General features: G+C 47.1%; 1 long non-coding RNA gene across 1 annotated transcript; it reads right to left on the bottom strand.

The window, feature by feature from the left end:
- Window positions 1-29,943: 29,943 nt before the first annotated feature.
- On the bottom strand, window positions 29,944-63,937 carry LOC126534055 (uncharacterized). The gene is made up of 5 exons (XR_011895750.1): window positions 63,849-63,937; window positions 51,135-51,271; window positions 50,988-51,055; window positions 44,587-44,673; window positions 29,944-30,391 (listed from the first exon to the last, which is right to left on the bottom strand). It is a non-coding gene; the product is annotated as an uncharacterized lncRNA (long non-coding RNA).
- Between the last annotated feature and the right edge of the window lie 8,152 nt (window positions 63,938-72,089).

Here is a 72,089-nt window from a genome sequence, read left to right as displayed (position 1 = left end):
GCTGCCAACATACTATCCCGTCCTCGTGAAGGAAGAGTGCTATTTAAAATATTTGTGCAGTAATTCATGCGGGATTGTTCTGTTCTCCATATTGCCTGCTACGCTGCCGCTCCGCCTATATAGTATAGCTGCAACGCAGACTAGCAGATATTGGTATCGAAGATATCAATAATGTTGTACCACTACGCAAGTGGTTGCGGGATCCAATTCCAGTCACTTCAGGCAAATTTCGATGGCGGCAAAATGCAAAAACCACCGTGTACCGTGCATTGTTAATTATTATCCCCAGTTGGTCAATATAATCTTAAGCCCTCTGCGGCGTGCGTCACAATAAAATTGTGGTTTTGTCACGTAAAACCCCATAATTCATTCACAGGCATCGCGCAGCATTTCACACTCTAACTTGTATTCAAAAGTTGTAGGACTGTAACGGACATCATTAAGCAATGTTGGCAGGCCAAAGAAGGTGACAGTCGGCACAAGTGACAATTAGTTCCCATCCTCATTGCGCGAACATCAGTACCAGCTTACATTCTCGCATCATTTCACATCATCGGGTTTTCATCATCATCATCATCATCAGCCTGGTTATGCCCACTGCAGGGCAAAGGCCTCTCCCATACTTCTACAACTACCTCGGTCATGTACTAATTGCGGCCATGTTGTCCATGCAAACTTCTTAATATCATCTGCCCACCTAATTTTCTGCCGCCCCTGTTACGCTTCCTTCCCTTGAAATCCAGTTCATAACCCTTAATGACCATCGGTTATCTTCCTCCCTCATTACGTGTCCTGCCCATGCCCATTTCTTTTTCTTGATTTCAACTAAGATATCATTAACTCGCGTTTGTTCCCTCACCCAATCTGCTCTTTTCTTATCCCTTAACGTTATACCAATCATTCTTCTTTCCATAGCTCGTTGCGTCGTCCTCAATTTAAGTAGAACCCTTTTCGTAAGCCTCCAGGTTTCTGCCCCGTACGTGAGTACTGGTAAGACACAGCTGTTACAAACTTTTATCTTGAGGGATAATGGCAACCTGCTGTTCATGATCTGAGAATGCCTGCCAAACGCACCCCAGCCCATTCTTATTCTTCTGATTATTTCAGTCTCATGATCCGGATCCGCAGTCACTACCTGTCCTAAGTATATGTATTCCCTTACCACTTCCAGTGCCTCATTACCTATTGTAAACTGCTGTTCCCTTCCGAGACTGTTAAACTTACTTTAGTTTTCTGTAGATTAATTTTTAGACCCACCCTTCGGCTTTGCCTCTCCAGGTCAGTGAGCATGCATTGCAGTTGGTCCCCTGAGTTACTAAGCAAGGCAATATCATCAGCGAATCGCAAGTTACTAAGGTATTCTCCATTAACTCTTATCCCCAATTCTTCCCAATCCAGGTCTCTGAATACCTCCTGTAAACACGCTGTGAATAGCATCGGAGAGATCGTATCTCCCTGCCTGACGCCTTTCTTTATTGGGATTTTGTTGCTTTCTTGGGTTTTTAGTTGAGCTCCATCTACAGCCAACTTCATGTTCCCGAAATTTGGCCACCCTCTCAGCCTTATGACTTTCTATCTTTAATGTGTTTTTTTAATTTTGAGTGAGTGTTCTCCCGAGATTTCCAGGTGTTTCACGTTTGCCACGGTGCTCGCCTTTTTGTCAACTTCTGTTAACGTTATCACCTGCCGTGGTCGCTTAGTGGTCACGGTGTCGGGCTGCGAAGCACGAGGTCGCGGGATGCAATCGTGGCCATGGTGGCCGCATTTCGATGGGGCGATATGAGAAAACGCCCATGTACTTAAATTTAGGTGCACGTTAAAAAAGGCCATGTGGTCCCCATTTCCGGAGTCCCCCACTTCAACGTGTCTCATTGTCAGATGGTGGTTTCGACACTTGAAACCCCGTATTTATTTTATTTTCATTTTATCACATGGTAGTGATGGCCAAGGACACAGTACCAAACTGTGAATGGTGATTAATTCTGTTTGATCTGCGGGTCACGCACGTGGGCTTTCATTTATGGCTCGTGGCAGGTTCCAGCGTAATCGATGGTGCTCGCATACCTTCCAGAAAGTACAACACTCTTCCCGTCGCGCACATAATCTAATCGCACAAGTTTCAGCGAGGACATGCGCAACCAACTGAAACAACAAAAGCATCCGAAGAAGTGATACCATTAACCCGCTAGCGGATGAAATGCGGTCCCCAGAAAAATGATAAACAAGTACACATGTACCTGAGACTTTTCATCTTCACTTCGAGACAGTTTTTGCTTGTCCACAGTATAATATTTGTGGTTCGTTTCATCCGCAATATAAGCTCAACTCACGCTAGCTCTAGGTGCTTGGAGCCAGATGTTTCTGTGTGTTAACTAATATTGAGTTACAAAAAACTGAAGATGAAATAATAACCTAATTTCAGTAAGAATATTACCATTCAAGTTTATTTACCATTGTAAACTTAGGCTATCGCGGTGCGTACTGTTCATTTAGAATATGTTTTAAAATCTTTCCAGCTAAGCGTTCGTCTTTGACTGTGCGCTATATGGTTCTTCTTCACCTCTTGCTTCATCTGATTAATTTTTACTGGAGCTGTCAAACTCATAAGTACTGCAGTGAGCCTCAAGTGTGTCGGGTAGAAGACGACGAAGTCATCCTGTTGCTGGCTGTTCTCCGTCGCCAGAAGTTTCTGGTAACTCTAGCTATCTTTTGGGGAACACTGTTCCATGCTCGGCGGGAATGGATGTGGAACCACCCCATTTTCACCTGATTTAGCGGCGCCTGCGTCGGCAACCTCTAGGAAGCGGAACTGCCTCTTGAGCGACAGCGAGGCTACCCTTATATGCTCGACGGAGAGCGATAAAAGTTGCGATGACGACTACGTGACTGCCCTGATTCAGAAACCAAAGCGGCGGATGCTATGGGCATCTGTGCACATATCTACTAGATGACTCGAAGAGTTCGCCGAAGTACACCATCCTCTTATCTACGCCACCCTCCCACAACATGAGGCACCTCAACAGGCAAGTTGCATCAATTGAACTGAAGAGACCATTGCCAAATTGTATTGCGGACGTCACAGTCGACTCTAGGAAGGACGTTGTTGTGGTCGGCGTTCCACTCTCTGCGTCGGCCTTAAACTCTCTGCGCGCAGTCACTGTCCTCGGTGGCATGAACGTTCGTACCATCATCCCTCTGGAAAAGGAGTCTAGTACAGGCGTCATATATGACATTGATTTGGCAACCTCAGGTGAGAATATATCGCTTTTGATTAAGCCTGCCATTCATGGGACCCAGACACCACAATTGGCCTCTCTCTGAAATTCGAAATGTGTAAAAATCATCTTTAAAGGTGACTGCCTTCCGTCGCATGTGAAGGTAGGTCATTTCGGACATGCTGCCGGGCACTTTGTTCCCCTGCCACTTAAGTGCAGAAAATGCCAGATATTTGGTCACGGGAGTGCCGTGTGTGAAAATTCTACGACATTTTCCCTTTGTGCAGCACAACACTCTACAGACAACTGCCATGCTACAACATTGTAGCTCTCCAAACTGTCAGGGGCCCCACGACACCTCATCAAAGGAATGTCCAAGAGTTGAGCGGGAACTCTCCATCTTGAAGAAAATGGCGAGGGACCGGTCCACTTATCAAGAAGCAGCTGCTGACGTCCGGCGACGTCATTCTCGTCGCAGACGCCCTTCAAGGAGCCCTGATCTCCGCACACAGAATACACGTGCCGCAAAGGCTCTTGCTGCTAAATCGGCTCCACCACCCCTGCAGAATGTGTCCAAACCATGTAATAATAATTAAACAGCTGAAAAGAGTGCCGTGGATGAAGCAAGGCCACCACTGCCATGTGAATAAACCCCAACAAGGAGCGCACCACAATGTTCCACCTTCAGCCAGATGAGCTGACACACCATGGCCGCCGCATTGCGACAATGCTCAAGTCTTTGACAAATGTGATTCGCACTCCTGTCAGGAATTCCAATACACCAACATCTCGAAGCGCAGTGCAAGTGTTTGATGCCCGGAGCCCAGTGCTTGCAAACCATGCATAAGCACAATGGCTCTTGCACTGCCTTCACTCCGTGATGAAGTGTGTATTGCGCCGATTTTCTAGTGGAATGCAAGAGATTTTAAACCACGGATCTCATGTTTGAGCCAATGCGTTTTTACCGTATTATATGAACCAAACGTGTCAAAAGCGCTAAGACTCTCTTGGCATGTAGCCTTTATGGCATGGACATGCGGGCAATCCAGCAAAGTAATCGTTTACGTCCACACAAAACTAACCTACATTCCCCACTGGGTGCAACATGATGATGGAAACCAATACGTGTCTCTCCGCATTGCAAAGAATAAAGTGACCTTCATCATTAACGGCGCCTACATCTCCCCATCTAGTCACTTCGACGATGACCGACTGGAACACATCCTGACGGCTGCTTCTGAACCCTGGATTATAACCGCTGACTTTAATGCTCAACATTTGGTTTGGGGAAACTCCAGAGTAGATTCCGTGGGCAGCATGCTTGTGGAATTTGATTGCGACCACGAACTCAGCATTATAAACGATGATAGTCCAACGTACTTGCGTGGCTCGACTTATAACAGTTGTTTAGTTTGACTTTGGCGACACGGCATCTTGGTCAACATGTTCGATGATTCTCTGGCATCGAGACTCATTGTAGTGACTATATTGCCACCTACTTAAGGAACACTAAAGGTTAATATTAAGTCAACGTGGACTGTTGGAATACCATCCCAGACACCTCGCAACGCTTGTTTAATGCAAGGAAGAGACTTATTTTAAGAGAAAATGCGTTCTGAAGCGTCCGCGTACCTCTAGCGCAGTTCAAATCGCCTGCCCTCCAACCGAGGAGCGCTGTCGTCGTGGTCTCATAGTGACGTTGCGCCGTCGGTGAGTAAAACGGTACCCACAGACGGCTCTACAGCTTTTCTGCGCAAAACGCAAACGCGCGGCCAGAAACAGAGCCAAGACAGCCGAAAGCAGCGCGAAAGCGGAACTATGGTGGCTAGCCGAAGGGAAAGCGCGCGACGATAAGCTGGTTACTTATTTTATGACGCCAACTTTGACGCTAGTTGCAGTGGACGACCGTTACAACGACACATTGGCTCACGATGCTGGGCTCAACTTCAGCGATTTAAGCATTGATGAACGTGACCCGCTGCTGAGGGTTCGCGCTGCCGGCGTCGCTGCGTACTACTACGACGGCGACTGTATGTCATGGCTGTACATATTCGCACAATTGTAGCTTTTCCTTAGTGAAAACCAAATGCCGCACTCACCGCCCCGTTTTCGACCTGCAGTTCTTGCGCTTCCGAGAATGCAGGCAAGACCGACCAAACAGAGCTACGGGAAAGTATTGCTCTGAAAAGCGCTCCACACGACTTCTGTAAGTTGGCGCTGAACTCGTAATCCTCTGGTCGAAAGTGCAGCGAGCACACTATGCGATTTTTCGGCTCTTTGCACACGTGCTGTGGCAGAGTTACGGCCCTCAACCACTTCGAACGGAGAGGTTCACTCGCTGGCACAGCGTGATAAGTAACGTTGGATTCGCCTCTGCAACTGCCCTTGGCCAAGTTCCACGGACCGTTCGCGCATCCCACGATATCACATGGACGTGGCATTCTCGCTGCTTGTTCCAAATGCAAGTTTCGTGAGCCAGCAGAACCAGCGCAGCACGACGTGATAAAGAAACGACTGAAACTCAAAAGGGCGCGCGGCGCAGTCGAGCGGGCAGAGTCGAGCGAAAATGAAACCTTTCGACCACCTATACTACTGAAGGGTAACGTCAAAATGGTATTTTTTCTTGGAATCGAACAGAAGTAGACAAGTAGCATTTTGTTCCGTCTTTTAACCTAATGGAATGATCTTTTAAATACGAGTAGTTGAGTACTAGTGACATAAATTATGATGAGGAGTGCCTTCCTCATCGGGCTAGTACCGGAATGTCGCTGGGGGGTCTTAAAGGGAAGCTGAAACACTTTTCGAAAAAAATGAGTTCTCTGCAGCATTATACAGTTTTGAGTCCCCTGAACACGAATATCTGGTTCTAAAAGGGCGGAAACAAACGCATGCGGCTGTTCTTTCAAGAAAACGCGCACCAGCGCCTCAGGGCATCGCGCGAACGCCGCTGTTGCCCGTGATTGGTCGGGGCCGCTGTGACGTCATTCGCGGCAGTCGCCGGTCGGCGCCGCCGTTTCAGAGCGTAGCACGCTGTTCTGTTCTGGCTTCATAGCTGAGTTGTAAGCATTATGGAACATTCTCGCTATCTCGGACAGCTTGTATTTTCGCCGTACATGTTCGAACCGACAGCCGATACGGAAAATGATGGCGGCAACGGCGGCAACGACGATGTTGAGTGTGCCAACAGCGAGAGCGATGTGTGCACCTTCTCCCGCGTTGGAAATCTTAGCTGGTACGTATGTTTTTTTTTTTCATGTAGCTGCACGTTCCAATGACGGGAAAAAAAATGCGCTAAAGTGTCACTAGGAACTTGCTGCTGGAAGAATGCCGAAGCACTAACTTCTCATTAGATTGTAAACACGGGTGCAATTCCGCGATGTCAAGCACCTTGCCGCTGCTTGTCTAAAGTCCCGTGGTTTTTTGAGTGTTGATACACAATCGCGAACATAAGTACCGCGTTTCAAAGCGCGCACATGCAGTGCTGCGAGGTACAGTCATGGAAGTTGCTTATCATACACATCCGGAGATGGCCAGAGGTATTATATGTGCAATATTCATACTATGGTTCGACGACTTTGTGATTGTGGCTCGATCAAGAATCGGTATGCCTGCTCCATGCTAGTGGTGACATAAAGATATTAGGCAGTTTTAGCACCGCCGTGTGGTAAACAAGATAACTGCAACCGTACGTCGAATGTCACTAGGCAAGCCTATACTCCATTTCATACCTCAGGTGGAACGCTGTGGAAGCTACGCAGGAAGTCCGGTCACCAAAATTGATTACTGCGCGCATTTCCGACTATGCTTCGCAGCGTGCTAGCGGCGTTTGCTCGCGCGAGCATGCACGTGAAGCTGCCCCGACGGGCTGCAATTAAAAAATACCGAAAAGAAAATGGATTTAAAAGAACGTGCTAGCAGCCGTATAAGTACAGGGATTGTTTCTATGGGTAAATTCTTTTTTTTTTCATTCATAACTGAGCTTATATATGGAAAATTTTCTCAAAAATCGGGTCAGGAAACACCCAAATTTTTTTAAGTGCGAACTGCAAGAAGTATCTCAAGCCTCCACAGCGTTGCACCTGATGAGCTTCTTGTCCTTCGGGAACCTGTGAAACACCACATCGTCTCGCCCGCCTGTGTTCGCGCAGCCGAATGCTGCACAGAACGAGGGCATGTTGGGCGCCCTTGGCTGTAGGCACTCACGCAGCACAGAAGGAAAGAACAGTTTACGAAAATCGCAAAAAAAAGCAAACGTGAGCGGCGGCGGCGGCAGATCTCTCGTTGCGTCGCTCAGTAAAGCGCAGGAAGGAAAGAGTCATGCCAGCATGCCGGTCCGGCAGCTCGGTCCCCGCAAATGACGTCACTCTCACCGGTTCTCTCCTCTGGCAACCACCTCACCCGGCGATCCGGGAAACGATGGGGGCGTGTCCGCGGGGGTGATTCAGAAAGTGATTTCCGCCCCTTATATTAACAAAACGAAGAAAAAAATTTCGGAACCGTGAATTATTAGGTCTGTTCTTCCCAATCCCAGCAATTCATGGAAATTGAAAACCGCTTCAGCTTCCCTTTAAATCGTGTCATGCATTTACTTCAATTTCTCAGTTACTAAAGCTCTGTTCGCGATTATATTGACGCCTTAGACGTTCTAGAGCATTGCTTTATCACTTTAACTTGACTTCATAGTAACCTTTAGTGTCCCTTTAAGAATCACGCGGTTTGTAAACTTCTCGTTTGCGACTTCCCGACAAGTAAGGTGGTCAACGTAGGAGACAAAAGTGGAATAGGCATGCAAGGAAGGATTTCCTTGCTCCATTGAGCGTACATTAGCAATGCGCTGGAAGCGTGCAAATACACCTTTGCATACACAACCGAACGTACGAATTTTGGCATGGAACTTGAGCGACTTCGAACGATTTGTAGAAGCGCCGAGAGGTAATACAGGTGCACCAAGTCAATTCATGACCTTAGAGTCACTCGACGTATGCCAAAGGAAATCCAATGTCGTATGGATAGGTGCGGGAGGACGGTGCGGGGCCTTGGCTGCTCTCCACAACACCGACATCCATTCTGCGCTCTAGCCCCCTATCAAGGACGCTCGCAGGTTGATATAGCCGAATACTTCTGTATGAACATTGCGGGTAGTGTAGTCACCATCAATAAGAATATTGTGGGTGAAGTTCCTGCAACACGTTTGCAATAATTGCATGTGTCCTTCTCACTTGAGAAATTGGACGCTGCTCTGGCCACATGCAGGCGATCATTGTCGTCAGGGCCGGACGGCATCAACTATGCTGCTTTATGCCACCGAGGCGGACTTCTGCAATTGAAGATGGCCGAGGTAGACTTCTGGAATGTTACGACTGTTGTATATGTGGTTTCGGTTCCGGGTTGGGGATCACCTGCCGCCAGAGGCACCAGTGTCGCTTTGTGTATATATATGACTGTATGTGGCAATAAAGGAGGATTGTTTGGTTGCTAGCGGTTCGTGTACTTGGGCGGCATCCGCCGCTACAACATTGGCGACGAGGGTCGGACCATTTCGGGGGGCGTGACTTTCGCCGCTTGCTTTCCGGCGCCATGAGCATTTCTGGACTCGCGCCGCCGCTCCCGTTCCTGCCTGTGCCTGGTCGACCTGCTGTTGCGTGGCCGCAATGGTTCCGCATCTTCGAGAACTACCTGCTTGCTTCGGGGGCCTCTGACTGCACGCCGGATCGTCGCAAAGCACTACTTCTTCACAGCCTCGGCGTAGAAGGTCAGCGCATATCTTATACATTACCACTTCCATCGTTGGACAACGTCACGCTCGGTGAGCAAACTGCTACTGATAAAACGTCGGAAGATAGCAAGGGCACAGGCGACACAAGGCCTGAAGTATCGTCGTACGATATCGCAGTCGCCGCTGTGCACGCTCATTTTTCGGCAACAAGCAATGTTGTTGCCGAACGGCATCGTTTCAGTAGGCGAGTTCAACAAGCTGGTGAATCAGTGAATGAGTACATCACTGCATTGCGGGAGCTTTCTGCTACATGCTTTTTTCCTGTCGAAGAAGATTCGCTGCGTGACCAGTTCGTTGCTGGTATTTCGTCTCGGAGCTTGCGCGAGCGTCTTCTGCTTGAAGGATCGTCTCTCTCGTTCGCTAGAGCAGTACTACTGGCAAGGCAGTTTGAGCAGGCGTACAATGATCTGCAAGAATTTCCTTCTGTAGATGTTGGACGCATAAATACTCGTGGAAATACGCCTACGCGTACATCAGAATCCGACGAGAGCTCGAAGCGGTCGCACAACCGCCAGTCTCATTGTTACCGGTGCGGTTCATCCCAGCACAATGCAGCATCAGTTCGCTGTCCAGCCAAAAGCAAGCGGTGTCACCATTGCGGTGTCATGGGTCACTTCCGCTCTGTTTGCCAGAAACGAGGCTCCGCTCCGGTGCGTGAGGTAGACAGCCAAGACTCTCCGAGCGAGGAAGTTTTGAGCATTCTGGCTGTGACGACGGCCGCTCGCTCCGCTGTTCACGTCACAGTTTCGATTGGCAGTGCGGACATAACTTTCCTTGTAGATTCTAGGTCGTCAGTTTCCATTGTTGCACACGATCTTTTTAAGCAGTATTGGGAAGGCCAGGTACTTTTGGCCCCGACTGTTCGCTTACTGGACTATTCAAAACAGCCAATTCCGGCTCGTGGCTGTTTCTTCGCTGACGTTACGTACAAAGCTAGCACAACAAGCCTTCTTTTCTACGTCGTAGAACAAGGCACCTCACTTTTGGGTATCGATGCCATCAAGGCCCTCGGTCTACAGATTGATGGGTCATCTCTCCAATGCCTTGAAACGACGCTAACTTCTAATTCTCGAAGGGAACAGCGCCCTGACCCGACCAAAGCCGTGCAGGGTATTAACCTCCCAAAGGAATTAGTTGCCGAGTTTGGATCTCTTTTCGATCCAGGCCTTGGCCTCGCGAAAGGTTTTGTGCGTCACGTCAAAACGCGATCCACGGTGCAGCCAGTGCAATCCAAACTTCGGCGCCTTCCGCTCTCGCTACGACCATTGGTCTCGGAAGAGCTCCATCGGTTGGAAAATCTGGACGTGATAGAGAGGGTGGAGGCATCTGAATGGGTGTCACCCATTGTGGTCGTTAAGAAGAAAGAGGGAGGTATTCGCCTCTGTGTAGACCTTCGACAAGCAAACAAAGCTGTCGTAATAGACAGCTTTCCCCTTCCTCATACAGAAGAGCTATTGCATAGTTTAGTGGGGGCTACAAATTTTTCTAAGCTAGACCTCGCATCAGCTTACCACCAGGTCATGCTTCACCCTGCGAGTCGCGATTTGACCGCATTTATAACTCACGAAGGCCTCTTTCGTTTTAAACGAGTGTGCTTCGGACTGGCTTCCGCGCCTTCTGCATTTCAGAGTATGATGTCCAAAGTCCTGCAAGGATGTAAGGGCGTGCTCTTCTATATAGATGACATTATAGTCTTCGGGCGGGGCCGGCAGGAGCACATAGATAACCTTGCAGCAGTACTTCAACGCATTAAAGAGGCAGGACTCAAACTGAACAGCAAATGTATCTTCGATACGCAGGGACTTTCATTTTTGGGTCACAGGATCACAGCAAGTGGTATTGTTCCGCTGGAGGAAAAGGTTGCTTCCATCAAGGATACACCGGCACCCACCAGTACAGCCAGCCTTCGATCGTTCCTGGGACTGGTCGAATACTACTCTAGGTTCGTTCCCAACTTTGCCGATATGGTTGAACCGATGCGCGTTCTGCTTCGAAAGGGGCAACCATTTGTTTGGTCTGGCGAAGTAGACTCCAGTTTTCGAAAGATCAAAGAGGCACTTGCGTCCAACATAGTTCTGCGGATGTTCGATGCATCTCTTCCAGTTGTTGTTTCCACTGACGCTTCAGACTGTGGGCTTGGAGCGGTTCTCCAACAGGTGGAGGGAGAGAAACTACACACTGTCGCCTTTGCTTCTCGAGCGCTTTCATCTGCAGAGAGGAGATATTCAGTAGGAGAGCGCGAAGCGCTTGCGTGTGTTTGGGCGTGCGAGAAATGGCATGTTTACTTGTGGGGACGCCATTTCACGTTGCTTACTGACCATCAAGCCCTGGTCGCATTGCTGTCTACGCAAGGACCAGGAAGGCGTCCTTTGCGGATAGCACGGTGGGCGGAGCGCCTACTGCACTACAACTATACAGTAAAGTACCGGAAGGGTTCGCAAAATCGAGTAGCAGATGCGCTCTCTCGTCTCCCTGCGTCACCTCCTCAGGAAGAAGAGACTTTACCAGATGAAACTGTATCAGTTGCCCTTATATCTTCTTGCATTACCAGGGAAGAGTTTGAACAGGCCCAGTCGGAAGACAGCACACTGCAACGAACCAAGGCCTACATTGAATCGTCCTGGCCTGCGCAAAAATCTCTGCCGGGTGAGCTTCAACCTTTCTTCAAACTTCGCGATGAACTGTCAGTGGTGGACAATTTGATTTTGCGTGGCGAACGCCTTGTGGTTCCCGCATCACTTACAGCGCGGATAATTACCGCGGCTCATGAGGCTCACCCTGGAATTGTACGAACGAAAGCACGTCTGCGAGAAAAATTTTGGTGGCCAGCCATGGACAGGCAAGTCGAGCTAGCTATTCAAACGTGTAGTATATGCCAGGCAGCAGACAAGAGCACGAAGGTTATGGCTGCACCATTGAACCCGGTCCCCTTACCAAAGGAACCGTGGCTGAAGCTTGGCATGGACATTGTTGGCCCATTTGAGAGAGCACCACACGATTGTCGATATGCGATCACGCTGGTCGACTACTTTTCTAAGTGGCCCGAAGTATACTTTTGCAACCAAGCCACAACACGCATAGTAACAGGCTTCTTGATGTCAGTGTTTGCACGTGAAGGTTACCCAGAGGAAATTGTTTGCGATAACGGGCCACAGTTTGCATCTCGAGAGTTCCAGGCTTTTCTGCAGGATCGCGGCATCCGCTTGCGGCATTCGTCCGTATACTACCCGCAAGCAAACGGACAGGTAGAACGGTTCAACAGAGTTTTTAAAAGCTTTGTTCAAGTGGCTACACTCGAGCAGCGTCCCTTACGCCAAACGGTAACAGAATACTTGGACATTTACCGTTGTACGCCGCATGCCACAACTGCAGTTGCTCCAGCACTTCTCCTGCATGGACGTCTGCCAAGGACTCGGCTCGATGTCGTTGGGTATCCGTCAGCAATATTTGCAACCGACCCTACTTCAGAGCTCCACCGCCTACGCGAGCGGGTGAAGCAAAAGCAGCAATCCAGTAAACTATACACAGACGCTCGCAGGGCCGCAAGGGAAACCAAAGTGAATGTTGGTGACCTTGTACGAGTACGCAGACAAACAACTGCTTTTAAAGGTGACCTGGCTTTTAGCCGCCCAAGAAAAGTGATAAGAAAGCAGGGGCAATCGTCTTTCCAACTTGATGATGGAAAAACGTGGAACGCTTCAAAGTTGTCAAGGATGCCACAAGCTTCTGCATCTATCTGTGGGTGGGGGGAAAGGAGTGATACAAACGACACCGCTAGGGAAAGCAGCTCACCGCCTACCTTGGAGAGACCCGTTTCAGAAGCGCCAACCGGAACTTCAGCTGTGGCTGCGGCGAAGCAGCCGCCTATGCCACCAGTGACCGGCTGTGAGCCGGAAGAGACTTCGCCTGCCGCCAGTGGTTTCTCAGAAGCATCGGGACCTCAGCGTAGGGTACAGCCATCAAGGAATAGACGACCTCCAGACCGCTATGGACACTAAGTACAGAAAGACACGTTTTGCAGTGAACATGAACCTGTCACAATCTGCACGAGTGTTGAGTTTGCTGACGTTGTGAAATATGGACATAAATGGAGTTGTATCTTGTTTTCCTCTTTTTGTTTTATATTTTTGTATTAAGTGCATAAAACAAGCACATTGTTGTTACTGTAAATATTAGTCTGTACAAGAGCACTACGTACTACCACTACTAAATCACTAACCCATGTAGCTCTTTTTTTTATAAGAAACGGAATATGTTGTATATGTGGTTTCGGTTCCGGTTTGGGGATCACCTGCCGCCAGAGGCACCAGTGTCGCTTTGTGTATATATATGACTGTATGTGGCAATAAAGGAAGATTGTTTGGTTGCTAGCGGTTCGTGTACTTGGGCGGCATCCGCCGCTACAACAACGACCAGTCATGGAATAATGGCTTTGTTCCTGAGCGGTGGAAGTCCAACTGCTTGATACCATTCCTGAAGCCTGGAAAGACGTCACTTCACCTAGCGTCCTACCGACCCATTTCGCTGTCCAGCTATGTCGGAAAGTTCATGGCAAAAATGGTTCTTACACGTCTAGAGTGCTATCTTGAGCGCCACAACGTATACCAGGAAGCCATGGCTGGGTTTAGAAAGAGTCCGCTCCTCCGTTGACAACGTCCTCGGCCTTGTGGCATCTGTGCAACAAGAAAAACAATGCAAACTTATATCGGTTGCAGTTTTCCTCGGTGTGAAAGGCGCCGATGATAATGTAACTCATGAAGCCGTCTTTGATGCCCTAGAAAATAAGGGAATTGGTTGACGAATGTTTCTGGGGACTCGGAGCTATCTATTCAAAAGATCCTTCTTTGTGCAAAGTGCGGATGGCCGAACCGTTACCGTTGCACTTGCCTTGGCGTCCTGCAGGGCGGGCTTCTTAGCCTCACTTTGTTCAACCTTGCAATCCTTGGACTTGCCGACGTTCTACTACACACAGACAAACTTCTCATATATGCTGGCGACATATGCATATGGGCCTCGGCACGTAAACGTCCCCAGGTGCGTGCATGGCTTTAAAAAGCAGTGACTCTAACATCGTCGTACGTGCATGCTCAAGGCCTCCGCATATCGACCGAGAAGTGTGCCTTAGTCGCTTCATCAACAAGCCCATAACCTGGTACCCCATTTCTATTGACCACCAAACAATTTCATACGCAAACTCTCACGGATTCCTAGGTGTTATTATTGACAGAGATATTGGAGCCACACATCTCATACTTGAAGAAGAAGCTTACCTCTATCGCCAGTATACTAAGGTTTCTTACCGGTTAAACGTGGGGCACATGCGCGACATCTATGCTTCAACTATGCACGAAGCTCTTCATAGGATACTTGCGATATAGCACAGCTGTGCTTTCTATTGCTAGTATAACTAAAATCCATTTCCTGGTGAGCATTCAAGGTCAGACCCTGTCAGACCCTTGATGTGCTGTCAGACCAATGTGCTGCAACCGTAGCAACGATTGACACCACAAGAAACTACTAAATAACGACTTATATAGCTGTCGATGCACTCTGGGCGCATGTTAGCCATATATCCAGAGTCTCTGACCACCGTCTCGCTCACTTGCCTGAGAAAAGACCCAAGGCATCGTTTACCACATCAACGGCTGTTAACCAGCACTCTTTGTCATTCAGATAGTCGCCCACAGCAAGAATGCCATCCCGTCTGCGGTACTTGAAAAAGCTTGCTGTGTACCTTGCTGTTCCAGGAATTGCGAAGAAGGCTAGCCAGACCACCACAGCTATCTTGCACATCACATTGAAACTTTTAAATTGTCCGTACGGTAACCGAATTCATGTGTACACGGACGGGTCGGTCTCGGAAGGTTTGACGGGCGCCTTTGTTATCTCAGTCGATCGTCATTAAGTTTAAGACTTCACACGTCACAACATTTACAGTTTCCGAACTGGCCTCTTTTCGCGCAGCTATCGAATACATATAAAAAGAATAGCCTAGGAAATGGGCAGTATTTTGTGATTCGAAAGAAGCCCTCCAAAGCTTGCGAGGTTTACGACGTCGTAATTGCGAACAGCTGGTGCCCGAAATCAACGAAATTTGCCATTGCGCTTCAGAACGAGGACATGATGTATTCTTCCAGTGGCTAACGGGACATTGTGGCATTGTTGGTAATCACCTCGCTCATAATGGGGTCCGACGTGCCCAGGCTTGATCACGGACACTCCTTATACCTTTATCGAGAGTAGACGCTGCAAGACAGCTTCGCAGTCTCGTTCATACCATCACGTTCAGTTACTGGCATAAACATCCGAACGCTGTCGTTTATACTGCCCAGACTCATCACTGAAACTGAAATTACCAGCAAACCTTCCACCACGTGACGCAACACTCCTGTGTCGGCTCTAGGTAGGAGTAGCATTCATCAACTCCTACAGCTATCGTATTGGAACGACAGACTCACCGATGTGCGCTAAGTAAAAGGCCATCAGTCATCTTCTGTGCGGTGTTTCTCGCTTTGATAACCACGGTCAGACTCTCCAGTGTGCCTCGAATACGGTACGGTACGGTAGGCCATTCACAGGAGCAAAGATCTTGGGAGCCTGGTCTCCCAGTTCATTAGCCCAGAAATCCTTTCGAGCGCTTCTTCACTACCTGAAGGCAACAAACTCGAGTGCCCGACTGCGCACGTCTGCACCTAATTATTGCATGTGAATGTGCGAAATAGACTGAAGTTTTTCTCTCCCTTACTATCACTGTCCCATTCTCCTCCCCACATGTAGGGGAGCAAACTGGACTCAGTTTGGTTAACCTCACTGCCTTTCCTTCCTGTCTTTTCTCTCTCTCTTTCTGACTCTCAAGTGTGTCGACATGCAGTTCATATGACTCATCAGCATCCGAAGCTGACTTTCTTCTTGATTAGTGACTTTCAGCCTGCAAAGCATTGCTTCCACAGCTCTCACAGGCTATCTGCACCTGGGATTCGTTCCTAGATGTTCCGCAAAGCCGTGTCCTGCGGATCGGCCATCAACGCCTATAGAGGCTGACGTCATGACACGATGTCTTGTGCAAACCGGCCCTTAAGCTTTCAAATTTCAAAGATACTCCGTGTACTTCCGTCTTGGCGCGCTGTGCACGCGTTCGTTTGCAATGATGTAGATGTAAAGAACGTATCCAAATCGACACTACAGCATAAACCAACAAATGGCCAAGGCAAAAACCACCGTAATATGAATGTAGTACTTCAGTACCCATGAATGGCTGTGGCGGATGTGGCTGACGTATACTAAAGATGGTATCGATGTTTAATTTTCTTTACTCGCTTCGTGGTTTTTACGCACTATAATAAATGAGTTTACACCATCACCTCTGTTAGATGTATTTTTGTGAAGTAAGTACTTAGCCGGTAGTTGTAAGGACGTGCCTTTTATATATGACAAGACGACTCGCACTAGCAATGGGGAGTACCCTCATTTCCCATAGCTCCAAGTAACATTTCGGTGTTCTGAGCCTGAGCAGCAAAAACATAATCCAGTGTGTTGCATACCTGCTCCCATGGATCGAATTCCCGTACAAAAATGACTGTTGATTAACCATTGATATATTGTTGGACAATTGTTGAAACAACGGACTTCAACAAATTTTCAAGAGCAATAGAGTTCACTCAACACTTCCAGAAAAATATTACCGTTGAGTGTTCTCAATAAACAAGTTATTGGGTAATTTGTGTTGATTTTTCGAGTTGTTTTTTGTTTTTTAGCAGTTGAGTCCAGTATACAATAATTAGAACTCGCATATGAAGACATTCCAAAAATTTATTGCGATGCGTGCCAACCTCATTCCTGTCACTTTGCGGCAGGTAGGTTCTTCTTTCCCCTCGCTGTCATTAACAGAGAATATTATGTGACCGAGGGGGTGGAATCGAACGTCGGCCGTCGAGCCCGATACTCTAACCAATAGGCCACGAGCGCGCGCATACTCCTTCATTCGAAAGCCAGTAAGCTCTGAAATGCTTGGCGCGTGCGCCGCGTGCCACTTCCTGGTGCTGTCGCTACAGCTGGCGCTTTGAAGCGCCTATCTGCAGGACCGCCCCACTTTTGTAGCCATTTTCGCTACGTAAAAAGTGCAACGTTAGACTAGATTCATGACCGCCCAAGTTCATAACGATTTATTTCTTCGCCGGTGCACAAATGCCATCGGCGTTTTAACATACACTAGATCACAAAAAAAGGAAACGGCCCAGAGGGCTATACTAGTCATAGCTCTCGTAGTATAGCCCTCTGGGCCGTTTCCTTTTTTTTTTTCGAAAGTAGTCCTATTAGGGTTATTATAATTACACGAAGGTACTTCGCCCTCATCAGCAGCAGTCCTTGGTATAGTTATTCTGGCGGCTAGCTTCCCACGCTATGCGTGCCGCCATCGCACCTGGTTAAGGTTTTCCTAGACGCTAGAGCTATGCGTTGTCCGCGCAACCTTGAGCGATCGGCACGTTTCCCCCTCTTGGCCGGCGGAGAAGGGATGCTTCGTTCCGGCCGCGAAGCTCTCCACATCTCTGTAAGGTGCCTTGTGGATGTCTCGCGCTGAAGATGCCCTCTCGGTGAGCGCATATTTCACCCCTCATCTTTTAAGAGGTTCAGTACATACGAGCATTTGTCTAGCAAACCAGATTTTTTTCAAGGGAATTTTCCACGTCTCAGTAATTTCTCTCGTCGTATTCGAGTGCTGATTGCCGTGTTATAGTTTGTTAACGAAGCTTTCCCTCAAGTCTAAATATTTTAAGGCAGTTTTCCTAGCCTCTAAAGCCGCTCGAGTTCGCTCTTCTCCTTGAGCGGCCATTTTTCCTAGAAAGTATGCCTTCCAACTACTCGGAATCAGCAAAAACCGACTATCGCGGACAACATGAGTCTCTTTCCACGTAAGTGTGAGGCTCGGAGGAGGAGCTGTGGCGCTTGAAAGTAGCCTGGGGCCTGACGAACCAACCGACTGAGCTATCTTTCCGGGCAACATCGAAGGGTCACGAGTTCAAATCACCTGTTATGTTCCGTTTTTTTTTTTTTCCGCCCCTTTTTCTTTCTTTTTTTCTTTCTTTTAAAGTCTTTTCCTTTATTTTATCACTGTACGGGAACCCTCCTAAAAAAAAAAAAAAATAGATATATATCTTCAAATATGTAAGGCCTCACATGTGCAGGTCATAAATACGAGGTTCTCTAGCCGAGTGCCATCCATGCGGTATAACCGAGCTCAGATTGGTCCACCTTGACTGACCAAGTAGGGCACCACTGTAGGTTAAATGAGGCGTACAACTCCTGCGGGACCCGCCGTGGTTGCTCAGTGGTTATGGTGTTAGACTGCTGAGCACGAGGTCGCGGGATCGGATCCCGACCACGGCGGCCGCATTTCTATGGGGGCGAAATGCGAAAACACCCGTGTACTTAGAATTAAGTGCACGTTAAAGAACCCCAGGTGGTCGAAATTTTCGGAGTCCTCCACTACGGCGTGCATAATCAGAAAGTGGTTTTGTCACGCAAAACCCCATAAATTAATTTTTAATTTAACTCCTACGGGGACGGTAGAGTATCCGTCTCCAGTGCAAGAGGACCGTGATTCAAATCCCGGTGCCGCGCTATTCTCCACCGGAAAATACAAAAAAAAAAAAACCGTGTGTTGAGAAAATTGCACAAACAGGCCTGGAGTGCGGCCTGATCCCGGTGACCAGAACCGGTAACGCACTCTCTCACCAGAGCAGGATTGGCCACCCTGGTGCAGTACTTGGCCACAACCTCCTATATGAATACAACAATCGAACCCCGGCCCTCAGTCCCCAGCAGCCGCGAAGCAACTGACCACGGCGGCGGTCAGATCTGTGACGCTGCAGAGGGTGCTAAGAATACCTGGCTCCGGACAGGCCGCCATTGGAATCTGAACCTGGCAACGTTTAACGTTAGAACGCTATCTAGTGAGGCGAGTCTAGCAGTGTTATTGGAGGAATTAGAGGGTAGTAAATGGGATATAATAGGACTCAGTGAGGTTAGGAGGACAAAAGAAGCATATACAGTGCTAAAAAGCGGGCATGTACTGTGTTACCGGGGCTTAGCGGAGAGACGAGAACTAGGAGTCGGATTCCTGATTAATAAGGAAATAGCTGGTAACATACAGGAATTCTATAGCATTAACGAGAGGGTGGCATGTCTTGTTGTGAAACTTAATAAGAGGTGCAAAATGAAGGTTGTACAGGTCTACGCTCCTACATCTAGTCATGATGACCAGGAAGTCGAAAGCTTTTATGAAGACGTAGAATCGGCGATGGGTAAAGTCAAAACAAAATACACTATACTGATGGGCGACTTCAATGCCAGGGTAGGCAAGAAGCAGGCTGGAGACAAGTCAGTGGGGGAATATGGCATAGGCTCTAGGAATAGCAGAGGAGAATTATTAGTAGAGTTTGCAGAACAGAATAATATGCGTATAATGAATACCTTTTTCCGCAAGCGGGTTAGCCGAAAGTGGACGTGGAGGAGCCCGAATGGTGAGACTAGAAATGAAATCGACTTCATACTCTGCGCGAACCCTGGCATCATTCAAGATGTAGACGTGCTCGGCAAGGTACGCTGCAGTGACCACAGGATGGTAAGAACTCGAATTAGCCTAGACTTGAGGAGGGAACGAAAGAAACTGGTACACAAGAAGCCAATCAATGAGTTAGCGGTAAGAGGGAAACTAGAGGAATTCCGGATCAAACTACAGAACAGGTATTCGGCTTTAACTCAGGAAGAGGACCTTAGTGTTGAAGCAATGAACGACAATCTCATGGGCATCATCAAGGAGTGCGCAATAGAAGTCGGTGGTAACGCCGTTAGACAGGAAACCAGTAAGCTATCGCAGGAGACGAAAGATCTGATCAAGAAACGCCAATGTATGAAAGCCTCTAATCCTACAGCTAGAATAGAACTGGCAGAACTTTCTAAGTTAATCAACAAGCGTAAGACAGCGGACATCAGGAACTATAATATGGATAGAATCGAACAGGCTCTCAGGAAAGGAGGAAGCCTAAAAACAGTGAAGAAGAAACTAGGAATAGGCAAGAATCAGATGTGTGCGTTAAGAGACAAAGCCGGCAATATCGTTACTAATATGGACGAGATAGTTCAAGTGGCTGAGGAGTTCTATAGAGATTTATACAGTACCAGTGGCACCCACGACGATAGTGGAAGAGAGAATAGCCTAGAGGAATTCGAAATCCCACAGGTAACGCCAGAAGAAGTAAAGAAAGCCTTAGGAGCTATGCAAAGGGGGAAGGCAGCTGGGGAGGATCAGGTAACAGCAGATTTGTTGAAGGATGGTGGTCAGATTGTTCTAGAGAAACTGGCCACTCTGTATACGCAATGCCTCATAACCTCGAGCGTACCGGAATCTTGGAAGAACGCTAACATAATCCTAATCCATAAGAAAGGGGACGCCAAAGACTTGAAAAATTATAGACCGATCAGCTTACTGTCCGTTGCCTACAAAGTATTTACTAAGGTAATCGCAAATAGAATCAGGAACACCTTAGACTTCTGTCAACCAAAGGACCAGGCAGGATTCCGTAAAGGCTACTCAACAATAGACCATATTCACACTATCAATCAAGTGATAGAGAAATGTGCAGAATATAACCAACCCTTATATATAGCTTTCATTGATTACGAGAAAGCGTTTGATTCAGTCGAAACCTCAGCAGTCATGGAGGCATTACGGAATCAGGGTGTAGATGAGCCATATGTAAAAATACTGGAAGATATCTATAGCGGCTCCACAGCCACCGTAGTCCTCCACAAAGAAAGCAACAAAATCCCTATAAAGAAAGGCGTCAGACAGGGAGATACGATATCTCCAATGCTATTCACAGCATGTTTACAGGAGGTATTCAGAGGCCTGGAGTGGGAAGAATTGGGGATAAAAGTTGATGGAGAATACCTTAGCAACTTGCGATTCGCTGATGATATTGCCTTGCTTAGTTACTCAGGAGACCAATTGCAATGCATGCTCACTGACCTGGAGAGACAAAGCAGAAGGGTGGGTCTGAAAATTAATCTGCAGAAAACTAAAGTACTGTTTAACAGTCTCGGAAGAGAACAGCAGTTTACGATAGGTAGCGAAACACTGGAAGTCGTAAGGGAATACATCTACTTAGGGCAGGTAGTGACCACGGATCCGGATCATGAGACTGAAATAACCAGAAGAATAAGAATGGGTTGGGGTGCGTTTGGCAGGCATTCTCAAATCATGAACAGTAGGTTGCCACTATCCCTCAAAAGGAAAGTGTACAACAGCTGTGTGTTACCAGTACTCACATATGGGGCAGAAACCTGGAGGCTTACGAAAAGGGTTCTGCTGAAATTGAGAACGACGCAACGAGCTATGGAAAGAAGAATGATGGGTGTAACGTTAAGGGATAAGAAAAGAGCAGATTGGGTGAGGCAACAAACGCGGGTAAACGACATCTTAGTTGAAATCAAGAAAAAGAAATGGGCATGGGCCGGACATGTAATGAGGAGGGAAGATAACCGATGGTCACTAAGAGCTACGGACTGGATTCCAAGAGAAGGGAAGCGTAGCAGGGGGCGGCAGAAAGTTAGGTGGGCAGATGACATTAAGGCGTTTGCAGGGACAACATGGCCACAATTAGTACATGACCGGGGCAGTTGGAGAAGTATGGGAGAGGCCTTTGCCCTGCAGTGGGCGTAACTAGGCTGATGATGATGATGATGATGATCACATAACCATTGGTACGATCCGAAATGAGCACGTTTCGGGGAGCAGAAGAATGCGAAATTCACTTGCAAACACGGTGACTACGCGCAAGTGCAGTTCCCCAAAAGTAGACACGGTGGCAGCGCGGCCGGCGATAAGACAGGTGCCGACAGGCGACGACGCTACCTCCGAGCATCGGGGGCGCTGTGGGAACCGTAGGATGCAAGCGCGCACACGCTACAGACTTACACGGGTGAGGTCTTCGAATTTCCTGCGACGTACCCTCTGTCCGTAAAGCAAATATAGTTTTTTTATCCACTGTCTGTGGTACTAGAGATCAAAGAGCGAACGCGCTTTGAGATCGCAGCGCGCAGCCGCTATAACCATTGACTTCAAAGAGCTTCGGATTCAGCAACGGCCGCAACAGTATCACAGCTAATCGCTGTATCTGCGGCTGCTCCTGTCTCTCGCCTAGCGAGAAGCGCGCGATTTATTTGAGCCTCGCCTAACCGTCGTCCTCTCATCTCCCAAGCCTGCAGGTCTCGTATATTCAGTGAAGAACACTAAAGGAAAATGAGAGAAATACAGGTAACGGACTCTTACCCATAGAGTTTCCTACAAAAATTACTAGAAGGAACTCTGGCGCTCGTGTCTACTGGAGCTGCATTGGGAGCGGTTGTCCCAGCATGGGAATTATGGGAAGTACATGGATTTGCCTAAGCTTCGTCCTTTTGGCTCCAAACGGCTTTGTGACTTTGTAAACTCGTCATTTTCAACAGTGTATTGCGCAATAAATATTTAAATAAACATGATTAAAAATACCCGAGGGCAGGACTCCAACACAGGTACTCTAGCACAGAAGTCTGATATTGAAACCATGAAGCCACGGACGCATGTATCGACAAGCGAACGAAACGCCCTTATGAATTTATCGCGGGCATGCCAGTGGCTTGAGACGCTTGGCGCGTTTCGATTTGGCCACTTGGACAAGCTCAATCATCGCAATTAATAGCAATTGTACGCGTTCCCGGCGTCTTCTGCACTTCGAAGAATATAGATTGCGCTGAAATATACGACAGAAAGGTTTATGTGGCGTAATATACAAAGCCACAAGAACGTCTGAATTCACAAGCGCAAAGATCAGACAAATCCATGTACTTCCCAACATTCCCATGGTAGGACAACGACCGCAGCGCCTCAGTTCGCTCTAGCAATTTTTGTAGGAAACTCTATGCTCTTATGATACCTTACTTGTCACCTCGTCATCTGCAAAGGCGCCACAAACTATTTTACAAGCTTTATTTTTGTAAAAGTAGCAAAACTAGTAGTAATTTTTATATCTAGATGGCGCTACAAACGTCAAAGTAGCGTTCGGGTGAGTATGTGTGCGCGCAAGCGGTTGCAACCGAGCTTCGTTTTGCGCACACTTTTGCAACAGTACACACGGTTACCGCTAGTTTCGTAGTCGCATTTTTCGGTCGTAGTATCTATAGCTTACGCTACAAATTCGGTTGTTCTTAAAAATTTCTGAAGGTTAGTTGATGAAAAATTATTGCTAATTAATTAGCGGTTTTTCAGTGCCGTTATTTTGTGTTTAAAAGGTTTTTATAACTGAATACGATAGTGAAGCTGTGAACGGCTTTCGGACTCAGTTGCTTAGTTGCAGTTGTGCGGTTGTTCACGCCTCGTGCTTTTTGATGAAAGTATTTTTTCTTTTCGGACATCATGACGCACATTTTAGTGAAATGCTTTAACGACGATAAGTGGGACGTTTATCCGTTGAAGTGGTTGGCTCACCCAGCTACTAGTCCGACTGATGTGCGAGCCAGGTTGTTTTGATGAGTTGCGCGTCAGAGGTCATGATGCCTGTTGGAGAGAAGGCACCCCGAAACAGTCGCAGCCGCACTTCTGAAGATGGGTAAGTAATCTCGTTTTCTTGGGCACGTAGCCTTTTTCTATTTTGACATTGACGACCGTGAGATGTTAAGCACACCGTTGACTTTCTTCAAGCAAACCGCATGCCCCGGAGCAAATGCGCGCGATACTTACTCTCGCTGCCGCCGTCACTTCGTTTGAAACAATGGTAGGTGAAGAGGCAGCGGCGCCCCATGTGCGTAAAATTGCATTGCTTCATTTGTTCCTGTCTAATAACGTTTCCTTAATTTGTATGAGAGAACACAATTGGAACATAAGGATCGGCTTCTCTGCGCAGTGATACTTTGGTACAGTGGCCACGTCATCTTTCATGGGGGCTCACGTGGGTCCTCTAAGCGCTTGTTATCGCGTTCTGATACGTGAGAGGTGCGCTGCTTTTCAAGGCATTTAGGCAGGCACTACAAGCTTAGGAGAAGCGCGACAAATAATTGTGCAGCAGGTGTGCAGCTGTGCTAGGCTTGTACCACACTCGTACGGGAAGGCAGTGTTGCACTTCACGCTTACGCATTTCGTAACTACGGCGGCCTCCATGGCAATTTAGGGCTCGAGGTCGTGGATCACTCGATCACTCGAGTGCTTGTCAGAGGCAGTGAACTATAAATTACTATATTGCATTCAAAAGACCAGTATGCTCGCCTGACTTGGTCGTGGATTGCCACAGTATGGCTTCAGGCCGAATTAGTATTTTCTTGCTTTTTCACCTGCAGTGAAAAATTTCCAAGATGAGTCAGTGAGGCGTACCATATAAATACGATGTGTTAGCCAGCGCCCAATTTGAATGCATGAAAAAAGGTACCCTTTCTAGATGACAAGCGACAGAAATTAGTTTGTGCATGCTTTCATCTTTTACATAAATACCGTCTATCGTGACTTTACGCGTTTGTACTACGACTAACACCTTCCCACTGAAAAACAACGTGTGCACAATGCAAGCACACATCCAGCGGTACTGATATTTTTAACCTTTCTTCAAAACAGTCAGTTGTTAAGATCGGTCATGTGGTGTCGTCTCCCATCGCTCCCTGCGTAAATTTTTTCCTGAAAAGTTACATGAACTGACCAGCAAACTCCAAAGGACAATACAAGTTTCACCTCACCCAGCAGGCATGGTTGGTCTTCAGAAGATGCACAAATATGGGAATAAGCGTCTGTTGGTATACGGCAGCAATAGTAGGTGCAAGCTAGCTTCAACAATGCTACAGTACATCAGCTCTCACACTGCTAAAGTGCTTACGCATTACTGAAGTGTAAGCGCACCGCAACAATTACAAGTAGGCACATCAACCATAGATTTCACTTGAGCGATCGCAACAAAGGCTTTTTAGGTAAGTAAAACACTTGCTCATATGTGTGAAAGGGCTATAAATACTCGTACACTCAACTTAAAACATTAAGAGTTGCAGTGCATATCATGGTTGTCTAGACACAAGTGTTTTCGTCGAAAATACCTTTATAATTGCACATACTGTTTTCATTTTATCTGCCTAGTAATGAAAGTCTCATTGATAGCATTAAAATTTGAGCTTTCTGGTTGAACATATTCTGTCCTGAACAGTGCCAAGCAGAATTAATGGAAGACTGCTCACTGTGTTGAGCAAATACATAGGATGAAAGAAAACACAAGGAAAGCGATCTAACACCTTAGAAATATTTCTTCACTGTTGTATACTTAGTGCCACTGCTAAGCAGAATGTTCTACGAGGCGCTGTTGAAATCAAATTCACTCGATGAGCAACACTGGAATAACTAGCAAACCCCATTGCAAGAGCAACCAGACAATTAGGCACTATGTACAATACTGCGGGCTTCTTTAATGACAATTCTACCAAATAACTATGTGGTTTATGCTGTATTGGCTTGAAGAGAAAAATAATGTAACTGGACACAGACTGGCAAACACTAGAATGCCTACTTGCACGAATGAATAGCTTGTAGAAGAAAATGTACTAAAGATCAGGACATCTTAGGGCTATTTTATATAGAACGCTATAATGTTGGCATAAGGTCTAAGAACACAAATAAGCAGCAAGTTGAATAATGTTGCATATATATTAAGCATACTTACTAAGCTGTGTTAAGAAATCTGCTAATAAACTTATCCACGAATGATACCGAGACCTTACTTTTGGGAAAACGTACACTTCATACATACGTGACTCTACTATCACGCGTTGGTGGCATAGTGGTTAGCATAGCAGCCTTCCTGACCCAGCCATCCAGATTATGTGTGGTGCTGCTGTAGCCACAGCTCAGTGGTCCCTGCATTTCTGGAGGCTTCTCCGTTATGTGGGTACCGTTGTGGGTCACGGCCTCGCCACTACGAAAGAAGCTACGTGTTAATACATGGCAGTGGTACATTAAACCTCTAACATTATGAACAGATGCACATATGCAAGGAACACTTAAAATACTCACGAGAAAATTATTTACATAGGTGAAGATGGCAAAGAGCTCTAGGTCGAGGTCAATAATTAATGTCATGATAATAGGGACCCTTTATCACATTGATATTTTAAGAGACACGCAGCAACAGCGCACTGCAAAGAAATCTGTTTACGTAACAAATATTTTTTTTTCCGTGACAGCTTAATGAACTTTCTTTTGTCAGGTTTAGTTCAAATTTTTGTCAACACACCTCGTTTCAAAACGTAACCTGTACAAATAGCAAACTGTGACTGATTGATATTTTTCGCCTGAAACTGCTCGCAAACCGAAAACCTCGTAAGCAAAGATCATTCACAACGTCGAAGCATTCACAAGCGAGGAAATGTTATTCGACTAAATATCGCTGAAATGTAAGATGAGTCATTATGCTGGAGTACACGCACAGGCACACATTACGAACGTGATCATTTCCAAACGTCATCTTTCTCATCGGAACAGAGCGTTTATCAAGATTTAGAATTTGGCATTGAAGAAATAAATTTGCGCAACTAAATTCTGATGACCAGCGCTGAGCAAGCGCTCGTTTCACTGTTTACGTGGGAGTTCTATTTCGCACGTTCGCAAGACACTCCATGCTGACACGAAAAGCACGCACAACACGCCTGTGGTTATCAAGCACGATTCCTTATGTTTCTGAGTGTTACGACGTGCTCCAAAAGCGCCCTCCAAATTGCCGGTGCTGCGATGTTACTCCGAGCAAACATGCCGTTGCATAGAGGACAATCATATTATGCATTTCTCTTGGACCTCCAACGAACTTACCAGCAACAGGATGGCCACACAAACTAATTGGTTCAGAATATCGCAATGAAGCTGCAGGGTGTTTCTCCACAAAAGGGCCCCTTTTCAGCAATTTATTCGCTCATACGCGGAAACAATCCTGCAAACAATCCTACAAGAAACACTAACCGAAAGTGTCGCGCGACCTCGCAACCAGCCCATCGCGAAGTACGTAGTAGGAAGGGGCGTCACAGTCCTGATAAACAAGAAGCTGGCAGGCGTCACCGACGAGCTCCAAATGACGTCGAGCAAAATCGAATACATCCTGATCGAGTTCATTTCCGGACCCGCTAGCAGGGGGAGCCTTTTAACCTGGAACGTCTATAGCAGCACAAAGGACCTGAGACACCGATTCAGGAGCCTCGTCTTCAGGGCAGCGCAGCTCTTCAGCGCAGCTCTCTAGTCAGTGCAGGTGACTTTGACTCTCCCTATCCCACCTGGCGCAACCCGTATCAAAGCCACAAAGGGGACGACCCGTAGATAAAGGCGCTAAACCGGCACCTGATGCTCGTCTGTGACCCACCATTCCCTACTAGATGCGGTACGTCTGCCAGCCGAAATGCAACTGCGGACTTCCGCTTCGCCGAAGGAGAGACGGAAATTAAGCGGGCCTACTTCAATATAGACCTGGCCAGTGACCCCTCCATCCTGGCCACGTCTCTGCTGGTAGAGCAGAAAAGAATGGGCAAGTTCAGGGTCACGAACTGGGACAAGTTTCGCAAGATTAGCGAGGAATATGCAGAAGACGTGGTGGTGAAGCCCGATCTTGAACGCTGGACTCAACAGATCTGAAGACATATCGAGGCCTCCACCAAGGAAGTTATCACAGGTCTCCTGATCGAGAAGATGGATAGCAGGCTAGCGCATCTTTCGAGGCCAAGCAGTCCCTGCTGTCCAGGTGGAAGGGGCAGCGTCTGAAACAGAAAGGTCGGAAAGAAGATTGCCGAAGTCAACAAGAAAATATAGGAGCACTACAAGGTCCTCTCCAGACAGCAGTGGTAATATCTCTGCAATTTGATAGATGGTCAGACCCGCAAAGGGGCTCTTGGAGTCTCCTCAAGCACTTGCTGGACGAGACGAATACTAACTAGAACCAACGAAGCACGAATGCAAGCATTTTGCACTCAGCCAGGCAGGAATCCTCATACGACGAAGTCCTAGGGAAGCTGGTGAACAAGTACTTACCAGTTGTTTCCGGCTCAGCGACTACCCCCTCAAGTATTACGGGTGCTCCGACAGCCCGTAGCTAGACGCGGAGTTTGGGTTTGAAGAAGTCAGACATGCCCTACACGAGTTAAACGACAGATCGACCCCTGGCCCGGACAAGATCCCGAACAAGGCACTGATGAACCTGGACGGCAAATCAATAGAGTACCTGACTGCGAATGTCAACCAGACGTGCAGCAGCAGCAACGTTCGGGAATGTGGAAGAGGGCCACCACCATTCTCATTCCCAAGCCCGGCAATCCGCCCAGTCTGGACAATGTTTGGCCCATCTCACTTCGTGGGTGGGCAAAGTGGCCGAGCACGCAATCCACAACATGATCTCCCAGTACTTGGAAGAGAAAGACGCCTATCCTCACAACATGATAGGCTTCACAGCGTACTTTCCGACGGAAGACACCATGAGGCGGATCCAGGATAGGGTAATAGATCGCAACAGGAGAGCGATACTTGACCTGGACTTGGCGAAAGCCTTCGACAACATCATCCATTCCTTTGTTTTGGGAATAATCTCGAGCTTTTGTTTGGGAAAACACTTTCATGACTTCACGAGATCTTTCCTGGCAGACAGAGAAGCTATCCTCCAATTGGGAGACCTCGCGTCAGACCCAGTTAGGCTCGGTTCTAGGTGGACACCACAGGGGTCAGTCATATCCCGGACCCTCTTCAACCTCGCGCATTGTCCGGTGTCGCCAACGTAGCCGCCTCAACACCGACGCCAGTCAACAAGACCACAAAGTTTACTATGATGCATCTCACCGTGTCGTTTCCTTCCACCCTGGAGACGAAGTGTTATTGTGGAGCCCATTTCGCGCTCCTGGTTTGTGGGAAAAATTTCAGTCCCGTTTTATCGGGCCCTACATTGTTCGGGAACAGACTTCGCCAGTTAACTATCGTGTCACTGCAGTTGTTCCGCCATTGGATGGCCGCTGTCGTGCCAAAGAGATTGTGCATGTTTCGCCTTTAAAGCCTTTCATACGGTGGTTGTTGTTAAACACTTTATTTAAACAGAGGTGTTCGGGCCACGTAGGCCCCTGGGCCCCCGCACGACCATACTCCACTCAAGTGTTTATGCTCCGTAGGTCCATAACACTGGCAGCCCGGCTGGTCGCAATGGTCTGCGTTTCCGGGTCCTCAGAGCACGGTCTTCCAGTCCTCCCACGATGTCAGGTGCTCCAGGCCCCGCGGGGGAGGGTCCGCCGGGCAAAGCGAGAGGATGTGGATGGCGGATGCGAACGGTTTGGGACAGAGGGCGCAGGCGCGGGTGGGGAAAGAGGGATGGTAATGGGATAGGGTGACAGGGGGGGGGGGGGGTGTGGAGTCGCCTCCAAAGTGTCGCATGCCTGTTGTCTAGAGATGGGTGAGGTGGGGGGTAGATCTGACGTGCTGCTCTATAAGCATGCATCAGATCGCTGAAAGAGGGCATGCGCTCCTTCGTGAATCCCGGATCGAAGGCCACCTGAGCCCGGTTAGCAGAACCTCAGGCTAAAAGGTTGGCAGCCACGTTTCCGGGAGGTTGCCAACCTACATATATGCACACACTCGCCAACGAGTGTGTGCATATATGTAGGTATACACACACTCGTATGCATACCTACATATATACACACACATATATAGAGAAGCATATATACACACTTTATATACATATTAGACGAGAGGATGTATACTTAACCGGTGAATTAAACATCCTCTACATGGAAGTCTCTCAGTTGTCGAGCCGTTATTTGCGTGACATCAACGCCTAGATTATCATATTTATTTAGAAGCGTTGGCATTGTGTAAGACAGCATTTCCCTCAAATAATTTGAAGAATAAAAATGCTGATAATACAAAAAGAATCTTGGTATCAATCTTTTATTTGTTTTTAAGACGTTATTTCACTTGCAACTCGTAGATTACAGATGAAAAAGTACTGTATAACATATCCATACTTAAATGTTATGCACCTAAATAATTACACTTAAAGTTTGTCTCGTCTTAAAAAGTAGTGCTGGATTAGTTTCGTAAGAAAGAAAAATAATTCATCACCAACTAGCCCCGCAGCGTGGTTTGTTGAGCGAACTTATATTTCGCGTCCCATTTTCTATAACCTTTGCCGTGGGCTTTGTGCGCTTTGCTGAATCAGCTGCGGTGATCTTGAACTCGTATGAAATAGGCCCTTGCAGAAGTTTTCGTAAATACAATGTCTTTTGGGTTCCAGCTCTGTGAACTTTCGAAGACAGGGGCGAGCATTGCCGACTACCGTGGTTGAGTTCCAAACTCGCAAGTCATACATGCGTAGCCCACCTAAAGAGATAGAAAAGCGAAGCTGAGCCATGAAGAACAGATATACGGGGTTCTAATGAAGTGATCTGTAACGCAAAAGCTTACACACTTGATCAGCAATATTACATGAGTAAGCAATTGAGCAAAATAATTCCTTTGCTCAAGGACTATAATGTTACAATAGCCGGAGTGCAACGGAATACTGGGGGATTGTTACTATTCAAAAATAAGCAAAGTCCTTACATAATTCTCTACGACTGCGACAACAATCTGTGAGGTTTACGCGCTAGCATTTCTCTCGTAGAATGCTGCTCGGGATATGACAACGAACTGTAGGTTCATTTGATATCTTAGAAAAAAACACTGATGTGGGCAAGTTTAAGGTTATGCATGGCATTGAACAATCAAATGGACGAGCAACTCAAGTCAGTGATAATTTTCTGCCAGAACTGTGCCCTGCTATTATAGCATATATTTTCCCCGCAGAATTAATTGGAAATGCTACCGAATTAGGCAGAGGTATATCTGAACTTTACAACCATCCGCAAAAATGCCGGCCGCAGTTTTCTCCATTTATGGCTGTCTGGCAATCGTTGTAAGCCTGTATAGCCCGCACACAAAAATGAAAAAAAGCTCATCGATGAGTTTAAGAGCTGCTTCTCATCCACGTCACAAGTTAGCCAGACGCCGCTCACTCAGCACCGTATTTTCACCGAAACTGACGCCATACCAATTCGGCAGAATCCTTATCGTGTAGCAGCGAAAGAGCGCGACGGAATCCCATCACAAGTGAAGACGCTGCTTGAGGACGGGGTTATTCGGCCATCTAAGAGTCCTTGGGCATCGCCTGTCGTATTGGTCAAAAAGGACGGTAGCCTGCGCGTCTGCGTCGACTATCGAAAACTCAACCAGATCACAAAGAAAGACGTTTATAAGCTACCGCGTATCGACGATTCAATGGACAGGCTACGAAAGGCACGTTACTTTTCGTCGATGGACTTGAAAAGTGGCTACTGGCAAATAGAAGTTGATGAGAAAGACCGTGAGAAGACCGCTTTTGTGACGCCCGATGGATTTTATGAATTTCAGGCACTTCCGTTCGGTTTGTGTTCTGCGCCAGCAACGTTTCAACGACCAATGGACACGGTACTCTCAGGCCTCAAAATGCAAACAAGTCTGGTGCACCTCGACGACGTGATTGTTTTCCCCGTCACGTTCGAGGAACACTTACGGAGACTAAAGACGGTCTTTGAAGCAATACGCTCAGCTGGTTAACTTTGAAACCTTGAAAAGTGCCATTTTGGTTTAAGGAACTTCAATTTCTCGGTCACGTTGTTAGTCGTGAAGACGTGCGACCTGACCCTGATAAAATCTCTGCCGTTGCTAATTTCTCAACGCCATCAAATAAAAAAGCCGTGCGACGTTTTCTGGACCTTTGCGTCTACTACCGACGGTTTACTGCAGAATTTTCGCGCATCGCATGGTCTTTAACACATTTCACCAGATAAGATGTCCCCTTCGTGTGGGGTGACGACCAGCAACGGGCATTTAACGACCTACGGCAACAGCTGCAGACGCCTCCCGTGCTCGCACACTTTGATGAAGACGCTCCTGCGATTCTTCATACCGAGGCTGGTAATGTCGGCCTTGGCGCAGTGCTTGTACAGCGGCAAGACGGCACCGAAAAAGTGATTGCTTACGACAGGAGGGCGCTATCAAGGATGGACGTTGACTCCTCCACTACAGAAAAAGAATGCCTCGCACTGGTGTGGGCCATCCTGAAATTTATGCCATATTTGTACGGTCGGTGTTTCACCGTTGTCAGTGATCATCATGCTCTTTGCTGGCTGAATAATTTAAAGGATCCCGCTGGTCGGCTTCCGTGCTGGAGGCTTCGGCTCCAAGAGTTCGACTTCCCGGTTGTATACAAATCGGGCAAACGACACACCGACGCCGACTGCGTCTCTCGGTCGCCTGTTGAGACTGCAGTGCACGACGATGATGACGTGGCTTTTCTGGGCGTGCTAGATACTGTCGCCGTTTCACGCCACCAACGTGAGGACGCAGAACTCGTTCCTCTTTTAGATTACTTAGAGGGAAAAAGAAGCAGCGCGCCGAGGTTGTACGCCAGAGGGCTGCCTTCGTTTTGCTTGCGCAACGACGTTCTCTATAAAAAAGAACTTTTCACCTAGTGGCAGCAGCTACCTGCTACACCCGCACATTGGCAAGAATTAGGCTAAAGTACTGTTGGCCGAGACTTGCGTCGATCGTGAAACGTTACAGATATGCATGGATTGCCAGCGCCGCAGCCCTACCCGGAAAGCCAGTTGGACTGCTGAATCCTGTTCAGATACTGCAAGCGCCGTTCGAACATGTTGGCATGGACATTTTTCGTTCGTTTCCACTGTCTACTGCCGGAAATAGATGGAAAATCATCGGCACAGATTACCTTCCTCGATACGCCGAAACAGCTGCTATACAACGAGGAACACAGCAGCCGAAGCAGCGCAATTTTTCATCAAAGCCGTCATCCTAAGGCATGGCGCTCCCGCAGTTGTCATAACAGAGAGAGGATCTGCGTTGACGGCTGCGCTTCTGGATACCGTTTTGCGACTAAGTGGCACCACTCATCGAAAGACCACGGCTTCTCATCTCCAAACCAATGGGCTGACAGAACGTTTAAGTAAGGCTCTGGCAGACATGATCAGTATGTACGTCGACGTCGACCACAACAACTGGGACGAGATTTTACCATGATACATTTGCGTATAACAAGGCTCGCCAAGAGACAACACGCGTGACGCCTTTCAACCTCGTTTACGGCCGGGAAGTAACAACAATGTTGGACGCAATGCTGCCACACGAGTGCGGTGACGATGAGACTGGTGCCGAGCCGACGAGTTTACGCAACGCGCATAGGAAGCCAGGCAGGCAGCTTGCGTGTTTGCGAATACAAGAACAACAGTAATACGATGCCCGACACTACAATCTTCGGCATAGACCCATCAGATAAAACGTCGGTGTCCAGGTGTGGGTCTGGACTCCGATTCGTCGGCGGGGGCTGTCTGAGCAGCTCCTGCGATGATACTTCAGCCCGTACACAGTTCTGCGCCGCATCAGTGATGTGAATTATGAAGTTGTCCCCGACAGTCATGACTGTTCCAAACGCTGGAGGCATCTGCCAGAGGTTGTGCAAGTGCTTCGTATGAAGCCATATTTTTCCTCATGACCTCAACCTTGCAGCGTCTGTGCACAGCCTTCGGAGGTTGGTGCACAAGGACGAGGCCTTTTTTCCACGGGAAGGAAATGCCACATCCTATGTGGTTTCCGCGGATATGTGCCAGGTGATGAAAACGACGCTGAAGTAGCGCGCGAGCAGACAAACAGAAACGACAACAACAGCGCGTTGACTGCTCTGATAAAGTGCTTTCGTGCGTCCTCTACACCGGCTTTCCAGTCCCCTACTAGGCTGTTGCAATATATTGTCACGTGGTAGTGACGGTGAAGAAAGTAGCAATACGGTGGAATACAAAACTAGCTTTTATTGGGCGAACCTGTGCCCACAAAAACAGGCTACACTTATAGCAGAACGATAGCGGCGAACACGGTCGGCGATCGTCGGAAATCTGATCAACAGCTTTTATACAGCAGGGGCGCGATCGGAGATATTTTGTTCGATACGCGTTCTGTTCAGTTGCTGCAACGTCACAAAGTTGCAGTATGCAAAATTTGTGACAGCGGGGCGGAGAGAGCAGCCAATCAGGAAGCGGGGACCTCCCCGGAAGTTTACCTCCGTCGTTTGTCGTCTGCTTGCAAACAGTATACTACAAAGCCAAATGTTTCTCGTCTTCCAATTGAATGAAATCTTTATCGAAAAGAATGTATTTTTTTCTTTTCAAGCCCAAACACGTTTTCATATAGTAGTACGTGTGACTACTGCAATTTATAACTATTAGGTTCTTTGCGTCGTCCCTAGGTGGTGTCGCGCACAGCGAGAAGGAAAAAGAAAAAAAAAAAACGACGGGAAGTGTGGCGCACTTTTCAAGAGGCAGCGACAACATCCCAGTGGCTCGCTGGCACCGATGATGTTGTCGATTTCTCTGTACAACCAACGAATTATTTGTTTCGAGAAACAAAAACGACGCCGGAATTCACTTTCTGCCATTTCGTCAAACGCGTTTCGCACCGCCACCCGCCCTCCTCCTTCCTCTAGAAACGCCAGCGCAACAACCTAAGTTTCCAACGGAAGCGCCATTTTCTAGAATTAAACTGTGGATTGGATTAAACATGCCATTCCGCAGCCGAAAAGGCCGCCTGTTGGATCCAATCCAATCCACCAGACGCGCCATGCGAAGCCGTATGATCGCTCCAAACTTCTCAACTCCCGTCGCGTTCGGACGAAATGCTCGGTGGGCGGATGATTGACAGGAGCGTGTCGTCATTTTGACGTCACCAAAAACGGGGCGGCGCCCCGCGGCTGGCGACGTCGGCGCGGAGTAGGCCAGTCGCGCGCGCCGGTAACCGAACGAACGCGCCGAACAACCATCTCCGATCGCACCCCAGTTGTCGAATGTCCCAGACTAATCGTTCGGACCCGCGTACCTTCCACAAAGTTCTGCACCATTCGCGTAACGCGATGAAATCAGATAACACAACGTTCGGCGACAACAGACAGCCGGGTAGAAGCATCAATAACTTTCCAGAAACTTCGGATACATGCAGGCGCGTCCCGCGCTGTGCGATTACATTTGTTAGGTGGCGAAACGTGGTCGCCCGATAAAGATAAGTACACGTGTCAATACCCCCCTCTTAAAAAGCATCGACCCGATGCTGCAAACAAAGGAAAGTAATAAAAGAAAAGCACTCCTAGCAAAGAAAACAACAAAATAAGGAAGTTCGTCAGCGTCCGTAAAAGGGTTTAAGACGCATCACGTGGACCACTTCAGATCGTGCGCGGCGTCGCTGTGAATGCGAAATGCCGTCTGGCACGACCTCATAGTCCAGCGCGCCAATACGGCGGATGACCTTGTAAGGTCCGAAATATCTTCGCAGTAGTTTTTCACTGAGTCGTCGTCGGCGTATCGGGGTCCACACCCAAACACGGTCGCCGGGCTGGTACTCGACGAAGCGTCGTCGGAGGTTGTAGTGTCGGCTGTCGGTCCTCTGCTCGTTCTTGATCCGCAGGCGGGCGAGCTGTCGGGCTTCTTCGGCACGCTGGAGGTAGGTAGCGACGTCAAGGTTCTCCTCGTCAGTGACGTGCGGCAGCATGGCGTCGAGCGTCGTCGTCGGGTTCCTGCCGTAAACCAGCTTAAACGGCGTGATCTGTGTTGTTTCTTGCACCGCCGTGTTGTAAGCGAAGGTTACATACAGCAGGACCGCGTCCCACGTCTTGTGCTCGACGTCGACGTACATTGCTAGCATGTCGGCGAGGGTTTTGTTCAGGCGCTCCGTGAGACCATTCGTCTGCGGATGGTAGGCAGTTGTCCGCCTGTGGCTTGTCTGGCTGTACTGCAGAATGGCCTGGGTGAGCTCTGCTGTAAAAGCCGTTCCTCTGTCGGTGATGAGGGCTTCTGGAGCACCATGTCGCAGCAGGATGTTCTCGACGAAAAATTTCGCCACTTCGGCTGCGCTGCCTTTTGGTAGAGCTTTAGTTTCAGCAAAGCGGGTGAGATAGTCCGTCGCCACGACGATCCACTTATTCCGGGATGTTGACATCGGAAACGGCCCCAACAAATCCATCCCAATTTGCTGGAATGGTCGGCGAGGAGGTTCGATCGGCTGTAGTAATCCTGCTGGCCATGTCGGTGGTGTCTTGCGTCGTTGACAGTCTCGGCATGTCTTGACGTAACGGGCGACGTCGGCGGTCAGACGCGGCCAATAATACCTTTCCTGTATTCTCGACAGCGTCCGGGAGAACCCGAGGTGCCCAGCGGTTGGATCGTCGTGTAGGGCGTGCAGTATTTCTGGACGCAGCGCTGACGGTGCAACAAGAAGGTAGCTGGCGCGGACTGGTAAGAAGTTCTTCTTCACGAGCAGGTTGTTTTGTAGCGTGAACGAAGACAACCCGCGCTTAAATGCCCTAGGAACAACGTCGGTGTTCCCTTCCAAATACTCGACGAGGCCTTTTAGCTCCGGGTCTGCTCGTTGCTGTTTAGTTAAGTCTTCCGCGCTTATTGTCCCAAGGAAGGCGTCGTCGTCCTCGTCGTCGTCTTGCGGCGGGGATCCATGGGGGCGCGAGATAAGCAGTCGGCGTCGGAGTGTTTTCTTCCGGACTTGTATATTACCGTGACGTCATATTCTTGTAGTCTGAGGCTCCACCGCGCCAGCCGTCCTGAAGGGTCCTTTAAGTTAGCTAGCCAACACAACGCATGGTGGTCGCTGACGACTTTGAATGACCTGCCATAGAGGTAAGGGCGGAATTTAGCTGTAGCCCAAATGATGGCGAGGCATTCCTTTTCAGTCGTAGAATAATTGCTTTCCGCTTTTGACAGCGACCGGCTAGCATACGATATCACCCGTTCAAGTCCTTCTTTCCTCTGGACTAGGACGGCACCGAGGCCTAGGCTACTGGCGTCAGTGTGGATTTCGGTATCGGCGTCCTCGTCGAAGTGTGCAAGTACCGGCGGCGACTGCATGCGTCGTTTGAGTTCTTGAAATGCCTTGGCCTGCGGCGTTTCCTACTTGAACTCGACACATGTGTTAGCGGCTCTGGATGCGTGAAAAGTCCTTGACAAAGCGCCTATAGTAGGCACACATGCCAAGGAATCTGCGCACTGCCTTCTTGTCGGTTGGCTGCGGGAACTTTGCGATGGCAGCTGTCTTCTGTGGGTCGGAGCGTACTCTTGATTTGCTGATGACGTGGCCTAGGAACAAAAGCTCATCGTAAGCGAATCGGCACTTTTCCGGCTTCAGATTGAGCCCTGATGACTTGATGGCCTCTAGTACTGTCGCAAGCCGCCTCAGGTGATCGTCGAAATTTCCGGCGAAGACGACGACGTCGTCCAAGTAAACGAGACAGGTCTGCCACTTCAATCCTGCTAAAACCGTGTCCATCACGCGCTGGAACGTTGCAGGCCCCGAGCACAGTCCGAATGGCATAACCTTGAACTCGTAGAGGCCGTCTGGGGTGATGAAGGCCGTCTTTTCGCGATCTCTTTCATCGACTTCTATTTGCCAATAGCCAGACTTGAGGTCCATTGACGAGAAGTATTTAGCGTTGCAGAGCCGATCCAGTGCGTCGTCTATCCGTGGGAGGGGGTATACGTCCTTCTTCGTGATCTTGTTCAGACGACGATAATCGACGCAGAAACGCAGGGTTCCGTCCTTTTTTTTCACCAAGGCTACAGGAGATGCCCACGGGCTTTTGGACGGCTGGATGATGTCGTCGCGCAGCATTTCGTCGACTTGGTTCCTTACAGCTTCACGTTCTCGCGTCGAAACTCGGTATGGGCTCTGGCGGAGAGGTCGAGCGCCCTCTTCGGTTATTATGCGATGCTTTGCGACTGGTGTTCGTCGAATCCTTGATGACGTCGAAAAACACTCTTTGTATCGTCGAAGTAGACTTCTGAGCTGTTGTTGCTTAATCGTGGGGAGACTTGGATTTATGTCGAAGTCTGGCTCGGGAACTACGGTCGTCGGGGGTAGATGCGGCAGAATCAGAGAGGACAAACGCATTGCTGTTTTCCAGAATTTCCTCGATGTATGCGACCGTCGTGCCCTTGTTGATGTGCTTGAACTCCTGGCTGAAGTTTGACAGCAACACTTTCGTGTTTCCTCCGTGCAGTCGAGCGATCCCTCTTGCGACGCAAATTTCACGGTCTAGCAGTAGACGTTGGTCGCCTTCGATGACGCCTTCTACGTCAGCAGGTGTTTCGGTGCCGACCGAAATAAAAATGCTGGAGCGAGGCGGGACGCTCACTTGATGTTCGAGCACACTCAAGGCGTGTTGACTACGAGGGCTCTCCGGCGGTATCGCATGATCTTCCGACAGCGTTATTGACTTCGACTTCAGGTCGATGACTGCGCCGTGTTGGTTGAGGAAGTCCATGCCGAGAATGACGTCTCATGAGCACTGTTGGAGGATAACGAAGATGACAGGGTAAGTCCGGTCGTGAATGGTAATTCTTGCCGTGTACATTCCTGTCAGCGTAATCAGGTGTCCTCCAGCGGTCCGAAGTTGAAGGTCTTCCCATGCAGTCTTAACCTTCTTCAACTGGACGGCGATGTGTCCACTCATGACTGAGTAATCGGCGCTTGTGTCGAGTAAGGCGGTGACTGCGTGGCCGTCTAGAAGCACGTCGAGGTCGGTGGTTCTTTGTCTTGCGTTGCAGTTGGGTCTTGGCGTCGGATCACGGCTGCGTCGTGTTGAACTGAAGCTGGTACGTCGCGTCGTCAAGTCGTCTTTCGTCGGTGTAGTCTTGGCTTCCTGACTTCCTCGGGACGGCGGCGTGTCGTTATTATGTCGTCGAGATGGTTTCTTCGGCGTCTTCGTCGGCGGCGGAGGAAAGGAAGTATCGACAATTTCAAAGGGGCAGAGAACGCAACACCTACACCGACACGTTTCCCAATCTTCTTTTCAATTTGCGAGTGATCTTGAGCAGGTAGGGCAAAACGATTACATTGTTTTTTTAACAGCGGAGCTATTTAAGCCTTACCAGCTAACTCAGCCCAGCTGTGCGCCACCTCACGTTGCCTAGCAATCACCTGCGAGGGCACCCAGCCACGTAACCTCCTCAAAACCCACGCGCGTAGAGCGGAGTCGTGACGTCACGTGCCAGTAAAATGTCGGGCCGGCACGGCGGCACACCTCTCGCCTCCTCTATTATGTGCGTACGTGCTACTCTTATGGGAACACAGAAGAAAGTCCGGACGCCCGAAGAAGAAGCGGCTTACCAGGAAGAGCGCCTACTGCCAAGCGAGAAGCGATGCTGCACCGCCGAGCTGATCCGAAACACCGCACTGAAGCTGCGGCTGAGAAGAGGCCACGCCGAGCAGAGGATCCCGAGTTTGAGTCCACACCTCTCGCCTTCTCTTTTATGTGCGTACGTGCTGATCCCATGGGCACACCGAAGAAAGTCCGGATGCCCGAAGAAGAAGTGGCTTACCAGGAAGAGCGCCTACTGCCAAGCGAGAAGCGAAGCTTCGCCGCCGAGCTGATCCGAAACACCGCGCTGAAGCTGCGGCTGAGAAGAGGCCACGCCGAGTAGAGGATCCCGAGTTTGAGTGCACTCCTCTCGCCTCCTCTATTATGTGCGTACGTGCTGCTCCCATGGGAACACCGAAGAAAGTCCGAATGCCTGAAGAAGAAGCGGCTTACCTGGAAGAGCGCCTACTGCCAAGTAGAAGCGAAGCTTCACCGCCGAGCTCATCCGAAACACCGCGCTGAAGCGGCGGCTGAAAAGAGGCCACACCGAGTACAGGATCCCGAGTTTGAGTCCACACCTCTCGCCTCCTCTATTATGTGCGTACGTGCGGCTTCCATGGGAACACCGAAGAAAGTCCGGATGCCCGAAGAAGAAGCGGCTCACCTGGAAGAGCGCCTACTCCCAAGCGAGAAGCGAAGCTTCACCGCCGAGCTGATCCGAAACACCGCACTGATGCTGCGGCTGAGAAGAGGCCACGCCGAGTGGAGGATGCCGAGTTTCAGTTCAGGGAACACGAGACTCGGCGCCCGAACTCTCGACGTTACTGAGAAAGCAATCCCGGCCTTCGACTGCTCGAAAGCTTCCAGCGACAAGCCCGCCGAGACACGGGGGGTGCGAACGGCCGATTCCAGCACGAATTTCTGGGCATAGATTTTGGGCACAGTTGTCGCGCCTGTGACCTACAAGGAAGCTCAGCGCGCGGGTCAGCGGGACTACGATCGACGAAGGAGAGCCGATCCTGCCCATCGCGCCGAGGCCGCCACCGACAAAAGCCGTCGCCGAGCCTTCGATCCTGAGTTTCAGACCAGAGACAACGAGTGCTGTCGGTTAAAACACGTTGGCGGGCTAGTTGGTTAGAATCTATGGTAGTGTGTATAAGCGCGACCTGACGAGGACGAAGAAGGAAACAGATACACAGACACAGCGCTTCAAGAGGGAAACAGATACACAGACACAGCACTTTGTCTGTGTATCTGTTTTCTTCTTCGTCCTCGTCCAGTCACGCTTATACACACTACCATGGAGCGCTGTCGACTAAATACTCGACGGTGCCCGGAATAAGTTCCGGGTCAGCGTGTCACCCAGAACCTCCAACGCCAAGCCTGCAAATCCATGGGAGGTGCAAACAGCCGCTCCCACAGTGAGTTCCTCGGCATAGAGTTCGGGCACAGCTACCGAGCTAAGACCGGCTCTGGTTCGACGTGAATCTCTCCACGGTAAGCTCGGTGTGGAACTTTGAACAGAAGAGCTCTGCCTTGCAAGTGCTTCGCGAAGCGCTTCCCGACGTCACCGACCACGACGACGACCGCGACGACGGTCGGATGTAGAGGCCGAGGACCCGATCGACGATGATGATGACTGCTACTGAAGCAAGGTACATAATAATTTGATATGCCCGTACTGTGGCTTGTATGCGTGTACCTTGCTGGGGCTTGTGCGGCTTACCGGCCTGGCCGTGTATGACCCCGCAACATGTTGGAAAAACTTAACAAATTTTGGCGAAGCTCAGTATGAGCATAGTGAAGCCGTGCGTAACCTCGTAAGACTTAGCAAAACCTAGCAACGGTTGGTATAAGCCTAGCCAAGCCGTGCATACCATCCCAAAACTTATCAAAACCTAGCAACATATTAGCGTGAACTTAGTCAAGCCATGCATAACCTCGAAAATTTAGCGAAACCTAGAAATATTTAGCAACAGCCGGAACTTGCTCCGCTATGACCCAGCCTTGCACCACTAGCGCAAACTGCCTACGTTTTTTTTTCTTGCGTCCCTAACTCAGTGGCATTGCGAATTTCGATCTTACTTTCCTTTAGACTGCTGCCTGCCACAGCGGACCATGTATGCAGCGGGCGGCCGATGACTAACTGACGTGAGATTTGGTGCTGAAAATTTCTGTCAATAACGTCACGGCAGTAATTAAAAAGAGCGTTTGGGAAGTGCAAATTGATAATGCATCACTTGGCCACCTTTGAATGAGGTGATGAATATGCAAGGATGTTTTTTGGTTCAGGGCTTGTAGTACCAACACGCCTTTTTACTAGCCAATATGGGGGTGAGATCCAAAATTCTGATATTCCCGTTAACGGGCGCTTCACTCGTTGCATCAAGTGATCTGATGCGTTTATTAAAAAACCGAGCAATCAGCGGACGACGCAGTGCCAGGAAAACATTTGGCAGAGTCTAACAAAACGAAGTAGTCGCCAAAATGCCAGTAAATTCTTGCTCTTCTTAGTTCTTTTAGTCGAGAGTCGTTTGCATATGCAGGAACATATGCAAACGCACGTCTTTTGTATAGATTTTGAATCACGCCAAGAGGCCAATGTCGAGGAAAGAAAAAAAGGTGATAAGTTCTAACAATTTCCCGGACGCAAGACCTATTTCATTCCGGAAATTCACTACACCATGAGCGTCATCAGCGTATTCCAAACATAAGAGAAGATCAGTTCGGAGATCGGAGAAAATGAAGTGAAGCTGCCGCTGGCACTGGCGTTTAAAAATTGTATGACTTTATAGAACTGTTGAGCAGAAAAGGGTAATCAATTATTAGCAGTTTTCATTTTGTCTGCAGGAAGGATGCTAATGATTTTTGCCGGCAACCGCTTTTGGAAATGATAACCCGGAATGGGTAGTCATCCTTATGCATATTCGTCGTAAGGAACGTTTTAAACTAAGGTTTTTGCTTTCGTCCAAATGCCGACGGAGCGAATCTAATCCAAGGATTTCACACAACATGCGCGCTTCCTTTTTTACTTTGACTTGACACACATCGTCCCGCTAAAGGAATGAAGTGTTTGTACTGCCTTAGTATTCTAACCATCCCTCGGGAGAACAGTGAAGCGACCCTCTTCATCGGGTTTTACCCTCTTCAACGACGAGTTTTATCCTGGGGTAGGACACTGAGGTATTCACCCAGTTTAATTGAGTCTATTCGCAGAAAGCATGTGCTCGTGCAGGGTTTTCGTGAGGTGGTTCACTAAACTCATCATTATTGGAGGGTCTAGCACGAGCGGTTTAGGTATGTCGCAGTGGTGGGTCACATCTGCCGGAGCATTCCCGTCGCATTGTTATTACATGATGAAAGCTTCGCTAGCAGCTTTGGAGCATAAGGTACATCTACTCTTTTTGTACTATTATATATAAAGGATATATGTAATTATGGCGTAGACCAACAAGCAAGCAGAAGTGATCGCTGCCGAAGAATTCTCAACACATCCTATAAATATGGGCTGCAGATCCGCTAATGTTGACGTGTATTACGCAACACGTCAAAAGAACATTTGGCGCTTTGTAGAAAAAGAATACGTGGCCTGTGGGTCACTGTAACGTAAAACTATGGCAGTGTGTTTCTATTTCATTTCAGTCATTATCCCTCCGTGATTGGTCCGAAATTTTCGGGCTATGCTCACATCGCCTGTCTGTCACGGGACTTCACAAAAAGTGCAAAATTTCCCCATCTGATATGATGTGGACCCAGTGAATACGCATGATAAGGCGAAACAATTTTAAACGGAACTTATGTTCGATTCGTCGGCTTTCTTTCCATTAGCCGTTCGATTTGGTTCAAATATTTCTCGCGTGGCGCCCGATTCGCCGGTATGTCAAGTGCAGGCAAAACAAACCACAAACTGACTGCTTCAAGGTGAGGTCAACGCAAAAAAGAGGCATTACTATGCCCTGCAAAACTTATTTGGTTTTTGCAATAGGCGGAGGCTGCCATTTTCCGAAAGACATACAAGACGGCTAGAAGCCGATCACTCCGTCCATGGCTACTTGCAGCTGCCGGCGAGCGTGGGTTTGTTTGCGTAATATAATAAATCTTCCGTGTCAGTACAGCATTGCCGAGCCCTTTCGGCACCTTTACTACATCGCTATGCCGTCTTTTCTTCGCCGAGAATTCCCCTTACCGGCATTTTCACTACTCCGTAGTGCGTCACCATAATTTGGACCAGCCTTGGCTAGCTTACGAAGGGGATGCCAACTGACCAAATACAGCAGCACCACTCTCCTCATCCAGTTGCCTTCTTTCACTACTCTTAGCTAAGCCCAGCCCGATACCTTCTCCACTTGTTTGTGGCCCTCTCTTTTTGTCATCCAAATTAGCATTGGACTCTATGTTCAGGTGGCCAATGCTATTCGCTTAGGAAACAAACAAAGAATGCCTCCTGTACACGAGGACGTCGTTTGACTGGCCTCTACAAATAACGTCTTCGAATCACCGCTGGATTCTTGCGTTGACTATTACGTAGTTTTTACAATAAGTAAAATTAGGTAATGTTTTCCGTCATATGTCCGCTGCGTTCGCGGGTACAGCCACTCTTATTCAATAAGGCTTGTAACATGAAATAACCATGCACCGCTTCCGTAGTGTCGCCTAGACCCTGCGGTGCGCTTAAACTATAGCGGCTGTGCTTCTGCACGTCCTGCGTAAGTTCTTTCTCTTCCCATATTTGCATGGTATTATTTTTAAGCAATAGCAGAAACGTAGTGTACCGTACTCTGGAACTTAAGTTTATCCAGTTTCCTTGCAACCGCTGTCGTGTCTATAGTAGTAGCGTTTCCTTGCCTTCTCACGTCACATTTTCCTCCTCCCACCCCTTGTATGCAAATTTCCTCTTGGCCCTTCCTTTCTGTAGTTCTATCTACGTCCCATCTGCACTGGCACGTTAATAGATAGCTAAGCGCTGCATATTCTGCAACGCTTTTCAGGGGGCTCCCTAATAATTACAGCTGTCAACAGGCTAATGAGACTACACCCAAGGAGCTCCTCAGGGCAGTGTGCACATTCGACGCGGTGGGTCCAAACGAGTTTCGCGCGTTTCTTTCTTTCTTGTCTGCCTCACTACTCTCATGTATTCACATGCTCTGAACTATTCCACGACGCGGTGTGTCAGACATCAGCAGCAGCAGTACCGAGAAAGTCGAAGGAAGAGACAAAGAAAGCTACGCTTTAAAAACTTCGCCTTATGACACACAATTCGGTCATGGAGCAGCATTTCAATGACATCCTAATGCAAGATTTCCTTATGAGTGGGTATTGTACTTGCGAATTGCAACAAAATTTTTAAACCCACCGGTAATACGCATCGAGATCATAATCACAGCACAGTGGTGTGCCTTATTGTAAAATACGATTTCTTCTGTCATGTTGTATGGACCACCTGAAAAACAAGTTATAATAGTTATTGCTTTTTGGATTGCATATATGATAACTTCTTCAGATGCTTTGCATTAGAAATCACAACACGCATTTGTCGTTCCAGATTTCATCCTTGATTACTGCAGCGCGTTGCGAAAGTAAATCGTCTAGCTTGGACAACCAATGTATGCGTAGTTGAAACATCACAGGACAGCAGTATTCTTTAGGGCTCATAACAACGCGGTAATAGTTACCTTTAACGTGCGGCTCTTCGTGATAAGCAATACCGGCAGACATTTCCTAGGAGCCAAATCACGAAAGCTAAGCAAATGATATTAAGTTTCGAGGGTGAGGGAAGACAGAACAAAAAACATCGTCATATCAGCTGGACAGGAAGAGCAGCATGGGTTGGGGCTTCAGATATAATAAATAACGCAATGGAACAGCATCTGTAGGAGATTCTCTGAAGTTATGGCAGCTGTACATTGTCGGAATAGATTTGCATGCATTGGGGCTTATAGTTTCACCAGTAATTATTGATCAGGAAGGGTACATGCATTTCCTCTCTTTAACTTAAGTGTCCGATTCCTTGATGTCACGAACAGCATGTGCGTATGAGTGGGAGCTAACATAGCAAGCTTAAAAGACAGGACAAAGTAAATGCAACCAATGGACATAACAAGTACTGTTGAGGGGTGGGATATAGTATAAGTGTGTAAAATTTGCCAGTGAAGCTGACAGTACAAACGTCTTCATCTGTCATAAAGAGGTCTTCGAGACAACGGTAAAAATAAGCGCTAGGTGGGCTAAGGAGGACGAAGGTAAAGTACAACGCCCGGGCAATTTGCAATTACGGTGCGGAGACGTTTAACTGTGGAGCATATGCTTTGTGAAACAAGTGAAGGCTAGGAACGTTGGGAACGCTGATTATGTTTCAGCAAAACGCCATGCATATAAATGAAAACTTAACGCACGGAGAAATATTGTCATCTTGCTGAGACCTTGAATAAACACAGTCGCAATAAACTTTACCGAAGAATACGATATTCCCTAATCATAAATTTAGCGCAGCTCTATACCTGCTTTCATTTCGCGATATATTGGCCGCCGTGGACAGTATGGCTCATATGGCACGTTGCAAACGGGGCGAAGTGTGGCTCGAGTCCCTCACTAATCAGATGATAGCGAGAGGCTGCACGTGGGTGATGCGTGGCAGCCGCTGCAGACACGCGTAAACGACGTGCTACCGCGGAATCCGTAGCAGATGAACTTCCCAGACAACGCGCGCTATTCTGGCGCCATGTTGCAGCCATCTTTGCCGCATTAAGCTTTTCTTCACACGCTTTCACCATACCATCCTTCTCCTCTTTCTGCCTCATGGTTCCTCGGCGACCTGTTCCGAATTCTCTTTCCTCCTCGCGTCTTTCATGCCAAGATGCACTCCGCATTCTCTCTGTCATCATTCCCTGTGTTTATTCTTTTGGTTACCCTGACGCCTGCGCTCCTCGCAAGAACGGTCGCCTACAGCCTCAGTTATACTACGACGTAACGAAGGGAGGGTGGAGGCATGTCGAGCTCTAAAACGTCAAGGTGGCGGACAACCGGCGGTAATAGTCCAACTAAACGATGCAACTGGCGTGCCTGGCGCCGTCGGGCTCGTTCTAACGTTACTACCAGGTGAACAGCTTCGTTCCTATTTACCGCCTGCCGTCCAGGCCACGGGCCACGGCAGCCGCGGCCAGGGGAGCGAGCGAAAGCTGGCCTCGGAAACTCTGCCGCTTCTGTGGCAGAGATAATTGGTGCCATCCAACAGGAGGGCGGGAAAGCAACTCCGCTTCCCTCGCACGGCCTCTTAGATCGGCGCGCGCCGCACGCGCCGATCCGGGAGGCTGTGCCCTTTCACCCCTCCTCTCAACTCCTCTCCCATTGCCCTCCCACCTAATTCCCTCACTTTTGACAGCCTTCGCGCGCACCCGCCAGCGCGGCGTGAGCATAGCCCGCTGCATGAAGTTTCATGTTTCGTTATCTGCTGTTAACGGGAAGCGTGCGCTGTTGTGCTTTGACCGGTGTAGGCAGTTGCGTCAGTTTCCTGGTCCCTATAATATCGGTCTGTTTGTGCTCCGCGATATTTCACCTGTTTCACGACTCGCACCGCTCGTGCATCATTCAGTGGTGCACGAATACCTCAAAAACAAGCCCTGCAAGGTTGTTCCGGGTGCCTAAAGACAACAGGTGAGCGCGCAGACCCAAGCACATAAGAAGACGCATGTACACGAACACTGCCCTGCGGATATGTGTGCTCCATGAGTCTCCCGACGTCGTAGCGCTTTAATGGTGCTACAGTTCTCTCATACCGGTAGAGAAGGGTGACAAATCGATATTCCTCCTCATTGTGACCTAGTCCATGACTTGTTTTTCTCTGCCAAGTCTCATTCTGCAACTTCAGTAACTTGCCCAGCTCTTCCTTCCGTCGTCAGTGCTTTTTCTTTGTGTCACGTTCTACAAACGTACTAACAGCTGAAAGATTACTGTTCGTGTTTGTGTTTGTGTATTATCTCAGTAATCGCCGATGGGAAAACCGTGCGAACAACCTTATTGTGTAGGCATGATACGCTTTTTTTTTCTTCTGGGAAGCATGAGCATTGCAAGTGTCCTATGTGCATATTTTTGCAGTTCCTGTTTATTACACAGAGGAGTGCCCAGTAGGTATGCCTTAGTGCCTTAAGTGACGTAATCTTACTGCTAAGCATTGCATTCGTGGAAAAAGAAAAGTTGTGTTTTTGGCTTATTTCACCTGGTCTTTGATTGAAGAATAGGCCTTTCTGCGAATATTTTGTATGTGCTGCCGCAAAAGCTGACTACCTTCTGCTCCCCCTTGCCAACGTTACTAAATTTGTGGCCAAGTGCAAAATAATGTGGCAATGTGTATTTTCGTTTTAGTGCAATGGCATTTTTGTTCTGCCATGTTTTTTCATGTTGTTCAGTAGTAATGAACATGTCACTCATTTTATATACATTAGTGCAGGTTTATAAGTAAGTTCCTGTGTTTTTTTCTTGGTATGGCTATCAATCAAACAATCTTGGCATTATATTGTATTTTTTAGGTATTGTGGAAGTCATTGTTCTTGCCATTAGCAGTGAATTTTTCCTTTCTTTAGTTACCATGATTATGTCATGCACGTCGCCCAGTTTTGTGCAATATTTCTCTGAGTCCATCAGAAGCTCTCAGTGCGTATGTCAGACGCTCTTCAACACTTTGGTCTTTAGGGCGTTATACAAAAGTCTGTTATATGTGTGTACATGAAGCGGCCTTCGCGTTTTCTTGAGGTTTATTCTTTTTCTGTTATTTAACTGTCTGTGAACTTTTGTGTTGTTTAGTAGTCATGTCGATGTCGTGCATTTTTCACTTTTGTTCATATTCTGAGTGTGTACCGTACCAAGTTGTGCAAAAATATTTATCTGAAACGGAAGTCAATAAAACGAGGCCAAAGATCTGTTGTGTTCGAAGTGCCATTTATATATCTTCCGGCATATGCTCGCATACTCAAAGTATGGACAAGACTGTACGCGTGTTAGCGCATCCAGTACCCATAACGCACCAGGCGCTAGTTCACAAATAATGCCTGGGGTAGCACGCGCGCACGATAAGAAAGAAATACGCGCCGCTGAAAGGCAAAGAGGAAGCAAAAGGGAAGTAGCGCAGGGGATGGGGAAGGGTGGATAGAGAGCGGAGCGTTTCGTCATAATGAAAAAACAAAAACAAAGCGCGAGGATGAGGAGGCGCCGCTGTGCTGCAGTTCCTGTTGGCACCACAACGTAAACAATCGTGTGCGCTGCCATTTTGCCAAAGTATCGCCCTCCATATAAGGCCGTAACTGAAGGGGACCTTGTCGCTGGTGTCGAAAGAGCGTCTGCTTAAAAAGAGCCAAAGGCAGCCATGGGGAGATTCATCCCTGAGGTGAAAACGCGTCCTCCGCTGCGCTTCTCTACGCATGCGTGGCAGGGTTGTATAACAACGCGCAACATTGGGGCAGTTATACCCAGTTGTAGTAGAGAGTGTTCAATTTTTGGTCAGTTCAACATCGCTGGCTTGACGTCGCCAGTTTTGGTCGACGTTCTGCGCTGCCGTAAAAACGCTGGAGGCGGGTGCTTAACAGCTGTCTTCGAAAAGTGTGATCCATCAAACTAACTCTTTATTCCGCGAACCTGTGCACACAAAATAGGTCACACTCAAAGCCCCACGACAGCAACAAGTACAGTCGGTTAACGTTGGAAATCTGATTCTGCGGATACACCGCGTCGGGTTTTATCCATGACTCGTCGAACGTCGCAGGGTTATCGCCGGTGCCCGCGTGCCTACCAGAAAGAACTACAGAATTCGCGTCACGTATGCAAACTGATTACACATGGTTTGGCAAGCATATACTGAGCAGACGGAATCAACGACAGCATTGGAATTGCAATTATACAGGCGCGTCTGGCGTTGAGTGATAATTTGAAGTTGTTAGTCGGTTAAATACAGTTCCCGAGAAAAGGATAAATAGCGCACGTGTCAATCAATATCTAGGCGTCCTATCGACTGAAACAAACAATCACGGCCATTCCTATTGAATCTGTACTCGAACTAAAATAAAAAACATAATTGGACTTTCTTCGCAGCTGACTCCAGCACAGCGTGGTCCAGGCGTGAATATGACAGGCGCGCTGTTTGTCAAGCAATCGGAAACGCTCGCGCTAATGAGAAAAGCGTGTCCTAGAAGTAGGGGCTCTACTGGGAGAAATATGATCAACGTTGACGTAACAAATGTATCGCTACAGACGCTTGAATAAAGTTCGAAAAAATTCCGACAATGCACCTGCGTTGACAGCCACTGTGGCGCTGTGGGTCAATAAATAAATAAATAAAAATAAATAAATAAATAAATAAATACTGGTCTTTCGGATGTGAACATTGAGAATATATTGGCGTCGAAGCGCAGAGGTGTGCGTGCGAATTAGGTATACGACTGTAGGTGTACTAAACATAGAGCAGCGGCAACCATACACCGTAGTCGCTGATGCAAAGCTTTCAGAGAGAAGTGAATAGCGGCAACAAAACTTATCGGCGCTGCCAACATGTAAATCTTACGGGCCACGCAAACACGAGCCAAACAGGGTCTCTGCGCCACCTAGGGTAGCAACATCTGCCGTCGAGACTAGCCTTAGGCTGGAATTGAGTTCGCTTGTTTTCCGCGGGCGTACCAGCTTCTTTGTGCCACTCGACCCTTTTATACTGCCCCGTTATCACGCAATGCTTGCGGCCCAGCGGGAGGCCGCGGTGTGAGGTAAGCGACACGCGTAACTTGTATTAGCAACATTTGTTGCAATGATATTGTTGTCTGGAATGAAGCGCGTCGCTACAGCTGTCGATGAGCGCGTTGCATTAGAAAGAAAAAAGTAGAGAAGCCACGCGTCCAGCAATACGATTCACACACCAACGAAAACAAAAAAGTTTATTTGCAACCTGGCCATACTCTAGACGGCTGCTAACGTATAGGAAGTGTCATGGAAAGGTCGTTTGGCAAGGGCCCGTGTAGTAAGTAAACTTTTACTGTATACCGTGCGGAAGTAGCTGAAATACGACCTTATTCTAAGACACATGCCACCCTCTATTTCCTGACCTACATGATTACGGCGACAGCATTTGAAGAAAATGGCATTGTCCTCTTATGCATAGTCCGCAGATTTTGAAACGCGATCCTCTTTCTGCATGGCCGCCAGTAGAATTAATGCTAGCGGTGGCTGCTAGAGACAAAAGGCTGATGCATTATGGTGTACAATGAAAAGTAGGGCCATTGTGACAACTTGCGGATGCATTTAGCTAGGCAGTGATTACGCAGGGCTTACCCTTAAGCCATAAAGCGCCGGCCGTCCTGCGGTTGAGTAATGTAATTGCTCAGCACTCTACACTTTAACATAAATTTCGTGAAATCAGATAAAATCGTGGGTGGGGAAGAGATGCGCCTGGGTCCTGTAACGCCATAATTGTAAAGCGAGCCTATAAAAGCTCCCGTCCCATCCCCTTTTGCCCGATGCAACTTCGCTAAGAAATCCGATGGTTGGTGCACTGCCTAACACCGCTTGATTTGTTATATCTGCGTAGAGTAGGGCAACAAGAGCGATCGATGTCCCTACGGCAAGATGTGACTACAAGAGAATGCGGCACCTCTTCAACAAGGCGAAGGAGTAAGTTACAATAAAAAAATAAATCATTGCCGGTGGAAGATGAGAACGAAAGACTGCATAGCCAGCTTTGTGCCAACAATTATCAGCAAAGTATTGAACTTTTTGTTATACCTTTGCGAGAAACAGATATGCGATTCTTGTTTTGTTTGTCAAATATGCCCATGAATGTAACGTTCCGTCTGTAAAATATTAAATAAATAGATAAATAAATGAATGCAGCGTCAGGTGTTTAGTCTAGAAAAATATATGATACCGTACTTTACACCCTTTTCGTAGTACAGATGATGGTAGAACATGGAATCTGGGCTCATGGATGTTATGACGTCCACTGTACACAAAGTATTTCCACCTTGCCTAGTCATGTACGTCCATATGGGATGATGAGTATTTAAAAACTGAAAGCAAAACAAAGTTGTACTTAGCAGCATTATAATACTCGAATGGTTGCTTCACAGGCCACACTTTTGCTCTTTAACCCTGATAACTTACACAGGGCCCATTGTGCCGAGCCAAGGCATTGCTCTATGGCTCCTTTGTCGATGGTCCTCACTAAAATGCAAAATGGTGACACCTCCGCTAGCAGAATATGGAAGCTCTCGTTCCACGAAACAGTAGTGACCTCGCAGGTATAATTCACAATAAGAGCATGAAATGAAAGTAGTTGTCTGTTCTCTCTGCTTAAAGTTACACTTAGTATGTCGCGTGTTCTTTTTTTAACTGGACGTGTTGTACAGAATCATACCAACAGACAATTACGAGTGCGAAGTCGTAGAGGAAATTTTCATGCTTACTGAAATATAAATAAGGTAATAGAAAAGTGAAGTTGACGAAAAGATAAATTTGCGCTACTTCGGACCAAATAACACCTTTCCCATATGGATTCGGTGCTTTACCAGTTGGCCTACTACAGCTGCTATTCCACAGCCCACTTTCCTCCATCTTTGTAGTTCTGCACAAAATTAGCCTGAAAAGTTAGTCAACGCCACTCAAGGCCAATTCTGCGTATGTGGAACGCCATGTTAACCGCAGACGTGATGTAGAACGTGCGCATAGGAATAGACAACCCTTACCCTGTAGCGTGCTTTTGTCGATCACCGAACCGAGCGCACTCAAAATAGGCTGATTTGGCACTTTCTCAGAGAGAGCAGGCACATGGTCAACTACCGAAAATTTGCCACACACTAGTGGCGTGGTTCTGTGCTGCTCGGCTGCGAGAGGAAATACATGATCTGAGGTTATGACAATGCAATTACTGTAACGAAGCCAAAATTCTAAACAATTTTCACTTATAATCGGCAAAATAGGCTAGCATTATGTCTGTTCTCTACACTAATACTCACAGCAATATAGTATTCTAGGTTACGTGCATAAGCTACAGAAACATTCAGCGTTTGCTCGCATACCACACTCATTAGGCTTTCAACGCTGTACGCAAATTATTGAGTGATGTGCCAGAAAAGCTGTCATAATCCAAATGACGAAAAAAAGTGTAGGACCAAGTAAAATGAATTGTATGAATGGTAAAAGGGCAAGAACCAACGGCCCCCGGGTAGCAGGTGGGTGCACTGTGCTTGATGAGGTGATGATGCTTGGACCGAAATTTCCACTTTTAACCCCGATGTGAAGAAAGCAGTGACGTCAAAATCACCGCAGCTTACTTGAGAGTGTCCACATTAGATTCTATAGAAGCCGAGCTAGGTAGCATGACGTCACGGATCGAAGTGAACAGGCTTAGTGCTATCAAGGAGGCGTTGCAAAAGCCCTGGAATAAAACTGAGGTGACCTTCAGCATAGGGGTAGTCGAAGGCGCTGAAGCAGCAAAACAAGTAGTTCCCACCGGCACTCATTCACTGTGAAGAACTTGTACTCTTGTGAGTGTGTTCTCGAAGCAAAGAAATGGCAGCGAACAAGAAAGTGTTCGCTGCATTTACATAGCTTTATAAAAACGTTTTTTTTTGTACATTCACAGGTAAGAATTCTCAAAAGGTTAACGTTGGTTCTTTTTCCAAGGTGATCGTTTGATCGTTGAACGAAGTGGCTCTTGAAGCATCTCACAAGGCATCAAAAACCACTCGTAGCTTTGTAGTGGTGGAGGACTCTTCGATAACCGAGCGATGCGGCATGTAGTATGTATTAACGTTCGTTGTGTGAAATGGCAGGAGAGACTCTTTATGGCAATCATTTAGGTATTTCTAGACTGCCACATTGTAGTCATGTAGATGATCCTCATGTTCGGTGACCAGCGCAATAGACACTGCCGTCTTTTATTGCGACAGATCAGTTATCCTGCATTTGAAAGTCAAGTGTTTTCAACGCATGACACATTAATATGAATGACCATTGGATTCGAGGCTGTTGTTGAAACTTTTCGGAACCTTCATCGTCTGACGTAAGCAATCAGTCTGTAATACCGGTATTGTCATGTGGCCAAAACTATTGCAATGATATCGATAGGTCGTTTGGCATGCACCAGGTTTTCCTAAGCAGAGAACCATTTGTCAGACAGCGCCGGCTTAGGCATTTCTCTTGAGTGACAGGCTCTTGCAAGATCTAGCCGAGTGCAGAACTCGTAGCGACAAGCTCTTTGTTGTTTTCATCCGAAATTATAATTTTTCTCAAAATTTTTCGCTTTCCATAAGCGGAAAATTTTCCCTGGGCCTATAAGGTGCCGCTGGATACGTGATCACGTCGACATGGGGTGGCGCCAATTCTGAATGTTTCTGATGAAGCTTCTGTCGCGTGGAATTTCCACGCCATCCTCACCACATGCGCACGAAGTCTCTATAGCCTGCATTATGTCCGCCGTTCGATCAAGCTCCCTCTGCAGTTCTGTTACGACCAGTTTTCATCGCACAGTGTGAAATACATGACTGTTGAGGTCAACTTCTACCACTTCGAGGATTGTATTTTCACTAACTTCATTGCAAAGTAACACTGAGAGTTGCTGCCTACTATTCCTGGCACGTAACATTAGCGAATGGCATCGTTAATCCAAGCTCAAAACATCTGAGCGAGAATGGCACTAACAGCCTTACAAAGCCTTTTGCTGACCTGTTGTACAGCATGGATGGAATTATGACTAATTGGCTGGTTCAGTAGAGGCCCATTGCACGGCAATTCGCCAGCTTTAGAACACATGGATGAAGAGTGTGAGTTTTTACAATGAGAAGAACTCAAGTTGTGATGGGCGATGGCAGACCCTGCGCAGATATCCATTGATGGTACACCGGAAGCTACTGTCACTTTCCGCCATTTTCCACCATTTCCCCGGAGCATCTATTGATAACGTACATTCCGAAGAGATGGGCTCCTTTTCACAAAACGCGCACATGACAGCTGCACTATTTAGTACAGCGGCAGTGGATGTCGCTAACCTTCAGTGCCTTGGTCGAGGCTCTCATTCACATGCTTTAGACGACGCTTGGTCACAGGAAGATTGTTTTTTTGACCAAATCTGTATTTCAAGGTGGTTGAATAAACTTTTGAGATTTTTGCTTGACTTGAACACTTCTTCTTTGTTGTTGGGGTTCCTGACGGAGGCTTCAGCGTCGATGATTTTTTCTACAAAGGTGGCTGCGAGTAATACCGAACGAGTTACCTACTGCATTTGGCAGTGGAAGTGCCGGCGCTTCCGGCGAAAACGAGCACACATAGATCAATGCATTACCTCTCTCGCACCACATACTTCCACCGATTTTATCGCATTACAAGAGACCGAAGAACCGGCTAAGCAGTCGGGATACGCGGCATAGACTGCAGTTTTCGGTGACAAACGCAGGCCCCAAGTAATCACACTGGTTAAGTGAAACATCCCGGTTATACATCATCACTCAGGCATTGATACAGCAGCCCACATTCTAATGGAGACCATCCCGTCGGCAAAGCGCACGAAACAGCCTCTTCATCATCAATGTGTACAGCAGCCCCAAACAACAACATAGGTTTCTGCGACTTTTCATCAAAGCGGATCAAGTAGCCAGGGAAGCCCCCCTGCTCATCGTAGGGGACCTAAACGCCCCTGCGGTGGCATGGGGATACCAATAGACCGCCGAAAAGGAAGACAACTATGGCTTGACGGACCGACGGACTTGTCGCGCTCATATGAGAAACAACGTTAGCAAGGACACTGCTCCGCACCTGACATTCGCAAAAGGAATTCCACAGGCAGACTGGATCAATACAAAAGACAACTTCGGCATTGATCACTATTTATTCCAAACAACAGTTCGAGCGGGCCCGCGAAAGCACAAGAGCTGTCAACTCCGCATAACGAACTGGGACGCTTTCCGGCAGGCCAGAGCCCTCCCCTCTTTTTCCGGTACCCAACCTCTTTCGAAGATTGGGTAGCATCCTTGCTGCAAGACGCGAGCGAAGCCACTAAATTGGTGCCTGAGGAAGCCAATCTGCACGAGGCAGATAGCAGGTTACTGCATATGTGGGAAGGCGTCGCCAGTCCACAACGCAGATACAAACACAACAAGCTCAACCGATCGCTCAGAAAACGTATTAGCGCTCTCACTCTTCACATCGAAGAATATGCACAACAACTTAATCGTCAAAATTGGCATAGCACATGCGATAGCATGGAGCAGCAACCAAACCTGCCGAAAACTTGGCATATACTCCGTTGCCTCCTCGATCCGGCCAACAGAAAGAACGCACAAGAGCACAACTTGCAAACAATTATTCACACCCATCCGGGAACGGACGCACAAGTTCTTCAAGAGCTGATAGACACATGCATGTAACCTCAGCCTACTACACCCGCTCCAACATACTCGTTGGAGCATATTATATATATATATATATATATATATATATATATATATATATATATATATATATATAATAGTCTTTATTGATAGTCCGTGCAATTTTGGGGGGATGATTATGTTGGAGACTTTTGCGCAATGCTTGTATTTGCCTGTTATCCTGTGTACATGCTTTATTCTACGAATATTAGTTTGATGGCAAGCAGCCAGACATAACGGTACACTCTGTGGGCTGAATAACGGAACTGAAACGCAATACCACATTGTCAGCTCTCCATTGTTTATCAGAAGTTGTCAACGCAGTTAAGCATGAATTTATAGTTCATTTATGTTTTCTAATTATTGAGCCGTCTTCGCCTTACTATAGGAGCCTGACTTGACAGCACAATTTAAAGAATGATGAGTAAGGGATCGCTGCTTTTTATATTGCGAAGCGTGTCCCAAGAATAAATGGACATAATGCAGAACAGAAAGTGAGGTCTAATGCAGAATAGAATCGGCCACGTAGAAAAGAATTTTGAGATGGAAAATAATGTTCACGCATTCAATTACACAACCTATTTCCACAAACATCCATTTTACCTCCTGCCAAGAGTATTGCATTTGAAATATTCCGGCACAAATCTAGGGGACCAGTGCACTTGACCGCGCTCGTTAAGTACGCATTAACCAAACCAATCGCAGCGTAACCCGGCAGTAAAAATTGAATCCTAAAATTACGCAGTCTGAACATATATGTTCAAAAGTTACAGTAACTTTAGAATACAGATTTGGGGGGTGAAACTAATGCGAGAAGCCTATACCTCTACATGGGCGATCTAAATGGAAAGTTCGAAAATTAATTACAGTAAATTTTTCATGTGATTCAAGCCATGCCTTTTGAAGTAAAATAACATCTGGAATCAGTTTGTGGTCTAGATAAAGAACGCCAACGTCACCCTAGGATATAGATTGTCAATTCAATTTAAGAACTTTCATTGATGCTATGCGATTCCAGAATGGATCACTCCACAGGATTAGGTAACACATACTTCTCGTGGCGATCACTGACTCTATTTTTGGGTCGGCCTCGATGTACTAGAATCAGAGGGAGAAAGTAGGGAACTCTTATGTCTATTGCTGATGGTCCCGAGCCTCATGTGTCCTAATGACTCGCTTGGTCCCGCACTTACTGATATCAGGGAACACACGGAGATATCAAGCTGAACATGTGTTTTACTGTCAAAGTTTGATTCGTTTGAACGTTGCGCAGGAATACTAGTTGAAGTGCGCGCTGGTGTTGTAGAAAGCAATTTGAGGAGGCTGTTCAATTTAGCAGCTAGCGTCTCACTTATGCCTTGGCAAAGTTGTTAAAAATCGCTGCATAACTATTGGGATTGCCTTAAAAGCAGGCTGGTGAGCAAAGAGTTGGCAACTATGACCTCAATTCTTGGAACAATACAGGAGAGATGCTTGTAGAATTAATGGAAAGGAATAAGCTCCGACTAATGAACATCTTCTTCAAGAAGCGCGGCTATAGAAAGTCGACCTGGACATGCTCTAATGGAGAAGCAAGGAAGGAAATAGATTTCATACTTTCTGCCGATGCCAGCATAGTGCATGAGGTAGACGATAAAGTGCAGCGATTCTAAATAAGTGAGGTCCAGGATTTACTTCAGCATTGCACGTAGTCGTGACGATGAAGAAAGCAGCAAATCTCTGAATGACGAAACTAGCGTTTTATTGCGCAAACCCGTAATCTAAAAAATAGGGTACACTCAAAGAGCAATGATCACGACAAACACATTCGGCGATCGTTGGAAATCTGATCAGTGGGTCAACAGCGTTGGCTTTTATACATGAGTCATCGAAGGTTCCAAAGAAACCGCTGGTGCCCCTGTGTCTTCCAGAAAGTACTACACAATTCACGTCACGCTTACATACAAATCAGATTACACAAGGTTCGGTCACAGCAGACCGCGCATAGAGCCATTGATAATATTGCATAAACTTGCGATACATGAAGCACATCCTGCGCTGAGCAATAACGTTTGTTACACGGTAAATCGCGGTCACCCGATGAAAGATAAACAAGTACATGCATCATTATTAAGAGATAAAGAGTAAAATTGGTCAAGAACAAACAGGTCAACGTAGGCGCAGTAAGAGTTAAAGCACACCTGTTCAGGCTGGTGCTTCCATACAAATGCTCAGCCTTAACACAGAGGGATGAACATGACATAGAGGTAATGAACCAACGGTAACTAGACTGGCGTAAGAAGCAACAACTGAAGTAGGAGCTAAGGTACCAAGGCAACCAGCAGGTAAGCTCTCCCGTCTAATGAAATACCTCATAAAGAAGCGACAAAGAATGAAAGTGTCCAACTCTTGACATCAGATAGAATTTGTGAAACTGTAAAAACTGGTCAACAAGGAGAAAGTAAGAAATATTTGAAATTCTAAGGTCAGAAAGACTGAGAGAGCAGTAAAGAATGGGCGCAGCAAAAATCAGTGAGAAAGAAACATGACATAGGACAAGCCAAGATGCATGCATTGAAAGATAAGCCGAGCAATATCGCCAGCAATTTCGATGATATAGTAAAATCAGCAGAAGGGTTCTACCCGGACCTGTACACAACTCCCCAGAGTAGCCATGCTACCTCCAATCGAAGTAGTAATTAACAGGATACAAAGATCTCTTCTACAACTAGCGATAAAGTTAGGTGCTCGCAAGATATGAACCGGAGAAAAGAGGCAGGAGAAGACAGAATATTACATGATTTATTCAAAAGGAGGAGACATAAAGCTTGATAAGCTTTCTGCCATTTATACGATATGTCTCCCGACATCTAGGGTACCAGAGAACAGAAATAATGCCAACATTACACAAATTCACAAAAACTGACGTTAAACGAATTAAATATAATATGCCCATTAGCTTACTTCCCGCATTCTATAAATATTGCACCAAGATAATTTCCAAATGAACCAGCACCACACGAAAGAAGTCATCCAAGAGAATAGGCAGGCATGCGGAAGGAATTATCTGCAATGGACCACATCCATGTCATCAATCACGAAATCGCGAAATACGCACAGTAATGTCAACCTCTCTACATGGATTTCATACATTACGAAAATGTATTTGACTTAGTAGATGAAGAGCAGTCATAGAGGCATTACGTAATGAAGGAGTACAAGAGGCATACATGAATAATTTGGAAAATACGAGGATTCCACAGCTACCATGATTATCCACACAATAAGAGGTAAGATTCCTATAAAGAAACGGGTCCAACTATGAGATACAATCTCTCCAATATTATTCATTGCATGCTTGGAAGCATTCAAGCTATTAAACTCGGAAGGCCTAGGAGTGAGCATCAAAGGCGAATATCTCGGCAACCTTAGATTTGCTGATGACATTGTCGTGTTCGTAAACACTGAGGACAAATTGCAACAAACGATTGAGGACCTAGAAGAGAAAGGGTAAGAGTGGGATTCAAGATTAATATGCAGAAGACAATATAATGCCTAGTAGCGCGGCAAGGGAACAAGAGTCCAGGATCGTCAAGCAGCATTTAGTCTGTGAAGGCGTCCGTTTACCTAGGTCATACACTCACAGGGGATTCTGATCATGAGAAGGATATTTAATGAACAATAAATGTGGGTTAGTGTGCATATGGCATACCTCGGGGATCCTGACTGGAAGCTTACCACTATCATTGAAGAGAAAGGTGTAGAATCGATGCATTCTAGTAGTGCTAACATGTTGAGCAGAAACATGGAGGTTAACAGAGAAGCCGCATAAGGGCCCCGAAAATAGCGATGGAACGAAGAATGTTGGGCCTAGCGTTAAGAGACAGGAAGAGAGCGGTGTGGATTAGAAAGGAAACGGGAATAGCCGCTATTCTAATTGACATTAAGAGAAAAGAAATGGAGCTGGGCAAGTCATGTATTGCGCAGAATAATAACCGGTGGACAATCAGAGTTACGGAATGGTTGCCAAGTGAAGTGAAGAGTAGTCCAGGACGGTAGAAATCTAGGTGGCTGATCAAATTAAGAAATTCACAGGCGAAGTGGGCATCAGTTGGCGCAGGACAGGGGTATTTGGATATCGCAGGGAGGGTGCGGCTGTGGACATAAATAGGCCTATACTAATGCTGCCAATTGCTGTGCCTACTGCGGCTGAAAGTGTCGCATCTGGAGATGTGGACTAACGTGATGCACCGGCTGCGTAACCGATTTCATGCTATTGTATTGCCGCTGTTGCTTCTACATGGAAACAATTACATTTCTCCGCGATCTCAAGCATCTGCAACCCATGGCCTCGTGCATGGCACCTGCGGTCCGTATCACTATGAGAGCCGTCGCATAAGCAACAACTTGGTGCATCTAAGTCGCAGGCTGATCTGGAGTGATAGCCTCCACAATTACACCATCTCAGTAAAAATCTGCAGACATTAGCACTGTGCCCAAATCTCCAATGGTTTCGGCACTGCTGTGGTCTACGTGTCAAGGTCTCCACGCCGAACAAATGCGCCCAAGCCTTCTATTCAGACAGGCGCGTTAAAACGGCGAACGAGACGCTCGCAGTTGAAACTCGGGTATCAACTACTGACTTATTGGATCTGTAAACATAAAAAACACCAACCGGAGAAAGCATCTTTCAGAAGGCCTAAGGACTCGGTGGATTCCCCACGAACTGCAAGACATGCAGATAACACATGCAAGATATAGAGGTATGAAAGCACGAACCGAGATGCTAGAGAAACTCGCGCAGTTGAGCAAATCATTCAGGCACTGAACATTAGATAAGTTGTACAGAAAGCCTGTCTTGCGAAAACGCCTCACCTTTGAGGTGTCAGTAAAGTGTTCGGTTACACCGCGCAGCTCCTTGTGGAAAATTTCTGATCAGGTTAACCGAATGAACCCACCATCTTTGGAAACGAACGCCACGAGCAGCGTATTTACTCGGTTCCAAAGAAAACACTCAAGGGCACTGACATAGTGGGAGGGATAGCCTACCAAGGCGAGCCTCGGCCGGGAAGGGAGACTGGCATTGACGGGTCCTGTGAAAAAAAAAAAAACGCCTATATAAGAAACAAAGCACTACGTGCAGTTAAAATGCGGCCAATTCTCTTTCGGATGCGAGACAAGTGGATCAATTGGTAGTTTGGCCAAGCCTCGCTGCGACTCGTCCTGATCAGAAATACGCGCACTAACGGGACCACGGAACTGTAGAATGAAACTCTTTGACGTCGACTGGGGTCATTGTCTACGTGTCACGCGGTTTTTATTCATCTCCAATGAACGTCTTTGATGCCCGTTTGGGTCACTAATTTCCGCTTGGTGTTTGTTCTAGTCTTCAATGAACACCTTTATTTCTAATTTGGGCCTCTAACTATTCACCTGGAGGTATTTGCTGGTCTTCGTTGGACCTCGTTGATGCAAACTTGGGTCATAGACTTGGGACTTGGGTCATTCAGTATGTGCCACTAGTTGTCTGCTGCTCCTAAATGAACGTCTTACTCAAGCTTCGGTAACTATATGTTCAGTGGCAATGTAGCAGTCCACAATGACGAAAGATCCTTTAAACTTATCTGTAGCTCTACTGTATCAAATTGACGTCACAAGGCTTACACAAGGACAGCAAAGGGACACCTTGGTAGACTGTGCCACAAATGCGACGCGTATGTGACACTTTTCAATGAACATCTCTCATGCAAACGTTTAAGGGAGTTGCACCATTAACGCATTGGGTATGTGCCACTCTTCAAGGAAGATCCCACGAACTCGGGTCACTGAGAATATGCCACGGCGCGTGCGGCAAGTAAAGGAACAATTGTCAGAGCTTGAACGCACTGGTGCACAGCGCTTCTCGTCTCGGAGAAGAGCTGCCGCAGAAACACGCGTGCGGGTTTCTCGGCAGCACTCCATTGCGCAGCTTGTGCAAAAGTGTGAGAGAAGCCCGGTTGCCGCATGAAAAGCTAAGTAGCGTTCACAAGCACCAGTGCAGCGCGGACATCGGAGGCCATACGCCGTCTTCGCGGCGGCACCACCTGTCCTTAAGGAAGCGCTAAAAAAGAGTTACACTGCAACACACACCCAAAAAACATTTGTTAGACAATCATTTTCGAAGCAACTTTTATAAGAGTGAAGTCGCTAGCATTTCCTGAGTTGCCCTACGGCGTCCTTAAATATGATAGCTCACTCCTAAAGAGAAAATTTAGACCTTAAACAGAACAAAAGGCCGTTGAATATCGCGATCAAGTCATGAAAATTGCAAATCTGTTCTTGTGCGTATGTGCAGTCTGAAAATGGGGACTGATTCGGAACGTCATGCAGTCTAAACATTCGCCTGAACCCGGAAATGATGTAGTGTGAAAATGATTCCCCTTCCCCTCGGTATGTGCAGTCAAAACGTGTGGACCGACCCGAAAGATTGTGCCATCGAAATATCAAATAGCTGAACGTACATCCTGCTTCCCTTACGCGAGGGGTGACTAGATTGCATCAAATGCCAGGCGCAGTACATACGTTGAATGATGTTTGAATCACATTCCACGTTTTCTGCAGATGACACGTATTACGCTCTCTCAAACGGCATCCCCTTTGAGCTCCTCAAAGAATACCTCACAACACCTTCCAATAATGTCCATTAAATATTTGCGCAGGGTCAGTGTTTTTGTTGCCGAAAGCTAATGTCATCGCTCTGCGAGCAATAAATTAATGAAGACGTTTGTGTTTGTGTAAGAAGATGGGAAGTCTTCCGGACTGTGCGCGATCCTGGCCATTAAGAAAGGATTGGTGATGACAGGTGCATGTACAGGAAAGTACGACATATATTATGTATAAAATATATAATTTTATATAAGAAATTGTACATTCTTATTATGTATTGCTCTACTCATTACAAGGTTAAAAATACAATATCGCCGTATTATTATGACATTATCTAAACTGGTTTTATCATATATTACAAGAGTCACCTCTTCAGACTACAAAACCGCGCATGAAAGGCTTGCACTGCGTCAGTACATTAATGTTGGATCTGCGAAATATACTGTTGTCTAGTAAATAACCTGTTTGAATAACGTTTGACGAACGAAAAAGCAGTAATATTTATTCGAGAGGTCTGTCGATAGTGTACTAGTTTAGGGAACGAGAGCAAACAAGCGGAAACACTGGAGAAGGTAATAGGACAATGCCTGAACTGTATTTGCTTAACATCACGTGAACAGTGCTTGCACCACCGCTGCAGGTCGTTCTTGAGACTAACATATGGCACAAAATTTACCTGGACTACCACTTTACTAATTAGGAAATAATATCTGATCGATTGCCCCAATATTCGGGAAAAAATACAACGAATGGTGTTCTGAAAACAAAATATTGCATCGTCCTGGCAAGCACATCCAATACACACAGATAAAGGGACACTTTTTATGCGAAAGCAATATGTGTACCCTTACACGATGATCTAGCGCTGTAGTCTGAGAAGTGACCAAATGATGGCACCAAAAATTGCCAACGGCAAAGCGTAAATCACATCAAAGAACGCACGAACCGACGTCAAGTTTCTCATGGGGGTTGCTGTAAACAATGTAAATTAATACTTTTGATAATAAAATTAGTCAAACATTCAGGACTAGGTGAGAATCGAAGACGGGTCTTCAGGGTGCGAGACGATCACGCTTCCCAGACGCCACGTCGGGGCCACGGTTCTGGTTGACTGAATGTGTGCCCTAGTGCGTGCGTCGTTGTGCTCCTGACGGCGCAGCCAATGGGTAGGACATGGCGCCACGTCGTCAGCGTATAAAATTTGTGTATAAAATAAAGGGCATCTTCCAATTGAACGCCGCTGAGCGCTCTTTCGAATTATGAACTGGTCGCGTTGAGACGCTTGGTGCATTTTCATTTGGCCTTACCGAGGCGTAGTTAAAACTTAGGGTAGAGCTTGTGCGGACAAGGAACGTGCAAAAAAAAAAATATTTCAGCAAAGCGACTGTAATGCTTTCGCATTCCCACACGTAAGGAGTCTTAAGTGTCTCGGCCGAATTTTTTTTCTTATCAACGAGAGCTACGCTCGCAACATAAAACAATTCTACCAGACGCGCGTTCAACATAGTTATCAAAAATATGTAAAGGCATTACATGTTAAGTTAGCTGCTTTTTCAATGAATCTCATTGAAGCTTATGATGAGGAAATATATACTACCTTTCGGATGTTGTATTTCCTTGATAGAAATTTCAAGTCGCATTCCAACGTGGTTAAATGAGCGCTGAGTAGGATGATGGCAAGCAGCTTCCTTTCTTCCATCTCTTACCCTCAAAAACAGTCTGTAAGAAAATACTAGACGTAGAGGCGCGAAAGCTTCCACATCACGCCATTGTATGTAGCAGATGGTGGGCACAATAATATTACGTAGTAGACGTTTTTTTTTTATTCCCTGTCGAGCGATTCCTTCGAAATTCAACTGCGTCCTTCTTCATTGTTTATAGTCAAGGTAAAAAAAGAGTAGCAAAATTATACTTCGAGTATATATTTAGGTACATCAGCTTTATTACTTCTGTGGGTCGTTCTCCTTATCCCACCTCAGAAAATGAGTCAAATACTAGCGCCAATATTGTATGCCACTAGAGTTATTTCAGAACTCCACCAAATTTGCGGTATCTACTTTTGTACGAGCTTAACCTCTTGGCTACCAACTGGAGTCACTGGGTAGTTCATGTTCCAAATGGTAAAACGGGCTGCTGCACAGACGAAAACGTCTTCAAAACGAACCAGCCGACCAGCTTGGATCGCTGATTACGTGACAGTAGGTACATGCCGCTGTTTTGTGAACCTCTTATATGCCATCTTTCATTTGAAAGGGTACGTGGGACTAGTTGGGTGCCGCACTTGACTGAACTTGTTTACCGTTAACGTGGTTGACGGCGTATGTGCCACTGGGTAGGAGCCTCATTTCTGATGATAATTTCAACATATGCCTCCACAAATGCACCACACGCGGACTTTGTGGTGGCTCAGCTAGACGACATAGCGTGTCCGAAAAGAAGTGCGAGAGGACGAGTTTCGCTGGTGGCAAAACGTTATGTCGCTATGTTATTTCAATATCAATCGGGTAATCTTCGATGTTCAATGTGACATGGGTTCTACCATAGTTGTTAACTTCAACGTTTAGCACACACTCCAGCGACACGTATTACCCTTGAACCAGTAATATGACACAGTAAGGGTATCTCAAGACCGCCATTGGTTCTCTTAAAGAGAGCTTGGATGAACTTGTATTGTCAGAGGGAAAACTTCAAGCGAGATTTCTTCTTTGGAGCCATTGCATTAAACATGATGGGATACAGCGCTAGAAGTGGCGAAAATAGAAGTGCAAAAGGAGTTTCCTAAGAATATCAGCAGACGATGCCGACGTGCTGCGTACATGGCCGCATAGGCCGCTATCGGAACGATGTCGACAGTTCGGCGCACCACTTTTTCTGTGCTCCCAGCAATGCGACGCTTCGCTCGGCGTCAAAGAGAGCGATTCCTCGTGCCGACCGGGAACTCTCTGCGACATCAGCGGCACGCGCTCGTGCCACTGCTCCCGCGTTCATTGTCGTCTTCCGCAGCTGGCTGCGTGGCCGTTCATCTTTCCAGCGTAGAATTTCACTTCCCTTCGGTTGTCGTAATGGGGAGGCCGCGTTTATGGGGGTATGGGCCATTGCTTAAGGGAGTATGAGCCACTCATGGTCTTACGTAACGGAAAGATTTAATATCGAAGAAATTTAATTTCGAATAATCACAAGCGGCAAATCGCAGGTGAAGGCTGATAACCACGCAGCCGAGCAAACTCGAGACATCGAACGCAAGCGACAACTGCGGACTGCAGGCATGCCGTCAGTGACGTCGTTCTCTCCGTCGCAGCCGATTGTGTGTGTAACCTCATAACTGAGAAATACGTTAATGAACCCTCGGGATTAACCCAGTGATAAACACAGGGGACGCACGTTTCAGCTTCGCTGATTAACCATCTTCACGGAATGTAAAAGCCAACTTCTTTCTTTCTTATTTCTTTTTTTTTGTGGCTTGTGTGTACAAAGACCGACCTCATCTCTCTTTTTGTAGCGCTTCTTTGGCGTGGTGAGAAGCTTCGGTGGGGATGAAGATTATCCTACAATCACGCACTTTGGCCAGATATTCAGGCTCGGGAGGCTAAACTGCGCGAAACGTTAAGACGACAGGAAGAAACACAGGACATTTACAAACGCAGCTTCTGCGCTTCGCTGTATTCGTTTCTTCCTTTCGTGCAGTTTACCCTTTTTCAGCATTGCCGAACTGGCGCGATAAATCTTATTGCTGTTGGTGGATACCGCTTTCTCGTGGTATCACTAATTCGGACAAGGGAGAACGCCAGCGAGCGTGAAACACGCGCAAACTGCCCGTGCGCACGAGCTCAAGGCTGTGACGAGGAGTCTGCAGTAGAGCTCGATGGAACAGCGCTGCCATCTGGCGGCTGTCACAGAAGTGGCGACAGCGGCTGTAAGCGCGCGGGCGGGGAGTTTTACAACTGAAGCTAGTCTAGTAACGTTGCTACAGCTAAAGCATACGGCACGCCTTTAGGCTACACTAAACGCTCATTTCTCTAAGTCACATTTTCTAACCTATTGGGAGCTTATACTAAACAATTTTCGTAAGTTATCAATTCTAGCGAACGTAAAACTTTCTTCTATCTCGAAGATAACATTGGTGAAACCATTCCCAACATCGCAGTCCTGAAAACACAAAATTCTTGATTAAAACATAACCTTTGATACCCTCTTTATTGATTTCCAAAAGGCATTTGACACAGTCCCACATAAGCGTTTCCTTTTAAAACTCTCACAATTTAATTTACACCCCCTTGTCCTAGACTGCATTGAATATCTTTTTACTGACCGACAACAATTCCTGCACGCAAATAATGCTTCAAATTTATTTCTTGCTTATCTGGCGTGCAACAAGGCACGTTTTTGGTTTCACTACTTTTACCCATTTATATTAACAACCTACCCAGTAACATATCTTCAAAGATACGCGTATTTGCAGATGACCACGTCGTTTATTACCCGATCATTGACATAACCAATAACCAAGCACTTCAAAATTACTTACTAAAATGAGATGAATGGTTCAATGACTGCTTAATGCATATAAATACTTATAAAACGTCTTTGCTTTCATTTCATAGGCGGCATGCATACCTAGTATTTAAATACTTTCTTAACGGCAACAATTTCTCCTCACAACCTTATCCAAAGTGGCTAGGCACTACACTCTCCAACGGCCTAACTTGGACAATGCATATCGCCAAGATTACTAACAGCACTAACCTTACCTTAGGCTACCTCAAACGAAATCTAACACATGCCTCTCCTTCTGTAAAAATACTAGCTTAGAAAACACTAATCCGATGAAAATTACAAAATGCTTGTTCTGTTTTGGACCCTCCAGAATGTGCTCCAATGAATCTCATCGAATCAATACAAAACCGCGTCTTTAGTTTCGAGTGTTCTGATTAGTCATGCACTATCAGCCTAAGGAACCTATAAAAACAAGCATGTAAACCTAGTCTTCATGTTCGCCGGAAAATCGCAAGGCTTTCACTTTATGACAAGCTTTTCATGTTTTGCCTAAATCTTCTCCGGTCAATCCAGCTCGTCGCATCTCTCAACGTATCTTTGTCAAGGCAGCTCTGGACTGGAACTATCCTCCTTGAACCATCATCATTCACGTCAACCCTATTCAGTTAAAAGCCGCCGTTGAGCTTTTTTTTGTAAACATCAACTAACTTTCTGAACACCAACTCTGCCCACTTCTCACGTAAAACTCTGTGTAGAGGGTCCTTGATGAGTTTTCAATAAATAAGAAACAAATGCAGAGGAACAGCAAAGTTCTGGTTCCCTCTCTTTCTAGGTGTCCTCTTGAAAAGAAGTGGTCCAACCTTTCCTTTACTGTAATAAGCAAACCGACACATACAGGGTGATATGTTTACTTTAATTCCAACCAACCCATCTGGCACAAATTTACTGCAGTCCGAAGCCTCGTCAAAAGAGCAGACAACATTCACTCGTCCTCGCCTCTCAAGAAAGAAGGAACGAACACAGTAATTTACGACCTTTGGCTTAACGGTTACACAAATTAAGAAATATATTCACCGCCCCCTTCGGTGACGCAAGGCGACTGAAATGAAGACGGTGGCTGCCGAACCACCCTGGCAATGACGCCATATGTCGATTGGGTATGTTCGAGGCGTCAGCGAGACATTTGCCCGAGTGCTGCGAGGCCCAGGGGTTGACGCCACTCACAAGTGTCTGTCAATAGCCGGTAGCCTCCTCCCTCGTCCGTATTCCTCTCAAAAGGCGGCAAGGAATTCTGTGCAAGATAACCTGTATCGAATGCCCCACGCCGCATATTGACGAGTCTAAAAAGTTCCTGGAAATAATTTAGTAACACAAGAAACACCTTCGCGACCTAAGCAGAGAAGGCAGGGCGGTGGCAGAACAATACTTGATTTTACAGTGAAGCTCCTCAGGAATCCTTTACTCAGGATCGCGGGTGTGCGTGTAAGCACAATACTATCATCATCAGGATTGGCTCCAGCGTCTTCGGCTTCTTCCACAACTGGCTCGTTGGCGCCCTTCGGCGGTACCACGCGAACGCGCTTTTGCCAGTACTCCCGCGTTCGTCGTCGTCATTATTTAATCAATTAAGAAACACAAGGACCTAAGCAACTTACAGCGAAGCTATTAAGGGCTGGTTCTGCCAGGATCTCTTCCGTGTGTAGAGAGAAAACTTCCCATATGTGGGCCGATCCCGAAGATAATGCGATGCCGGGCCTACCCACGGCGGAGGTGAAGCAGGCGGGAAGCACTCCCCGTACGTGGGCCCATCCTGAAGACTGTGCAATACCGGGCCGACCCGCAGCGGAGGGGAAGCATGCATTAAGCACTCCCTATACATGCGCCGATCCCGAAGATGCTGCACCGACCCGCGGTGGTGGGGCATTTCTTCATTAAGGGGCCCACATACACACCTTCGCTGGTGTTCCTTCTTCAGAGAGTCGAAGGGCACTCAGTTTATTTGATCACCACATTAGCCCCGATGGCGCTGTCGTCCTGAATAGAGAAAAGAACAGCCGGCGGCGGCTCCTTTTGGAATCTTAGTACTTCGAAAGATGCCGTGTAACGTCAATTATTCGTCACGAACGCTGTGCGCTGTTTAGTCCCAAGGTCCACGAAATGTGTCTGGCGCCTGCCTGCGCGCCTGTCTAAGCGCCAACAAACGCGTACGAGCACTGCTATACCTGATGCTATCTCACCCCTGAATGAGAACCCGCTCGGGCTCCAAAAACAGGGCGTTGGTAAAATAAATTTTGTTTCAATTTTTCCTTCTCTTTTACTCGGCTGTCGCCCAACCAGGCAGATATCTGCCGAATGTTAACCAGAGGTATTTCTTTGCTAAGCCTATAGATGTGGTACTGAAACATTCTTGGTGATAATGAATTTCCGCGGCTTCCATAATAGTCTGCATGAACTTTGCTTCTTTGCGCCTAATGAATCCCCTACAAATTCCACAGTGCACGAATATGTGGCTGTCGACAGTCTTACTGGCTAGAATATCACACATGTCGTCTCGCATATGCCCCTTTGATATACGCGATTTCTGGTACATGATAGTGTGATCCAGTAATGCAAGCTGGGTGCGTATTTACAGAGCTTAGCTCGACAGTATGATTACTTGTATTTACCGATACATAGGGTTGCAATAGCATGTACAGGACTAACTTACAGTAACCACTTTAAGAGCGACATTTGTGACAATTGGTCCAACAACGACAAGTCAAACGCAATTTGGTGGTACTGAACCTGTTTTCATTGAATCAGTATAGAGCAAAAGGGACTGCCTCTTACCTATTGTATCTCTACCCACGCTCTATACTAGCAGATAAGTAGAATTACGCTCATTACTGCAGAAATATGTTCCTGTCATCACTGCATGAACTCCGTTCCACAGTATAGCGCCACCATCTTCGCACTGACGTTTATGGCCTCGGTAACCAATTATTCTAAGAAAGGTAATTTTGTAAACAAGCGAACTAAATGTGTATCGAACGTTTAGTTTACGGTGATCGGTAACAGAAATCGCAGAACTTTTCTTCGGTAGGCAGGTTTTCTACATATGTAACTGTGCAAGATTCAGAAGGGCCGTCATGACATAACTTAGCATGCGCTTTCTAGGCTACCTTCTTCAACCTATGCGCACCGCTGTGGTTGGTCAGTGGACTGCTGAGCACGAGGCCGCGGGATCGAATCCCGGCCACGGTGGCTGCATTTTGGTGGGGGCGAAAACACCCGTGTACTTAGATTTAGGTGCACGTTAAAGAACCCCAGGTGGTCAAAATTTCCGGAGTCCTCCACTACGGCGTGCCTCATAATGAGCACGTGGTCGTGGCACTTAAAACCCCATAATTTTTTTTCAAACTATCCGATATTACATAAGTACGAGGGACGTTCCAAAAGTAAGTTTCGTCATTTTTATTTATGTAGAGCAGATACACCAGGTGAGTGAAACAATCGCCATAAGAATCCTTGCCCGTTTCTAGTTTAGCGATGGAAAGAGCGTCAGCGGAGGAGGAATAACGCTTGCGCAGGGCAGCGAAGAACAGAGCGTCGCAGCAGACCGGCGTGCCCGAAATTATTCGAGTACAAATCACAATGGCAGACAGACGCGTGCTGACAACGTGGTCGCCATTGGAAGCCCATGCTGTTGTCCGGCATGAATGGGCACATATTCCCGTGCACTGAAAGCCTCACTAGTGGGACGTTACTTCCAAAACAATGCTGAGGTAGAGCAGGTTGTGGGGCAATTCCTAGCATCAGGGCACTAAGGTTAACCAGCGTGTTTTTTTCAAACTATTGCACGCTACGACAAATATATCAGTGTCGGTGGTGACTATATGGAAACATACTGCAAGGTGCATGATTCGTGATGCCATGGTGTATTTTTGGCGATAATGTTTCCGTGTGAAAATAAATGATGAAACTTAGTTCCGGAACGTCCCGCGTGTACGAAACCACAACGACGTTTTTGCCGCTTCTTCGTTGAGAAGGACTTTAGCAACATCGTGAATGACATTATGGGGGTATCGGAATTTACGGTGACCTTCGACAAGCGCAGCAAAGCTACAGGGCATGCTGTTCTGAAAGAAGCATTTCCACTTGTTAGAGAGACACATTTCAGTAATTTTACTCTCTGTAAATTTCAAATATGCGGATTACTATAACAACGAAGGCAAGTTACTTCTTGGCTCATAGAACATGTGGAAATTCTGCTATGAGATATTTATTATGATGCAAACAAAACCTAAGCGAATCACTGAGTTGTACCTCATGTGTCATTTCTATCCGTTTTTCGACCAATCCTAAATAAACTCGGAGCGTTGCAGGAATTGTGGTCGGTGTAGAGAATACCCGAGAAGTATGCATTTTGAAACATACGGGCCTTGTAACCGTTATAACACTTGGTGCCAAGGTGTAGAAACATGTCACTAAGTATAGAAACTATACAGGTTCCTTTGTATATGCCCTGTCTCTAAATTACTATCCTGTCTTTCCACGAGATGAACTCAAGATTACGCTACACGAATGGAAACTCAAAAAAGCCACTTACTTTACGGCTGTTTTGTTTTGGACATTTGTAGTGTCGAAAAAATCAATTCGTTCTTCAATGCAAGCCATCATTTATTCAGGGACAAAGTAAACTAAAGATTATTTGTTTGCACTGGACACGCGTTCACGCTTCTATGTTCCCTTTTGAAGTTTTCAATTAGGGGTTCAACATTTTACATTATAAAGGAATAATCTATTCACAGAAGCGCCAAGTTGCACTGCCAAAACATAGGCGCGCACTTTTTTGCCATGCGCCGCTTTAAACATGAATGGTCTTGAATGATATGTATTAATGATGTGTTTTTGCAGCAAACAATATATGTAGGGTAAGCTTCCTACAAAGATCCACTTTTTTTCACAAAGTTGGTGAGTTGAAGTTCAGCGGATAGCTATTTATTCTTTCTCGATTCAGTGAGGCAAACACCCGAGATATAAACAAATATAGAAATGCAGCCTTCTTACTTTCTGAGGGGAGGGGGGGGGGTTGAATATTCTATGGCATACATTGCGAAAGCTCTTTCCTTCTCTAACTGCCAAAGAAATTAATTATTTTTCATCTTATGAGTACTCATAGGTTTCCAACACACCATAGGAGTCGGAGCTCAACAAGATATCCGCATCTTCTGAAACACTGAAATCATTGTCCTCCTCCATGGCTGATCGGACTGATGATGACGATATAAGGATGACTGATGACAAGGAGTAGGTAAACTCAACGTCCTGTGGACGTCAATAAATGTTCTTGCGGCATAAATTC

Source organism: Dermacentor andersoni, chromosome 7 (genome assembly GCF_023375885.2).
Source record: "Dermacentor andersoni chromosome 7, qqDerAnde1_hic_scaffold, whole genome shotgun sequence".
NCBI lineage: Eukaryota > Metazoa > Arthropoda > Arachnida > Ixodida > Ixodidae > Dermacentor > Dermacentor andersoni.
The sequence above is the reverse complement of the archived record's forward strand: the minus strand, read 5'-3'. Positions and strand labels throughout refer to the sequence as shown.